At 37.1% G+C, this 72089-nt stretch overlaps 1 protein-coding gene and 1 long non-coding RNA gene across 7 annotated transcripts; both read left to right on the top strand.

The window, feature by feature from the left end:
* The first annotated feature begins 30958 nt into the window (after nucleotides 1-30958).
* Nucleotides 30959-58240, top strand: LOC122572302 (CYFIP-related Rac1 interactor B). 6 transcript variants are annotated; one of them, XM_043737120.1, is made up of 8 exons: nucleotides 30959-31528; nucleotides 47174-47450; nucleotides 49869-50005; nucleotides 50198-50422; nucleotides 51918-52252; nucleotides 53973-54052; nucleotides 54176-54302; nucleotides 54638-58240. In XM_043737120.1, exons 3-8 carry the CDS (start codon nucleotides 49897-49899, stop codon nucleotides 54773-54775), a joined length of 1014 nt encoding a protein of 337 aa, XP_043593055.1. In that variant the 5' UTR covers nucleotides 30959-31528; nucleotides 47174-47450; nucleotides 49869-49896; the 3' UTR covers nucleotides 54776-58240. The 6 variants fall into 6 exon arrangements, with proteins under 6 accessions (XP_043593055.1, XP_043593054.1, XP_043593053.1 ...); XM_043737119.1 differs by having other exon boundaries at nucleotides 47268-47450; XM_043737118.1 differs by lacking the exon at nucleotides 47174-47450.
* Nucleotides 52276-53958, top strand: LOC122572304. Its single transcript, XR_006318433.1, has 3 exons — nucleotides 52276-52662; nucleotides 52767-53483; nucleotides 53578-53958. It is a non-coding gene; the product is annotated as an uncharacterized LOC122572304 (long non-coding RNA).
* Nucleotides 58241-72089: the final 13849 nt, after the last annotated feature.

Below are 72089 nucleotides of genomic sequence, written 5' to 3' on the forward strand. Positions count from 1 at the left end.
ATACATTAAATAGCAAGCAGACTGTATATAATTAACCTGTATATATTTGCTTGGCTACTTTCCTAATTTATTATAATTTGAGACTTAAAGTTCCTGTAATCTATCTTTGCTTTTATGCAAACGATTGTTGTACACCTGATGTGCGAAGACATTTTCTTATACAACCGATAGGTAACAAGTTATTTCGGATAACAAATTCCTTCGATTTATCCTCTATATTTTTTATCAGACAGGATTATATTTATGAGAATCACAGTATTATTCACTTATTATTTATCTACTAGGTTTCTTTGTATCTATCACTGCAAGTATTTTAGTGTAAGTTAAAAGGAACGGGCGATACGAACGAGGTTTGTAGACCAATTACATACCAGTTTACTTTCTATCCTAACCTAACCCACTGTACTTTATACTACCAAATGTCTGCAAGGTATCGATTTTTCTACAACATGGTGCGATCGTACACGTTGTAAGTTGCAACGAGATAATGGCTATCTAACCGGATGACCGACTATAGAGTGTCAAAGGACTTCTTTTTTTTTCTTACAAACCAAACACACGATAGGTAGAGGTATCGTCTTTCTTGAGAACACGTCATGAACACATGTCGTACCGTGGAAAAATTCACGGCCTGTCTGGTTACGATTGCAAAGTAACACGATTATAAAGAGGTCTCTGTATGCATATCGAAAAGCAAAGTTCAGTTACTAATTTTACCGTTCCATGATAGACCGCGATCAGTCACACGTCCGAGAAAATAGTAAAGCTGACAGGGAACCAACTGTACGATACTATCTGTAGAATGTAAATTACGTTGTTGCCAGCTTTAATAATACTTTCAAACTGTACACATCATAATCGTAGAGTTTATTAATGAGAATTTGTGAATCGATTGATTAAAGAATTTGTCTGATAGTTAGCTTCCCATGGTTAATCGTTTGTTTCACTTTTATTAACTCTCGTGAAATAGCGTTTTTCTTTTCTTTTTGTTTACCAGCGAGTATTACACATTCTTTCTTACGCTGTATGATAGGATTCTTTTTGTGAAACGACATGATGGAATAGGTACAATTGTAACGCAATACATTGTTGGAATAGAATTTTCCATGATCGAGTTAAAAAATCAAGCTGAAATTTTGGGAAGAAGATATAATAAAGGCTTGTAACGTCCGAAAAACAGACTAAGGCAGAGTTTTAACACGTATCTGATTCAAGTGGAGTCGGCAGAAAAATACGAGGAAAGAACGGCAACACATCCAAACCAGCTGGCTGCTGAAGCGAGCAAAACTCTCATAGAAAGAAGACTAAAAAGAGAACATCCCACTGACCTCACTAAAGAAATAAAATAGTCAAACTGGAAGATGGTATTCCGCTCCGGATAGCCATACACATGTTATTTGGCAACGAATGTCCAGCTGGACAAATTGTAAAGTACAAATTAAATAATAATAAAAAAAAATGTAATTTAAGAAACAAATACAAAATCGAACTGAATGAACATTAACAAAGATTTTTATTAGTGCTAAATTAAGCACATCTTGTTTGACACAATTATTATATATATATATATATGTTTATTTTTATTCCTCTTCTTAGAACCTTACCGAACAGCGAATGTTGTTCGTCTTTTAAAAATTGGAAAGTTTATTTCAATGTACATACAATGTGGAGTTAATTTTTGCCTGGGATTTGTTTACCCCAACGAAGGAAGTATCAGAGTGGAACTCTCGTCGAGAATGGAAAACACGATTCATTGGTTCCGCGACTAGAAATCGAACGGAACTGAAAATCGTGGAACGATAATGGAAAGGGGGGGATCAATCGATTATCTTGACAGCTCGACGCTACTTATAATTCCGAGCCGCGCTTCCGCTGGAAATACGTGTCGGAAATTACACCTTCCGCGTGTTACGACCAACTCGCTAATACGCGCGGATAATTAGAGAAGCGAGAATCGTCAGAATGAATGAACACAGCACGTGGAAATTACGAAGCAGACAATGAACGCAATTCGAGGCGCGAAATCATTGGCAAGGCCACCACGTGGTTCTTTCTAGTCATCATTTCACGTGAGAACGCGTCGTTCATAAAGCAAAGAAGAGAAGTTACGACTAGCTTCTTCTCAGACGATTGCGATCTCAAATGAAAAGTGAGAATATCTTTAATTAAGAAGCTGGAATTACTTTAAACCTTTCTTCTTTCTAAACGGTTGTTTAAGTAAATTTACAGAAATTTAATTTTGTAAAGCTCTTACGTAAATTGGAAATTTCTTCGTATGGAACTTTTGCATAACAGATTCCTATCTTATAGAGAAAATTTTATTGTATTTGTCGTGGCGGATCATATGGAAAGTTTCTTCTGATTTAACCGTATGTCAAAGATTTAAATTGAAACTTATCTCAGTTATTTACGAGTATTATTGCTTGATTGTAGAATAATATATAATTATCACAAAAATATAACTATATAAATTATATGTTTGCTACATCATTGTTTATACTAATTGAAGGCGTACAACATTTCGTTAACTTCGGGAAAAATGTGTTGAACGAAATCAGAAGCAGCTGCACGACTTGGTACGGTAACAGGTTATTCGATAATGCTTTCGTCTTTAACGATGCAATTTTGTTGCGGCAATTTATCGAAATGATTGTTTTCGAGTATCTTTCACTTGTAGTATTTACGCCTGTCTCAATTCTGACAGAAAGTCTTGCTCAGCTGTCTCAGAATAAATTGAAGTTATGCTCAAACTGATTTTTCACTTAATAAACTTACACAGAGCCGCAATCCTTTTGCAAGGTCGCTGAGAAGTATCAGTGTTTAAATCATGATTACGTAAAAGTGTCGTTAAATAAGTGAAATAAATGTTATGTAAGTTTCCTGTTCTAATTTGAGTGAGACGCAAAATACAACTCATTGCTAGTAGAGTTAACAGAGTAAGATGAAGAATTGAGGGATGCACATCCATTACGACGAAGAACAGAGATGTGTGTATTCGTACCACTATGAAATAATATGAATTACATTCTTGTAACTTTGTTTAGATTGTAAAGTACATAAAATTTTATCACTTTTTGATTGCTAAAAAAGATCACATTCATATCGTATATCATAACAATGTTTAATTTCATTATTATATTTGTATGTAACATAAAAGAAATATAATTATAACGAAGGATTAACGTTATTTAGAAACATGTTATACTCTGGTAATGTTGCTGAAGAAAAAGCAATGTTTCCGATGTTATAATATCGAAGTAGTGGATAAATGTCACGTGGCAATTATTCGTTTATCTTAACATTATTACACATAAATTTATGTACCGTAAAAGAGAAAGCAATTAATTAAGGTTATCTTCGGGATGATACCTTTAAATTCTTTAGAAAGTATTTATGTAATACGTAGGTATCAAATTTACCTTGGCGTATTAAGAATTGTGTTTTAATAAATGATAACTGCTATAAAATATCAAACGTTTCCGTTTAGAATAAATGATAGGCATTGATAGAATATTAATTCATTATTTCGTAGTTGCTCCATCCACTCATTAAGTTACACGATAAAGCTATTTATAACACCAAGTATCGTATCGTAATACGATAGAACTTTTCATTTTTTGCTTGTGTATATATTTTATTTTATTAAATATTTTCTTATTTCAAACTCCGTTTCCTCTATTGGTAACGAGTGATGACTTTACGTTCATCTAACCCTTTTGTTATTTATTTAACCTGATGACGAAGTTATTCTTTAACCAAACACTTCCACAATTACAGAATTAACAGTTGATTAAGACAAATTAATTTCAGGTAAGTCGATTTTAAATCTTAAAAATATAAATACACAAAACTGATTACGACAATATAAAAAATAAGAAATGTAAATAAAGAAATTGTTATCTAAAGGGCTGGGAATTCGAGTGACGAGTTAATTTCTACGATTAACAGGTTAAGAAAGTAGCTAATTTAATAAAGAAACTGGGCATCACCGACCGTAAATCGAGAGAAAGAATTCTTTTCAACCGCGATCGGACACGATGTTGCTTGCTTTCGAGATTTTTCGTGTCCCTCTTTTCTTCATGGGCCTGGTGGGTTCGTGGATACCAAGACAACACAGACGCGCCAACAAGTCACGAATAGTGCGTGCATTCGTATTCCAGCTGTTCGGTTGCTTAAATTTACGACCTTCGTCCTTTTCTCGTTTCCTGGAATTTCCGAGGTACGCGGCTCAAGAGTTGCAGATACAGTACAACTGGAATAATGTTCGGGGTGAAAAATATTTTTTTTCTGTTTGCCAAATTAACGCGAATCCGACATGGCAAGGTGAAAAAAATGGACACTAATGATATGGAACCGTCGGGCCCGTAATTATAAAGTAATCAAGTAGATAAAACGCTCGATATCATTAAGACAATGTATCAAATAAGAGTGGTTCGGTACGAGAATAAAAATTTTCTTCCTCTTGAAATGTCCATGGAGTTTATTTGAATTTTATATTGTTGGGACAACAATGAGTTTATGCGTTTTCTTGTGAGAATGTATTCGAATAAGAAATCTAAACCGTTCCTTCTAGTATCGCAAAGACCGCGATTGTTATATAAAATATTATCGTTTTGCTCGTCTTTCTCCCATCAAACCGACGACATATATATCACAATATAACCACCTCTCGTCTCTATAATTTACACATCACTTTCCAAACTCTATTAAGCACCAATCAATCAACATCATCATCCTCTCTCAACCCCGTCGACTCCTCTGTCTCACCATCCACACACTCTTAATCTACAAAAAGGATACAAACACCTAAATCAAGCTACTAAACAACCATTTCCATTCAGTATCGTTGGTATGCATAGAAAAAGAAGTTGGTGGGCTCAGAAAGAGTATAATCACGAAACGAGTCGACAGATAAACCTGGTGTATTGCGATTCGTCGTGCCACGTAATTGCAAAGTCGGTTTACGCAACTGCGGAACGCAGCAGAAACAGAATATCGAATTGTTGGTCGGGACACGCGATTTTCATGCGTCATCTGCGTATCGTGGCATCCGAGACAGTCCAAGTTGTACTTCTTTTCCCCTGCTGGTTTCAAGCTCACCTGCCACGGAGAAATGCCTGCCGGTTAATTGCAGATCGCACGAGCCTGTTCTTCTGCGAAGTCGGCCGATTTTCGAGACGAGCGAAGAGGTCCTTGCTCGCGCGCAGAAAGAAAAAAAAAATGGCTTGACCCGGTCATTAGCGGCACGGGCAAACAGTTTCCTTTTGGGCCGGCCGCAAGATCATTAGGAAGGATTTAGGCCAAGAAAAAGAAAAGGATTACATTCCACGGTCGCGCAACAAAGGGCTTGAATTCGAAAACGTTCGCCTAGCGTCTTCAAAAATTTTTCTTTGTTACATCGCCGGTCTCTGTGAACCAGCCGCTGCCACCGAGCAAGGTTAACGATATTCCAATTAGAGTTTCGTTGTTACACGTCGGGCACGCTCGAGGAAGCATGGGAAAACGCATGTTAAATTCTCTTTCTCTTTCTTCCTTTTTCTTTCTGTCTCTTGGTTCTTCTTGTTCTTTTTTTCTCTTTCTTTTGTTCTTTCCTTCTCTTTGTTTTTCCTTGGCGCGATGCAGATCGACCTATTTGCCGTTTCTTCCCGCTTTTCTTCCCTGCCGTTTAATGTCTCGGATCCGTGTTTCTCTTCTCACGAACACCGTGTCGCGTTTTGTGCCTCGAATAATTCATTTTGCGCGCCATGCTGGCCAGCCCTGCGCGCTCTTCAACTCGATTTGTTTGCTACGGGATACCGGCTAGCAAACCGGTCGAGTTAAGGTTGAAACGTAAGTACCGTCTCTTCTGTTCCCAGTCTGCCTCGCTTTTTGCCGATTCCACCCGGTTTACGTTCGGTTATAATTAATCTAGGAATCCGGATGCGACGACGCGGCTATATCGCGGTTATGATTTCTTGTCGTGTTGCGAAAAGTTAAATAGTCGAGGGATATGTCAGTTCGATTCATTTAAATATCCAATTGGGGTTAACGTAATTAAAGGAAGAAGGCTTAAAATTTAATACGTTGTTAACCAATCACACGTTTCCAAGACTGTGTACTTCTATTTGAGGATACATATGGAGTTTCTGCACCGTTGACCACTTCAGGAACAGTGATTGTAATTTTACACGCGAACCGAGGATATCTATGCAAATGTATATTTTCACGACAAAGAACGAAGCTATGAAACTTAACTTCGTTTCATTGGCTAAATGTTACCAGTTAGGAGTACTTTACATTTTACAGGATACTTTGTATATTTTCAAATGCTATGCTAATTCGGTGTTTGCAACATGAAACGAGACCCATCGATGCCATATGGTATTAATGTATAAGTGAAATTTGATATTAAAACAAATTCTAAAATACGCAACACAATGCTATGTCGGGTAATAGTATGAAATATAAGCGCTGGATCGAAATTATCAGAACATTCTAGTGATTCACGAAAAACAGCAGACTGCAGATTTGCAGAATTATACATATAAAAGCAGATTAGATAAGTGAGAAGACAAAATGATGTAATTGCCAGAATTAATGATTTTTAGCATAATGAAAAAATATGATTTCATCTCCTTTTTTAATACGTAACTTTAACTATGTAAATAAGTAAAGTACATTATCCTAAAGCTCTGACATTTATCATGGAATTTACCTTTTCCCCAAGAAAACTTTTTTTGATATTAACTAGAATATTAATTCGGCCCTCTAAAAAAGCTGCATTTAATAAAAGTTTTATCTGAGGGAACTATTTCATATGTACTATCTCAGTATCAATGAAAATCAAAGATTATAAAAAATGAGCCGTTCAAATACCAAATGTAGCACAAAAGCCGGTTCTATTTACTGTCTAAGGGAAAATCTAAGACTAATATAATTATTCCTTCGTACGAAAATCGTAACGCAATCCATATATTAACACAAGCTACTTACTTGGAACGCGGCAAAAAGATTCAACTGTTAAACATTTCCTCTCGACGTTCTACCTCCGTTTCTCCCGCTTCGTCTATTCAGTTTCAATTAGACGGGCCATTTTCAACTACACAGTAATCAAGCAGCGAGTCTATAGCGAGGAAGTTCAATCGTCTATGTATTTGCCGTTGAAATTAGCGCAAGCGTTTACACTTAACATCTGTTTCTTCTTCCCGATCTGCTTCTTCTCTCCCCGTTACTCAGCTGTCCAGAATCACGAGCAACAAGCACAAAAAAACTCGAACAATTTCGTACCTGCGAGCATAGAGAAAAAAAGAGATTAAGAGAAGACGAAGTTCGTGCGTACATCGATGTTACTGTCCCGAAGATTAAAAGACAGGATTTTTAAATGCCTTTGACCTCGTGGTAACCCAATTCGCGAGCGATCGATTTGACCCTTTAGACTTTCATTTCATATACCACAGACTGAGATGGAATATAGGTAATTCTTTTTATTATAGGAACCGGAGAACTTATTATTAGGCGAAGAGACCGTGACACGTTTAATGTAACGTCGGTAGTTTTGCAGTGATTAACTTTTTTAATACGATATTTGTTGCTACTTTAATATCTTTATTGTATAAGTTTCTTTGTTTCTTCGTAATTTTATAATAATCCTAGTTTCATAGCCTTCGTTTTGTAATAAAGCTGCAACATAAGAATTACAAATATAAATTATAAAGTATATTCCCTATAAAATTTATAATTATAACATTTTCTCATCCAAACGAAAAATAAATGCAAGGTTCTTCTTACAAGATTCTTATATGTATATATATATAAATACACATACCACATAAAACTGATCATACACATATAACACTAATCTTCTAAATGAAATAAAAATAAAATATTATGTATATTATGCGTCAAAGATGACGCCTCGTCACCGTCGTTCACAAAACTGTAACTTTGGAGAAAGCTGGCCAGATTTAAATGTATCTGAAAAGAGCACCCCAATGATCCTCAACCCCCTAACGCTGTACTTTCTCGTTCGTTGGCCTGTTCAACTTCCGCCAATCACATTGGAGGATACGTCGAATCGCCGCAGGTTTGTCGTCGATGTCTCATAATCTCAGTGATTTTCGAAATCGAAACCGCCGAAAGCGATCTCCTAGGCAGAGGTCTGAGCCAATCCTCGATGGAACGAGGAATATTTATCTTGTCGAAGGGCTTTCAGGATGAAAACACCGGTATGGTGGTGGCAGCAGGTGCTTCTGGACAACAAAACGAGCACGAGCTTCGATGGGTGAAAGAGAAGAGAAGAAAAGAGAAGAAGAGAGAGAGAGGAAAAGGAGAGGTAGACCGAAGGAGAAAAGACACTCTCCGTAGAGGGGGCCGGGAAGGTGGAGAAAGAAGAAGAAATCCTTCCGTGGAGTCCTCGCGATGTGATCCTGTTTAAAGATAATGGCTGCGAGGTAGACGCGTGCCAGCTGGGTAATGCTTTCGGGCCTGATTTTTATTCGTCCCTCCCTCGACCCTCCTGGCCACGCAATCTGAGGGCAGATGGCTCCGCCACCTTACTTCGCTTCTTAAGGCCGATTCACGTGACCAGCAGAAAAGGAAAAAAAGGTGAACGACGTCCCCTTCCATCGGCGTGGCGCGCGTGCGCCTGTAAGTACTTACGCGCTGCTTTTTCTTCGGCTTCGACGCCCGTGTATACATACTTACAACGGTATTGGCGTCTATCAGCGATATCGCGCGGAATATTCATCGCATTCCGTTATTTTTATGCGTCCGGGTGATGACACGCATTGGACGCCTTACCGCGAAAGTGTTTTTCCTTTTATACTCTCTTCGCCATTTTGTACACTTCAGGGATCTTCTTCTTGTCGTATTTCTGGCGTTCTAGAGCTAACTTTCGATTGTATGATACGTAATGAATGATCATTTATTGTCAGTTTAGGTTTTGTAATTAATAGCCTTCATCGGTGAAAGTATAGAGTAGAATTTTAAGTAAATTAAAGTTATGTCAGTTGAAATTATTGCGAATTTCCAAATCTCATTAACAATCGGACGATAGCAATGGAAGATTAAATGGATAATGTTGCTTACTAGCAAAGTAAAGAAAGTATCTAAACGAAGTGTCCTATAATCTATTTTTCTGTGACATTTTAGTATAAATTGCTAATGTGAAAAATAGTTTTACGTAAAATATGCGTTCGCTAACTAAAGAGAAATATTTTTCATTCTTGGTCGTATATAGCTGAGTAGGCTAAATGTCAGAAAGAACTCGATATGAACGCCATTTGATGCCTTTGACGTTACAAGATATATAAATGGATTTATGTATAACTGCGTTAAAGATTTTGACACAGTTACATTTGGGAAGCGAGCGTTCACTGATATAAATCCTCGTGCAAAGGTTAAGCGATTAAACCGGAAATAGGAATGTCTCTATCTTCGTTTCGTTTAAAAGTGGAGTTACAAAGATAGAATTGTACTTCTTACGCTTTAGACTCACAAAGATAAAATACTTGTTCTTACAGTGCAGATGATCGTAGGTTTTAAAAGAAAATGTTATTAATCCACGATATAAATCACAATTAAAAGTCGACGTAAAAATTGTTTGATATAACTGTCGTTAAACTTCTACATCGTAATTCAGTTTTCGTGAAATCGAGTCGAAAACTCTTGGAATCCAACTGCAATGCGAAACATTTCATTGCAACGAAAACTTTCTTTCAGTTTTCTGAGGTATAGATCGCTTCAAAGCATCCCGCAACAATGCATCGTGAATCATAACACGATGGTGTGAGTAGAAAACGCAGTCGGAACTTGAAGTATCGGCGACTTTTAAGCGTGGCTTTGTCCTACTGGCGTAACATTTCGCATTCTCCATCAGGCTATTCATCTTTCATTCGTTCGCTTAACTTTCGATGGCTTGATGAATTTAAATGTAAATGCAAATCGATCCAATATCGCGTACAAAGGCAAACGACAGTTGTAAAGTCTCGAGACTCGTGTAAATGGCATTTGGAGGGTTGCTCGTACCACGTAACGGGTGTCTCTCAAGTAAAATACATTGACGACGTTCGAAATCGTAAAACTGGTTAAAGAGGTATCGAAATTAAAAGAATATTACTCTAATAGCCGATCACTCTAATATCCAATAGCCGATATGAAAATAAGAATAGTTAGAAAATAGTTATCCGTAAATTTATTATGTAGTTGCAGTAGTTTTCTATAAATGTGTTTTGTGCACACCTTTTATAGTCGATTTTGGTAATGATAGACGAGTATTATGTGCGTCACGTATCTGTATAATGAAAGAAGGGAGACGAGAGAGATCGGCGCAAGAATATAAATAGAATCCCTGATGCCATGGAAGTGGTTTCACCCCATTGTCACAAGCGGTCAGTCGAAACTTCCGATCTTTACGTTCTGTCAAACTTGTTCCTCTTAATGTACGACTGTTACTTCGCAGATAATCATTGAATTTTAACGAGCCAATTTGCAACCTCTATACATACCTCTAAACAAATAATAACGGAAGGAACAATAATAATAGAATATAAAGAGAAAAGCAACAGAAGCAAACAAAACCGCGCGGCACTTTGGAAGGAAGCCGCTTTCTGGGAATTTTTCACACACCTTAGAAGTCTCAGGAGCGTCGCTAAGTATCAAAAAGTAGCTCGTATTACTTAACAACGTGGCATCGAAGAAAAAAGGACCCGTAGTATACTATAGATCAGATACATGTATCCTCTCCTACCCCCGTCATCGCCATATGTACCCAGTTTCCTCCCTCTTTCTCTCTTTAACCCCTTCCTACGAGCAACTTCGTACGACGTGTCGGTAAATCGTGTAGCCGGGACCAGCCTGCAGGTAAACAACACATAAAATCTTACGCACCAATACACGCGTGTAACACGGACAAACCTGCACACACACGCGCGTACCACACCGCGAGAAAGAGAGAAGATCGATCGCAGGAGAGGCAGGTGCTGAGAGAGCGACAGCTGCGAATTTCGCGATCTTCCTTTATATACCGAAGGAACCGAGAGAGCCTTTAACCCATTCCTTCTCGTCCTAATGGGCCATGGTTTGTAGAGGTTCTTCTACCTTGTGGCGCAAACGTCCAATGAATATCGAAGAGAAAGAAGGAAAGGGGGCGAAAAGAAGGGAGAACGTATCTGTCGCTTCCATACGAAAGATAAATATTCATCGATCCGCCAGGGGAATAGGATCCTCGTGACGAATCCTATCGACGCGGAGCAGCACGCTCCTGCTGTATCGGGGGTAGTTTATTAAACGGAGGAACTCGTCGTTTCACCATGTAATTTCTATTCTTCTTCGCGGACTTGGAATCTTCTCGTGACGTTTATATATAGCTTTTTATTGTTATTAACGATTCTATTGCGAGTAACGAACGATTGGGCAAGCGAGTCCGTAGAAGCTGAGTTATAGTTCTCGAGGGAAATTTAATTCGAATATTTTATGGGTAGACTGCGGATTTCTATGGATTTATGTGGAATTTAAAAATCCAAGAATGTACAGTATATTTAGAAAATCAAAACACTATCTGGAGAAATGGAAAGGTTAACGCAGTCAGTGGTAAAATGTCTCCAGACTTATGCCCGGATGCAAGGAGGTTATGTTGGACAGCTCTTGCGAAAGTGAATGCGCAGATACAGTTTGTTGGAAAAGAAACTCGCTATGACTCGAAAACAAGATGAAATAGGGTATATAAACTCTTTTCCTTTGTTTTCGTATGCAAAATCCATCGCCGAGGTGGATCCCCGGTACTACGGGACACCCTGTATATGTAATTTCTTATTGTTAGCTGTCAGGCAACCTCCGTACGACAAAAAGTCAAGCATTAATTCTGAGTTCAATTCTGAGTACAAATTACGACCAATTATGGTAAAAAGAAAACGTAAAGAGGGAAAAATTTTGCCTTCTTTTTTTATTCAGCCTTTATGGATCAATTAGTAAAAGTTATATTTCACACTGTACTTTGTATGAATATTCGTTCGCACGTGTTACGTCCGTGTTTTATTTCCTTTCATTCGGCTTTATTTTTCTTTTTTCTTATGCTCTGTTTTGCAACCAACTTTCTCGCAACACGTGACGATAAACGTCCCATACATGTCGAGTAAACAGGTCCAGAACAGTTGGCGAACAAGTGACCGCGAATGCTGTGTAAATAATCGAGGGTTCGGCCGTCTTTTTGTCACAATACAGGAAGCGGAGGAGTCGGAAATGACGAAGTAAGAAACTTTATTTTTAATATTTTTCGTTTCGCTTCCGATACAAATATTGTACTGTACACTTGGCTGTTTAATTAAAAGTAACGCTAATAACAGCATATCGTAGCTTAGCGATAATAGTGGCACAAGTAAAAAAGTTTCAAATTTACTTTTATTGCATACAAGGCCAACGTATTTATAGTTGTATCAGTTATTTATTATTTTCAAAACTGTACATTTTAAAAAGTCTCGTAGTTTAAAAGTTTTAAAGTTTAAGTTTTCGCGCCACTATCAATGTCAAGCAGCGGCATGTATGCACAAACTTAAAGTATGTAGTCAAAGTATGAGACCTAAGGTTTGAAATTTGAAAAATCACATCTTACGCATTAAAATGGAATGGAAGGCTTTGGTTCTCGATGGTAAAACTATTCAAAGTAAGATCAAGCAGGATCATTTTCGAGCAAGTTTGATAGGGTCATCAATCATACACACGTGGCTTTTGCTAAGGGTGAATTGAACATTGCATACATTATAGAACATTCTAACCAACGATATTTTACAAAGTAGGAAATACTATACCATTTCCTTCGAGTATGACTCTAACAAAGGTAAAGAATAATTATAAACAAAATGAAAAATTAGAGAAGAAAACAGAGTAACACTAAAGTACAAAAGAAAGCCAAAGAGATATTATTATTTCGAAACCACCTGAGAAAATAATCTCCGGACTTCTTAACCATCCCACGACATTTTCTCAGGTCAGGTTTTCCCGCCATTACGACCGCGATACGTCACAAAATTATCCAGTTAAGTCAAACGCATCGATGATTCGGCTATACCTCGAACGACACGCATATTTCAAGTCCGCTGGGACCGAATTTGTCTCCCGATTTCCCTAAAATCCGACAACCAGTCGGAAGTACTCTGGATTTGGATCGATTAATCATACTTGTCGGCAAAATTTTCGTGGAAGGCCAGGTAAAAAATGCAGACCAGACGAAAAAAGGGAAGAGAAGACGACTGTAGGCAAATGTAAGAAGGGACAGGGTGGCAAGTTTGCTCGGTGAAAAGAAGAAAAGGAAGAGGAACAAGAGGGAGATCACGGTGATCTCTTTTCTTCTTTGACCAGCTGGATTAGTCGAAACTCCATAGGAGCTCGAACCCTCGGCCTTTTGCACGAATAACACACAACAGAAAAGCCGGCCTTCCCTGTCTTTTTCGCTCGCCTCTCGTTCATCATCACGACTACGAAAAGTTTCACCTGGATTGTACGACGTTTACTTTTACTTCCTGCGTTTGGCACACGAAGCGATGTCATCGTGGAAAAGCGAAGCAGATAGGTGACCCGGATTCTCCTTACCGAACTGGGCCACCGAATTCCAGGTGCAAACCAACACCATCGAACGCAGGTGTAATCACTAAATGATTTTTTTTCGTGTCGGTTTGGTGCCGCGTGTGGCAAGACAGATGAGTTGTGTTATAGCCAGGTCGTCGTTACGATAGAAAGTCGCCGCTTATTTCTACCAAACGTAATATCAAGATCATGGCACGTGTTCTCATTTTCAAAACTGCAGAAGTTTTTTATTACAAATATTAATTGACTATGAATTTTTAGCACGTTTGAAAAAGCGATTTGGTTTTCAACGATATTTAGTTGACTTTTCTTGATTTACTCATACTACTGAAAAGCTTATTTTCTTATTGCAGCAGCACCTTCGATCAATACTGTTAATTCGCTCAATCGTAGAATTATGGTGTCGCAGTAAGAGAAAAAAAAGTAATATTTTTCAACCGTAGACAATATTCCTTTGATTCTATTCTCTTTATGTTTGCATCCGTGTCATTCGACTTTGTTGCTACATTAACGCAGGCTTTCCATATCGTGCTTTACTATAATCAATTTAGTTTAAATTAATATATGATTTGACGTAGTTTATTTCACAGTTATGTGATGAATAGATTACACGAACAACCCGACGACCTTGTTCGTGAACCTCGATTATCGCGAATGTATAAAACGATAGGTACAGCTCAATAATGATGCTCAAGCTCGAGATCGCAACAAGAAGAACGAAGATCGACCTTCCATCAGCCTTCAAACTTCGTGTTGCGAGTACGCGCGCGTGAAATTAATGAAACATTTCACTTTGATTTTTTGCACGACGATAAGCTCGTTCAACGATCGTAGCCGGTTTATCCGCACACACAGCTCTCTCTCTCCGCTTCATTTCAGATTTCTTAGATTGGTTCTACCCTCTTTTGTCCAAAATTCGCCGACTCATTGGCGTCTTCGATGTGCAACATTGTTGCAGACGCGTACGGAAACGAGCGAAACAGCTTTCGATGTCCGGAGATGATTCGACAAAAAACCAGCCACCATCAGCTCGCGAAGTTCGAACCATGGTTGGTGGAACTTTGCGATATTATCTGGCTTCAGTGTACAGTTCCACGAACCCATTTTTGCTGGTTACGTGATAAACCAGTTTGGATATGGAGAAAGCCAGTGTCTGTTGAACCAATTTGTCACAAATTGACATAAACTTTTATAGCTATCTACAGCTATCTCAGCTGTATATTCGTTATGCTTCGTGTAAAGGGAGCAAGTATGTTAACTTCGTTAGTAATTATATTTTATCATTATTTTGTTATTAAATCGAAACGTTTTCAAAAATACGAGAAAGCCTGTTTTCTTCATTCTTCTTGCGATTACTGTCTCTTCTTTCTATATTTGATTACGCAAACGCACACACACTTCTCGAATGGACTTTTTTAAGAGTTTGCACCCTCTACATTCAGTGGCTACAAAACGTATTTGCAGTATAGCCCTATTTTTCAATGAAGCGTTTTTTTTTTTTTTATCAGCTTCTACACTTCATTTTCATAATATCAAATTTATTTATAATTATACGAAAGTGCTGCTAAATGATACGAAATCTAATATACTTGGGAAGGGATTACAGGGGAGAAACGAGAAATAAAGTGGCCATGGAAGAAATTCCATAAATAAAATTCATAATCGTAAAATAAATTCTTCGCGTCGGCATGAACATACGCATAAATCGCTAGAATAGAATTATTATACTACTATTATACCAGATTTATTATACTTGAAATATTTGCTACGTATTATTCTATAATCACCTGGTCAACAATAAAAGAGAAAGGCAGAGGGAGAGCAATTCATTCTTATAGTCTTTCTTATAGTATAAAATAATCTTCAACCGCTTACAGTTACGACGTTGCAGTAAATTCCGTTATCCTGATCACACTGTGCTTCTCTAATACAAACCGCTCAAGGCTGTTGCCGGTTAATCCTGAAGGTTGAAGGATATTAACACTACAATGATCCTTCTTTCCTCTTTGATCCTTCCTTAACACCAATCGTTCTTCTCCATTCAATTGCGTAGCTGATTGACAAAGCTCGATTGTTCAAACTGTACGTTTGGCTTGTAAAGCGATGTTTAATACGGACAGCAAAGGGACGAGGGTCAAGGATTAAAGAAGGTTGCACAATCTTTTTTAACGAGTCTCATGTATATCGCATCTAAAATGATACGAGCTCGATTTTTCTGTCTTCGAGCCGTTATCTTTTCGGAAATTGTTGCTCCCTGCAGAGATATCATTCTAATTATGGCTTCCTTAATTGCATACGGTGCTGAATTCGCCGTACATTTCCACGCACGCAAAAGCGTGATTCGATCTCCGTATATTCTTTGGCAATGTAGCTGGGTAAGCGTAATTTCGAACAATTTTGTTGCAAGATTAATTTGTGTACTTCTAAATTAGCCATCTCTTTCAGATTGGTATAATTACTTTAGCGAACTTTTAGAACACGATATTTCTTGACTTTCCCTATTTTCATACACGCTTTAGAATATGTAAATGAATTTTTTGATTAAATTTGTTGAAAGAGGTGTATAATTAATTTTGTTTACGCCATTGGTGCAAGATTTTACGAATACGACGACAATACGAAGTGTTTAAAACTTCAAATTATCAAAGTTAGAATTGCAAATATCTGTATGTCTTTTAAAAGTAGCGTCTGCACGTAAATTACTACGATTTCTCCTAGAAAATTGCTAAATCAATAATGCCTCGTTCGAACCTTACTCGATCGATCTCACTTGGATCCAAATTTTCCAACTTGCATGTTACGTGTCGTGTACTCACGTTCCATTCCCATCTGACGACCATTAATTAAACTTAATTTCAAACCAAACACTACCATCGCACACATCGTACTGTGAACGGCGAATTGCACAAAGAAGTCACGCAATTCGTTAAGCCAAACAGTGAAACAAAAATTGTGCAGACGTGTCAATACCAATTCGAGAACGTATCTAAATATAATAATTATTACTCGATACTATGGAAACCTACTGTACAAATCACGAATAAGAAAACTTAGACTTTCTTCAAATTTCATAAAATTATAGAACCTTGACGTAAGAACAGCGATCGAAGAAGAAAAGAGTAAAGAAATTCTCGAAATTCCCCCTTATCGTAAGAATGTTCGAAAAGCGAGTAAGAAGTCAATGTTTGAAAATGAAAAAGGAAGAAAAGAAGAAAAATTGCAAATGAAACGTTAAACGCGACGTTGACGCTTAATGGATTAAAAACGGGGAGTCGAAGTATTTCATAAATCCTGTACGATCCTGTTGCTCATATACGTCGGCCTTCATCTCTACCTCTCTCATTAATTCATCCTCCCCAACAACGTCGAAACGGATGCGTATCTATTCGAATGCGACGACGGTTGCACGGATGTATATCTGAAACTTATGTAGCAGAACAAATATTTCCGGAGGTACGACGAGTTCTGCCATTCGATGGAAAAAGTATTTATAAGAGGCGAGCATTTATTTTCTCTCCGCCCTTTTTCGTTTTTACCGTCCTCGTCTCGTTGCCTCCTCCTTTCCATTTTGACGAGAAGTCGCGTATGTACGGTTTAACCTTGCCACTTTACGCGCGACATGGCTGCCGTCTCGCGCTCTTTAACCGCACAACTCTTCCGCAGGTGTATATAAAATCATGCAGGTGTATGAAATTCACCCTTGCCCGGCCTGCAGACCAGCAATTTTGTTGCATTAAAATACGCGCCGCGACGCGCAAAACAACCGGCCGAGGAACCATTACGCGATCGTAGTTAGCCTGAACGCTTCTTGCTGCAGAGGGTTGTCGCGATGACGTTCCACGATCTCCTCATGATTTTCCGTTCGCCTCTCTTTGGCGCACGGACAATTAAAAATACGATTGTGTTGCTTCGTAGCAGCAGGGATATGTAAATTACGTCGCAAAGATCGGAATAACGATCGTGGATGTTGAAAGATTCTCAAGCAGAAATTCAATGGCGCATTGTACATTGTAAAATATGTATATGTATACCAAGATCGTAGAAAGAGCAGAAACATCATAGATCGGACTTTTCAATTTTTATATCGCAGTTATTTTAACATTTTATATCAGCGAAGGAGTCATAAGTTTGGATATTTCGAAAATATTACTTGCCTTTGGTTTAGGTTTACGTACTATCTTTCAGCCATCGGTGAAAATCAGAAAATCAACGGAAATGGACTTATCACGTGATCTTCGTGTGATTTTACACGAAGATGTTCAACTTCAACGACGTGGGGTTTCTTACGTGAAAAGAAGATTAGTTAATAGTATTTTTGGGTTCAGGATTCGGAGCATCATTTTGGGCTCAGGTTAAGAATAGATTCGAGTTTCTATAACAGTATCTTCTAAGCAGCTATTTTCGAGGTCTGGAGCAGCTCTGTTTATAATCACTATAAATTGCTTACGTTTGTGATTACACGCCTTCGAGCACTCTTGTTTTTTAATTATCCATGTACTTTCTATTCGAATAATTGAAACTAAATTATAGAAATCAGTATACTTCAGCTCTTTATCAAGATTGTTTCGTTGATCAAATGTTATTACACTTCAATTAACATTTCTTCGAATGAGTTACTCGTTCGCTACCCGTTTCTTAAAAAAAGAAAACACTCGGGAAAGGCGCATTTGACTGTTATTGCGAATATGCATAGTAACTTTATACTTTCATTAAATTCTTTGTAAGATCGTTAATTACGAAAGTGAAAAGTACTTTCGAAAATTTTACAATTAATATTTCAGCTGTACGATTAAACGTATAAAATAATTGTACGCGATCCACGAACAAAATAATTGTTAATCATATTATATTATCTGTTGTTATTATTACTCTACGTTATATCATATTATATATTATAGTATAAATATATTACCAGACAAATTTTTTATATTACGATAATATACGTTGTATCCTACTACGTACGAGTTACATGTAATAATTTAACTAGAATCTTTTTATGATGACCGCGATTAAATACAACTACATCGATGGCATACAGAGTCTATGCGGGTTGTCAATCTTCTTTAACGGTCTTGACCGTTAAGAAAATGGTTACCTAATTAAAAACGCCGGACAATCGATAAATATAAAATGTAAAGATATAATTGTTAATCTAATTCGATAATCAAAAATATCTATCATTTGAAAAATGTCTTGAAAATCATATCTGTAGATACGCGCAGATTTTTTAAAAAATTGAATTTTACAAATTACGAACGAACGACAGCATTTTGCTAGGGCACAATTTCGAAGAAAATGAAAAAGAACTGGAAATGATATGAAAGGATATTGTTTATCCATCTTTATACTATATGTGGAATATTGCAAAACTTGAGTCTTTTATCCGTTATCCGTTATAAACTTTTTCCTTCGTGCGCAACATCGATCGAACAAGATGGCTGCATTAGTTCTGCCTCGTTTTGCAGGTGCAACACACGAACTTGCCCCAGTACGAGCTGCCGCACTGCAATTTCGTTGCAATGTACTCCGCATAATGTTTCAGAAAATGTATCGTTAGCATGATTGAAACGTAAAACGCGGGCCCCGATGAAAGCTTCACGCCGAAACTGGCTGTGGTCCACATTTCAAGCAAATTGTGTTTTTTTACGAGTTCCAGCCAATTTCTTTCCCTTTACGTCTTTCCTTTTTCATTTATCCTTACACGAGAATTAATCATTTTTTTTTTTTATTTATGACTTTTATTCTTTCTTTTACAAACTGGCATGATATCTCGTTTTATTATTATCACCGTACATTTAGATCGTTTTCAACGTTAATAATATCGATCTTCCCGATCTCTTCGCATTTATTCTTCACAATCGTATCGCTAAAGATATTTTCTTCTCAAAATTTTCAGATACTTTATTCTTACAAATGTTATTCCTCTAACCATAAACAAATCCGAGCAGAACAGAATTACTAATTACATTTCTTTGCGCGTTTAATTCCACGAGATACGTAATTTGCCCTGCACACGAATGAATAAAATATCGCCACATAGTAAGTAATAAAAGTGAAAAACTTCTAAATACACGAATTATCATATCGAACAGATTATTAACCAGTTCGAGTTTCCATCATTTTCCATCTAATTAATTCGTGTTGCTCGTGGCACGTGTCCTCGTCTCCTAGAACACGTACACCTGATTCACCGGCGTTGTTAGAGTCACTGAAGCCTTTAATCGCGCGATCTTATCATCGAACCAAGACGACGACGACGAGGACGACGAGGTGCCATTTTTGTCTTCGTCGTCGACGCGCAACCTCGTCCGGTGAGTATCGCCATTTAATTCCATACTAACGTTCAAATAAAACCAACAGCCAATTAAATTTGCCCCGGTGTGGCAGCCTCGGTCCGCCTAGCCGCTTATTTCTTCCCGGGATTTTTTCGTTTGATTCGAATGCGGGTGCCACCTGCTCGCGCCTCCATGACTTTAGGATCCGTTCGCGTGCTCGATCGCGCACGCACCATCACTTTGCTCGCTGCTCGCCTCCGCCACAACGGTGAAGACGCGACGCCCCAACTCGCGATGAACTCGCGTTTGCGATAATAAGCTTATCGAGCATTTTTTATCGGTACACTCCAAGCGTTTTTTCTGTTTTCGTTCGGTCGAAAGGGAGGACGGGATGTGTCGTTCTTCCGAGGAAAAATTTGAATGCCAGTGTCGTGATTTTTGCACCTTTTGTGACTGTATATAGGGTGTTTCGGTACATTTTTCTTTTCTTTATTTATTTGGAAGTAGTTTACAATGAATTCCCATTGAAAATTCTAAGTCATTTATTCTGGCGTGGTACTATAACGCGAATAACAAATGATCATCGTATGTTTGATTCTAGCTGAATCTAATGTTTAAATCTAGAGGGTAATGTCTTTTTAGCCTGCGCATCTGATCCGTCGTGTCAAGTAATCGGGTAACTGGCGGGTTTTGGTGGTTGTTAATTCTTATGTTACATCTATTACTGAACTTGCATATTTCTTCTTTAACTGTAGGTATCTCAAGATCGCGATGGAAAGATCGTACGTTTGGTGTAGAATTTTATTACAAATATAATTACAAAGATTGTTATTCGCGAAGGTTTAGAATTCTGTTTCATTCTTCCACAAGGTTTTCAGAAAAATTTGTGTTACTCTTAAATTGAGATTAATTATGGAATTTTTAACTCAATGTAACGGTTTTTCCCATCTGATGACTGTCCGCTTTCTCCGTGATTCTTAAGAGCGCCTAATAAACTCAAGGACCTGTCCAAGACCCAGCCATAAACTGCAAATACTTCTAGAATTAGAGAATTCTCCAGACATGCAATTAGACTGGCAAACATGTGTGGAGACAATGCAGCTAAGGGTTTATATCTTTATGGTGGGTCATTGGGTCTATTGAGAATCGGGATGGCTGTAAGTTGACCGTTGGCGGCCAGGTAGCGAGGGCTGGCGTGCAGATGTCCCGCGCGACGTAACAGTAACTTTATTCCCAGACATTTAAAATATCGCGGACAATTTAATATATAGAATAAAATATTCTGATAACATAACGTGTTCCAATGTCTGATAGTAAAGGAAACGGTTGTTATCTAATGGCTCGCAGCGTATGCCGTTGCTTTGACGGAGGGAACGCGTAACATTCAGGTCATCGGTTTGCTTCAAATTTTGTGCATAGTTGACGCATATTCTGTAGAATAACGGCTCGAAGATACAGATTACGTTGTAGAAAATTTCATAGAATATTTATACCTTTTATCGATAACGTGAACGAATTTAACAATGTCTCTAATATATCGTAAAGCAACAAATTCATTTTCTACCCGTATATTTCACACGTACCCTCGTTCAAGCGAAGAAAAATAAAGCTCGAGTGTGAGGGTTGTGCTAAGACTCGGACGTACTATTTAATTATTCTAGAAACGAATAAGGAAACGTTATTCTTCGAACAGAACAGACACGAAGCTGCCATAAAGAACATGTCACGACGATCGATAAGACGTAAGAAATAGGAAATTCAAATAGGTATCATTGGCGCCAAGTAATTAACGAGCGTTGGCTATGTCGAACACGTGTGTAAACGCAGTGCGTGTGCACAGAAAAGAAACTGCTTAGAATCGCTAATTTCTCATCGAGTCCTCGAATACAGGTTACCAAGGGACAATCACATTCTGATTTTGATTTTTCTGTTTCGCTAGTGTGTCATGGAAATTTTGTAGTCGGCTTTTAGTCAGCGAAAAAGTTCGATCGTATCGCTGTCGATTTAAATATCCGATAGAGGTAATCACGTAGGGAATTAAAATTAAACGCTTTCTAAATCTTGTTGGATCAATGGCTTCGTTAATATTCCTTATTTACATGGAACTAACCAGGCGCAAAGGAACCTACCTACGATTGTTCGACAAGGCGGACCAAAATTCAGGGAAATTAATAACAGGGAATGTCGCGATTTTCTAATCGATCGACTAACATGGAAACGGAGAACGATATCTCACTGGTTTGCGAATGCGCGAGAGAATTAATTTGTTAACTTGTAGTGAAGTTATGGATTATGGTGTCGTAGAATTATAAATGCAAATTTTATTTTCAAATGAAGCGTTGGGTATATGAAAAGTAGGGTATTAGAATTTAGTAATATAAAACGAGAAGATAGGACGGTGAACATTTTTGACCTACTTAAGAACTATGAATGAACAAATAAGTTTGAGCAAAGGTCTGAATTAGAACTTCAAACTAACTAGTCGGAAACAGGTTTTAGAGTTGATTAGAATGGAATGTCAAAATGTATTCACGGAAAATAGTTTTAAGTGAAACTTCGGATGCAGTTAATCGACTGTAAAAGCTTTAGGCCAGACGATTCTTTCTACGTACTTTGAAATAAATAAAAAATTGTGAAAGACCTTTGCATTAAGATTCGGTGTATTGAATTTGAGTTAAACGTATTTTTGTATATCTAAAATAGTGTCACAGGTTTTTAAAATTATCGTGTAATAAAATTTTTTAACTTTTAATATTTCATTCGCCCAATAAAATTTAAATTTTATCATTCGATCGAACATGTCGTACCACCTAGCAGAGCACGCGTCAACTACATAATACATGGTTTACGTTTACCGACTCAACAACGCTTTAAAAGTTCTATTAGTTATGCACATACGTATATATATTTTGTATTCGGTTCTAATAAAAAGATCACTGGCATGAAAATTAATTGAAAAGTTTCTAATTTGTTAGAAATTTCTTTCAAGTAGTTGAGAAATATTTTAATAGCATTAACTAAATAGAGGAATGTCATGTCTATTGTGTATCTTACTTGTGTTAATATGTATGCGTGGAACACCAACGGGATGCATAATAGGTGTGATATTAAATAAATTTTCACGTCCTACTATTTCGGGTGACGGTCACGTAACTCCCCATATTATTTTCGTGTCGCACGCGACGTTCAGTAGTGGCATAGGCAATCTACAGTTACCGACGTACGGTTTATGTTGGTAATACAGTATGTAGTTATCAGCAAAGTTGATATGTGTTGATAAAGTAGATATTTATAACTGTTACTGTTTTATCACTCGATAGTACTTGCTGTCATTTAATTACCTTCCTTAATTTGCCAAGTATTGGTAACAGATTTTATTATCGACTAGAGGTAAAATACACTTGACATCTCAATTAAATCCACGATAAACTTGATATTCAATCATTTAGTAAATCTGTACGTAGTCAATGTTTGTGCCTGCATTTAATCAATGCAGGTGGTATCATCGCTTTCCTTCATTCTATTCTTTACTGAAATGCGAGTGTTCAAGGCGAATGTCATTTCATTGCATGATATATTTATCGCCTTTGATGATTGAGTTGAATACGTAGGAAGTCGGTATTACAGAACATGAGACAGGTAGTCTCGTATACATGCATACATATAACATCTATTTTGTGATGTCAGGCATGGAAAATACAATTCACCGATGACGGTTGAATCTTAAGAATACGTCGACGATGACAAAGTCATGATGCGTTCATCAAAACTGTATCATTGCTGTTCGGCAATGCGGTATATAGGCAAAACACCATAGAGATCCCTATAATTTCTACTACGGATATAAAAGATATTTCTATAAATTTATTAAAAAGTATAACTTTCGTAACGCCCTAACATAACGTATCATACGTTTCCTTCCTTAATCAAGAATAAATATTATAAGAATTTTATCTGTTCCATTTTTCCAAAGAACTACTCACATAGACACAATTTATTTACACTTTATACATGAGATGTTTACATGAGATATTCAATAAACTTTGTATTCGTTCAACAAGACATTAAAAAAAAAAAAAAATAAAAGTGATACACTGATCTAATAACTATTACGCGACTATTACTTCTGTTTTAATACGAAATACTATACCATTTCGTCGCATTCAAACAATTTTTCTAATTTTATTCCGATTTCCCTTCTAATTTTCTATCAAACTTCCTAATGTATAAATCGCTCTTAGTTGTGTCTCTATGATATATAGCCCAATAAAATACCCATTTACTATTTCGAATCGCTATATACACTTACTATAAATCAATGTCGTAGACCATATTTTATAATATTACACGGCTTTTCATTGGATTAATTGGCAATAACAACCTATATTTGTATCGATTCACATGTTGCATACTTTAAAAAATATCGAGCACCTTAAATTCCATTGAAATGATTAAATGAAGCTTAAAAGACGGAATGTCACGCATAAGCTTTATTTTATTATTAGGAAATATCTTTTATTAGGAAGCTTCATAATTAAAGTCACCATAAGCAATGTTCATCTCAATATTGAAACAAACTTACTTACTTTCTTACTTGGTATACGTGACGTGACGTCTTTTGTCAGAATAATTCGTTAATTACGCGTTCGAAGTTTGAATAGCTGACTGGGCGGACACCCTGTATACGTGTTCGTGTGTATCATACGCACGCTGAAAATAGATAATTTCCACTAACAACATACGATAAGCACTGCACTCAATCAATACAGGTCGATAGCGCTCTCAATTGCAAACTGAAATTTTTACAAAATTCACTCAACGATCGTCGAGTATGTGTCTTTTATATATTACCAATTTGTAGTTATTCTCTTCATGGAAGCATATGAAGTGTGGAACATCCAAAAATCGATACTCATTAATTAAAAATGTTTGTTCAATTTTTCCTCTCTGATAAATTGCAACGTTTAAGGCATCATGCAGAAACGTACATAAAAGAAATATCCAGAGATGTACAATTAAACTTTTTATGCCAAGGGGAGGAATTAATTCTAGCAACATCGTGTCTTACACAGTTAGAAATTAAGCTACGACCGATAGGATGTCGAATGGTTTTTCAAAGAACGAAATTATTTTCGAAAACTGACGAGCGTGAAGAGAGAATTTCGACGAGAAAACATAAGGGCAACAAAGTTCTGACTGTGACGTTGTTACAATCTAAATGCTGTTTATGTACGTACTTCTGTCTGCTTGCCTGAGAGCGTATCGTTGAAAATGGAAAGGCAGACTTAGATATAAGATCATTTTCTGTAGAGCTGCATCTTTTCAAATGCAAAGAAAGATGTATGAAAGAAGCATGCGACAAAGATGGTAGAAAATGAATCGTGATTTCAAATATGTTGATTTCTACGACAAAAGAAGCTTTATCAAGAAAAATCTGCAAACTTCAGGATATAACGTTTCATAAATAGTAGACAATTTTATAAAAGTGACGTTGAAATGAATTTAACAGATTACCGGGAAAATGTTTAAAGAAAGGACAATAAAATTTATATTTTATATATCATCATTTCAATCGATTGCCTGTGCTTTAAAATCTTGTCTGTAAAGAGAGGGAAAGAGAGCGTACTTTTGACGTACTTTTAAAATAATTACTTTAACGTTGAATTTTTACTGGCTTTGATAATAATTCAAAATTTATAAAACATAGATCTAAAGAGAAAGATAGAAGATGAAGGATAAACGGAAGCTCTCAAAATTGTGATAATATTTTTAAATATAAAATTTTTATATCTAAATATATATTTATGAAAACGCGCTGGTGTAAAGTATCTAATGCGAGTGACGTTCGGATAATTTTTAATTTAGATAAATTTAAGCTGAAATATTTTTACCAATTTTACGTTTGAATAATAATTAATCCTTGTACTTCTTAACGGTATAGCGAACGACACGCTAGATATTACAGCTAATAGCCTTCGCTATCGCTTTTAACTTCAGCGTAGTAATTTAGGGCATGCTTTGATTAAGCTGAACACGTCGACTTAAATAGGCGTGGAAATGGCATTAGTCTTGCATAATGTAAATTAAACAAGAGTTGCATACGTTCTGTGTCGATTTTGCTTGTGTACGTGTAGCACACAATGCGTGCTACGTAAGTACTTATGGGAGAAGTCGTTCCACAATGAGTTGCAGAAACAAAGCTCTTTAGTCAGCCAAGTATTATATGTATGCTGCGACTATGAACTCCAGAAGAACGTCTTTTACTTGCCATCAATTAATCAATCACATTTGTTAATGTCATTTCGATTAATGGACATTTTCTATTCTATTAGCAGAAGTTGATACTTTGGATTGATTGATTTCAGAAAGTGACAGGTAAACTGTTGTTCACGTTGCAAACGAATTATTTTATCTATTATTTAACGAAACTAATGTGATAAAATATTAAAGTTAAAAATTAACCGTAATGATAAAAAGATAATTGTATTAGTAATGGCTGTTGTTTAATAAACATTTGTCGACTGCGGTTGAATGGAATAATTATGATAATATTATACTTATTTGCTAAGTGTTGCATGCTCCGATTTCATGCATAGCGATATGGTCATATCTGGTGTAATAATTACATAACCCACGTGCCCATGCTATATTCAACATTTCCATTCAGTTTTCGTAATACTGTAATTTCATTCTAATTGTTTTCCCTAATTTATTTACAAGATTCATTTCATTCATTATTAAATCCTTCGTCCACTTATCTTCCGCATTCTCACATATATACCATGAAAATGCAATCTAAGATAAATATCCGTTATCTTTTTTACACATTGCACGTTATTGAGGAGAATTAAAAAAATCCATGTATTAATAAATACCTTTTTTCATAATATTTCTACTAATATAAAATCCCTTACTAACATAATTATTGATAATTTTAAAAACGAATGTAAACAAATTTATACGAACTGATAAATATTCTGAAAAATTAATACAAAAATTAAATTGATCAGAGAATCAGACATTTTAAAAAGATACTCAACTCTATACGATAGGATGAAGAAAAGTTGAAGAGACAGCACGACGACAGGATTGCCGTCTTTAATTAATCCACTGAAAATATTACGTGTCCCATTCCGCTAGTACAAAAGGATATGCATCCGTGAGCAAGACAGTTGCGCCGTTTGCGTGCAGCATGGCGTTTACCAAGTCATTGTACCCGGCATGCGCTGATCATTATTACATATGCGCATTGCATTAAGGCAGGTCGCTGATGCACGTCAAGGAAGCACTTTCGCACAAGAATCAACTGCCTGCCGATTTCACTGGTTCCACGATGGTTCGTCAAAAGCGAAATCTTTCATCTTTCTCAAATCGTCGATTCTCGTGCGGAACGTCGACGGAACGTCGTTATTAATATGATTGCTCTGTGACTTGACCGAATCCCGCCACGCTGCTTTCTACGTTTCATTTTAAATAATTTTCTAAGCAAAGAGATATTTCACTTAATAACGCGCTTTCACCTTCTGGTAGAAATCTATGAAATACCATTTATTATAATTTCCGAACATGTGATCGCAACAGATCGGTACATTCACCGTGGCTAAGTTTCTTTCTGATGAATCTCGTTGATTTTTGATGTATGAATGTTATAATGTGTTAGGATTAGGTAGAAGATAGATAAGGATGACTCATAAATTATTCCGAATCTTCGTCATTTTAATACAATTTCCTAATTGAGCGAGTAATATTATCGATATTTCAACGTCGTTGATTTCGTATTAATTTCGTGTTAAATATCTTTCTTAAATATTACAAGTCCTTTCTCCGAGACACAAAAAGTTTCAGGATCGTAGCAAGTTTAATTGGATGCTTGCATATCGCAAAGTCAATTTCTAATTATACCTTTCCTCTGGATATTAGCTTTTATTTTGCTTTTATTAATTATTATTAAGTGTATTGACTAAAGAAATCGTTGTTCTTTAGATGAAAATAAGCAGATAAGCATGAAAAATTACGGATCTTTGGTCGAGAGCACTAGATTTACGTGCGAATAGCGGTCGCACGTGCGATTGTCCGCCGTCCTTCGAAGAAAGGTTTCACCACGTGACTTACTTGAGGAACAAAAAGGAACCATCGATCGCGCCGCTATTTACGTCGGCTAACTCGATCGTTAAAATTGCTCGCCAACCCTACGTTCTCTTTTTTATTGTCGATCATTTAAATAATTCATACGCAAAAATTATTCGCCGTTCGATGAATACAAATCACCGGTTAATTTCATCCTTTTCGGGGACAGCTTCGAACCATTTCGATTTTGTTCCAGTTTTTCCCTCGCGTTTCACTCTTCACGTCGTGAAAAAGGAATATGTCGAACGATTGCCACTTAATGATAGTCGCAGAAATGTTCGGAATTTACATTTCATGGCGAAGGAATGCACCGTGCAATAATTCTCTCAGTTTAGAATATTTATATCCAAATAAAAAAAGGAAATAAATCAAAAATAACCATGTTAATTCTTATATGACAAGAATATATGATTATTATTTTTCTTTTTTTAAATAAGCCATAAATCTACAATGTTTTATAACGGATGAACAACGTTGGTTTAATCATTGCGTTAATCTTAATTAATTTTAATTAATGCAATTTTTTGTGCAATTAACGTTCTCAATATTTTTTAAATGTTCAAAAGGGTTACAACAACGCATATTTAAGCCAAAAATCAAGTGGAAAGATAGTTTCGATATGAAATTGGTTGACGATACATCGAATTTTAAAATTGCACTGCTATCGTGCTTCTCATCTGTGGCCTTCATATTCCGATATTATTCTCGCAATTCTTTAGTAGCGAAATACATACTGAGAAGTTTCTGTAGAACGAAATATAAAAATTTGAAACTTTTTCTGGCTTCGTTCGAATTTATTCATGATCTACGCTACAACATGCCATTATTCCCTCGACTGAATTAGAAGATGACTCCTTGCTCCGCCTTGCTCTTTCAACGATATTCAGGCTACACCATATGGTTGCTTTTTGAAGACTGAAACGAGTTAATTTTCACCGTGGTACTGTGTAATTTTGCATCTCGCGCTACCTGCACTCGCTTTTTACGTTCGTTGCTTCAGCATCACGGCGCGTTATTACCAGCGATTACCCAACGAATTCAACTTGGTAACGAGTTTCAATCCGAGTGAACATGATATGTGGATATTAATATTTATAGATCTGTTCGTACCTGCTTTTCTTTGGCGCATTTTTCTTCTTGCTGTCCACGTGAACAGACTGGTGATTGCAAGCACGCTCTAAGTCTAAGATAGTTTTAAATTAACATCGTTTTCGTGTTGTTATAATTTTTGCATTATTCCAGGCGATGTATTGAAACATCATTTTTGTTAGTTGCAATTTGAAGAAATTTCCAGTTGATAATGAGATTTTGACAACTCTCGATTGACTTTAACTTCATTTGCATAACCTGCTGCGTCGGCCGATATAAATGGTACAAAATCGGTACGACGGAAAGGCGAATAATTAAACTTACATATTTTTTTCATCGAATAGAAAAAAATGTAATTTCTATGTAGTTGGGCTATACTTTACTTTTTAAAAGTGGGTGCATGTTATTTTCAAATTAAGAAGCCCTACTTTGTGTGATGCTACCTTCTCCAAGGTAATTTAGGTAAATTACTAGGGAGCAAGGGTACGTAGATGTGTCTCTAAGCGAAGGTACACCTAGTAGAATACTGTTATAGTTCTTGTCTTCTAAAAAATCAATTTAGAAAGCACGCGAAGCATGCACGTACTTCATTAAAACTTAATTAAATGGACCTTACCATAGGATTATGTATATAATATGCTCACGTAATTAACGTGGGCGGTCATGCATGTCATCTTCAGTTTGATCGTTTATCTTAAGTTCTGCTTCTTTGGAACATAATTTGTCTTTGTTTTGAAATTAATAGTAACCGAACCTTAGTCGATTTAAATTCGATAATGGAACAATTATTCGAGAAAGTATATTAAAGTTACGTCGTGAAGTAGAACTCGTGAATGCGTGCATTACACTTCCCTATACTATAAGTTTCGCGAGTAGTACATTATCGAAGACGAATGTTTATAAGTATAATAGAAAAATATTGAACGGATGTCGATAGAAACAGAAGCAGTGTAACAAGGTACAAAGCTGTTCAGTAAATCACGCTATTACTGTTTTTTTCCCTTCGAGCAATCGTAGAAACAAGTTCATCGATCAAGAAGCAATGAATCATGAGTTACGAAATGCTGCACGTACACAGTGCAAATGCATGGCGGAAATATTCTGCAGGAATTAACATTGCATCGTGAATTTTTGGAAATTTAATAAAAAATTTGATTCCTGCGCCACGAGTTTTATCGAGCGTGAAAATATAAAATCGTTTCGAATCTACGTTTTTTAATATTATCAAGCCGATAGAAAAATGACAAATACAGACTAATCTTCGTTGCATAATCGCGTATTTGTTCGAATCCCATTATTTTTATACATTTTCATGTAATGTATTATTTCAAATATCAATATAACTTTACGATTAAATAAATATTTATTCGAAAATTGTAGTAACATTAAAAGCAACAAGACTGACAATTTTTCCTCTGCCTATAATATCACCGACTGAATTATGTGCATTATACAGTTACAGTGTATTAATCAAAATTCTCATTACTTGTGTAGACTTTCATGCTGCAGCCGATGAAACAAATTAACGAGTATGGCGCATAAATCAAACCGAACGATCGTTTCTAATATCGTTGCGGTGAAAATCTAATCCACCGTTCGAATAGGTAAAAGCGTGCGTTAATCAACGTATTTATTGGTTGTGGAGACTTTCACGGGGCCACTGGCAGAAATAAAATTTTTACATCGGGTCGCGAGAGACACGAGAGACACGTTTTCCAATCCCCCGGTGGACAATGAGCTCTATCACGGTTCTATATAAGCGAAATCACAGGAGAGAACGACCCGTGGAATTGAAAATCCGTAAAGAACGACGGAGGAGTGTACACAGTGACGTATCAAGAGTGGGGAGCACCAGCTGACTGGCCTCTCGGTGAAACTGTCTCGTCGTTTGCCGCACGCCGTTGCTTTGACAGTGTTATATCAACCTCCGGCCGAGCGCAGTCGGCGTGTTCTCTTTCATAAATCTCACTTCTGGAACTCAAAAGAAAGAGAAACTTCCATCGAGAATTTTCCGACGAACTGTGATTCGCATATAGAGACATTCGGGCGGGGGACTCTTTACGACAGTCTGGAACAATTTTGGAAGATAAATAGGAAAAACGATCGAGTGAATAAGGGAAAGGGGTAGAGGAAAATAAGGGAAGAACGAGAGGAACGTTAAGTTCGCTTCATTTTTTAGTTTCCTTCGTTTTTCTTTTTTCGAGAACTTGCTAGAAATTCCCAAGACGCATCGGTAAACAAGATAAAACAAACATCTAGTACCAGGCGCAAGGAAATCTGTATTGAGACATTCTACGAATTTGTGCTGCGTGTTTTGTGAGTGATAAAAGCTTATCGTCGCGCGGCAACCGGAGACCTTTTGGGTCAGCGCGAAAGAGGCGGATCGTTTTCCTTTTTGAAAAAGGCTCTTCTCTCCCGCCCAAGCCTGAAGAGGGTTACTTCTTCCTGGATAACCGGAAGTGGCTATTAACCAGACGAAGGTAGAACAATGTCGACACTCGAGAACATCTTCCCTTGAAGCCGCTATTCTCTCTCCCTTTCTCTCTCTCTCTCTCCCCCTCTCTCTCTCTCTCTCTCTCTATTTCTCTCTCACGTTTTTCAAGATAATAATTCGGGCCCGTTGAGTCATGCTTTGCCTTCTTGCGCTTCAACGAAAGGTAAATAAACTTTCCTCTCTATTCTCTTCTTTTGGTTCGTTACGCATCTGAATATAGGGTCGTGCAGTTTTCGCGAGGATTCCTCGTTGCAAGACGCGCACCTCGCCAACGGTCATTACGTGCGGATTGAAGAAATTGCTGCAAATTGCGATAATCGCCGCGGATAATACCAGGGATTCGTCAAAGAAACCGTTTTCAGAGCGTGACGAGTATTTTTATACTTATTGTCGTATTTGTACTATCGTATTGTCCTTGCGTGGTTGGGCTAGAAATAGGGATAAATTTTGCAGTTGATACGATGGAAGACTGGCTAGAAAATATTGCAAAAATTGGAAAATAATAATTGCAAAAGTAACGATTCTTTTAATTAATTTTGTCAGACTTTACGATAAGACTTTTATAACACGGATGAGACACTTAATTCTTTTAGCTAAGTGAATTTTATCAATTAATATAGTAGTATTGATAAATGATATTACTCATATTGATAAAAGATAGAAGGAAAATAAAATATAATTTTTTCGTTGGAATTTTCGGCGAAATAGGAGGATCGAGGCAATTAAAAATTAATGAGAAATACCGTACAGGGAAAAATGGTATAAAATTATTGTACGAAGGTTTAACGTGTAATGATGCGTTGAATCAAATGTATGACAATGCGATTGAATATTTTGATGAACGCAGCTCGGACTTTTTCAAATATAGGTCATATTTGTTACAGTACCGACTAATTTTAAGATAAAATATCTTATTTTTTTAAATAAATAATGTTAAATTATTTATGAAATTCAGATAAACTTGTTTACAGATACATTCTAAGTATCTGTCAAGTTCAAAAATATCATTTATCTAGAAATTGTATCAATATAGATCATATTTTTTCGATACTGTAACTTAGATCAACAATACTGATTGATAATTTTATCATTGCTATTGTATCATGTCTAGAAGAAATTACGAGTAATTGTATGTAACAGTGTGCACTTTATACATATTACCACATATTATGTCTAATATACAGGAGTAAAGGGAGATAAACGTAATACGATTGAACATATCTACTAACAAAACGTGGCTCGATTAAATTATGAACTTGATCTTAAGTACGTTAAAGTAACACTAGAAGAGCTACGCGAATCACCTAATTCTCAGAAATTTCACCAGAGTTCAATTTAACATACTGAAAATGGAATGCTACATATATCATCGTGCTGGAGTTTTCTTAACTTATATTTCTAGCAAATACAAAAATTGTCTTATTAACGTTAACACTCTCAGTTAATCATCGACTGCAAATCAACGCAGTATGTTTGCCGTTTCGGAAATGATTGACAGATGCAAGGTCTCGTCATCTTGTCCACGATGCAAATTATTCCGTCATCTCTTGTCCATTGTTTTATGCTTTTGTATATGGAATACCTACACGTCGCGCATTGAGAAGCATAAATGCTCGGGCAGATACGAGCAATGTCGTTGATTCTAAGAAATATCTTTTCTTACACGTTAAACATTAATTTTTTTTCAAATTACTTTTTTACAAATACATATTATAACTGCTGTCTAGTAACCGAAACTAACGTAAGATAGAGATAAAAGCCACCGCTGAACTAATGCTTAAAATCTGATTTCCCTTCTGCACCAAGACAGACCAATTTACCAATGCACGCTTAATACCCACACGTATATTTTGCAAACGTTGTTGGATCACGCGATTCAGGCCATTGAAGAGGCGCGAAAGCATTAACAATCGATTTTCCAGCGCGAGACACGGTGAAAACGGGACGACGATTTGTTTGTTTTTTCGCTAAATTATGTATATATGAATTATTCTGTCGTCGGAAGTGCTCTTGTATCACGTGTACGATTCGTTTCCGCGTGGAAGTCAAGTGCGTATCAGGCCTCTCGAAGAGACAAGGACAGAGTCATTAATGCTCGATGGAGAACCGAGCGAGAGAGACAAAGATGAATCGAGAGGGTAAAAGAAAGAGAGAGATAAAGAGAGAGGGAAAGGAATCTCTACGCCAGATGCACGCGCGAGCGCTGTTTTCACGTTGAAAAATTTTTTATCAGCCGGACAAAGGAAACCGCGAAACTCGAGGCGAGCGTAATAAATTCGCGCGAGACTGTAGACAGCTCAATTTCATACTAACGTCCTCCACGATGTCGATTTGCCAGACGACAAATCGTCGTTTAAGACGATTTCAAGACAGAACCTGGAGAATTTGAAATAGCGCGCTCGCGCGTACAACTGCGAGGGACCCGTGTTCTCCCGAACGGATTATCGTTAATTATTCTTAATTGCGAGCAGACTCGCTTAATTTCTGCTTTTTCCGGATCATTTAAAACGTTAAACGCATTTACTTTGCCCTCTATCCTTCTCTTTCGCTTTCCTTTCTCTCGTTCTCTTTCTATTTCCTTGTGCGCGCTCTCTTGAAATTCTGTTTTGGTTCGAACGCCGGAAGAAGGAAGCGTGCATCAAAGATCGCCTATGCGTTATTATTTCGAACCGTCTACGGAACTTTTTATTTTCTTCTTCGCCGAACTCGTTATCGTTAATTCCTTTTAATTGAAAATTCGTTCACGCACTCTCCACCTATCGCGTTGAATTTTGTCGACAATGTACTGTTGTGTCTTCCTATCCGTGTTTCGCTTTATCCCATATTTTCTTAGTGCAATCATCATTAAATTTGTAACCGATCAGGCGCTTGCACGGGTTATTAACCATGAAAATGGAAGAGAAAGGTGTGTAAGTTCACAAATCACTATTTAGATAGATAAATGATACATAGATAGAATACATAGATAAATGAAAATTATATTTCGTAGCACCTAAACAACAAGGTTAAGGGTGATTTACCAATGAATAAGTGACAAATGTATTTTTATTGACCTACGCTACATTATTTTTATTAACCTATCTATATACGATAAATATGATAATGTTATATAACAGCTTGCGTTTGTACCAACGGTCATCACGTTATTTATATTATCTATCACGAAAATGAAAAAAAATAAAGCAAACGTTCTTAGAGTTACGCAAATGAAAATCATTACAACATACGTATCTTTTCCGGGTATAAGATTTCACTTAGTTAACTAATATTTCGTAATAATGTTTAAATAACATGTTTAGTCCTACCAAACGAAATACGTGACTGAATTTTCTAAAGAAGAAAAAGTAGAGTTTACGAGCGTTTTGAGTAACTTCGATAAAAACGATTGCAATCAACTGTTTTTATACGACGAATTTTTATATCAACAGAGTGCTTAACACGGCCATAATTACGGTACTCGATGCACTGCAAAAAGGCGTCACGAAAGAAAGTAACAAGAGAAAAAAGGGCGATGAAAGCAGGGTCGCGTTTGGCGCAGAATCGTGCGCGATAAAATACGAACTTCTATAGGATACTTTTTTTAACGACGAACATCGAACGAGTATCGAACCCTGAGAGGGTCTTCGTTTCTTTTTCATCATGTTCTTTATGGATCCATGACCGGTGATACGTTATTAGATTATCGAGGCACGTTACTCGTAATCAGGACGCTCCTATCTGTCCTATCTGTCGGCCAATTAACAAGTAGGTCATCCGCTCTTTTGTGGGAACCGAAAATGGGAGCCGAAAATGGGAACCGAAAATGGAAACCGAAAATGGGAAACCGCAAAATGGGAAACCGTAACCATTCGCAAAGAAACCGAGCGATTCTAGCGTTTTCCACATATTATTCAACTGGACGATAGTTTAATCTGGGATGGCAGCGATATTTAAAATTACAAAAATGCATATAAAAATGATAAAGTATACTAACCGTTATAGGGTAAGGTAGGGTTATTGTCGTCAGCTAAGCTTCTACGCCTTAAAAAATTCAACCTTGTTTCATACTATGATACACCTTAATACAGCAACGGAAGGATGTGGAAATATTGTGTATTTTAAGTTGAGCAAGAAAAAGTATCTGCAAGAACGAAAAAATGACTCGAATAATTTTATAATAGTTATTTGAGTCAATAAGAGGAAGATTGTAAATATCATGTAAATCTGCTTAGGATCAATTCTCATCTCATGTTCTATTTATAAAAATATGAATTTGCACAAACATGCACGATGTAAATGTTCCTATGCTGTTAAAAATGGTATTATTTTCTCATCAATTTCTATCAATTAGATATGAGTATAAGAGAAAAGGTATTGAATCTTTAAAAAATTGAATAAGGCATGATGATACATCATCGCACAGATCATACTACATTTTTTCCACTCAATCGTTACGTTAATCATATTTATAGTTTAACTTTCAAGCACGAGTTCCTTACAAAGAACTGTATTCTTCATCTGTTGCCAATAAATCTTGTTCGTTACGTCTCGATTCTAATTAAATCTTGTGATTCAGTATGCTGATTAAAAACGTTGAATCCTTTGTGGAAACAGGCAGTACTTGTAAGTTTAATTGTATATACATCGCTATAAATGGAATATTCCTGAAATGTTTATCGGTCGAGTAACGGAACCGGAGGAACAGTAAACCGCACGGAGTGCAAAGGAACCGAAAGAATTTCTATTAACGATTAACGAGGATTCAGAAGAATCGAACACAGGAGAAATTTGGTTAATGACGAATGTTAGCACACAATAGCTTCATGATCAAGATCGAATGAGATCTTTCCCTCGTATAAAATCAAGATATTTCTTATTAATTAAAGGTTGCAAATTATGTACATACGAAATTGAAGATTAATTAGCGCAACATTGTAGAAATCGCCGTTATTCCATTGTCTTCTACGAATACGTACGAGTTAATCAAATTCTTTTCTTTAAAGTCATTGATAATTAGTTTACGTGGATATGTTTTAATCTTGAAGAAACTTGATCTTGTACCAGTGGTATTTAATGAGCGATAATTCATTCGTCATAATCATTCTGAGCATAAAAACCTTTCGTCGTTTCTTCGAATACATTTTACAAAAGATCTGTAAAACAAATAACTTAAACCCTGACATTTACGGTAATACAAGTATTTGTACGTTAATATCAAATTACTATATTACAATAAAAACAAACGTAGATCATAGAATTAAAATGCTACAAAGAGATTACTATGTGTCTTTTCGGATTGAAAAGATCATTATATTTTCATTATATTAAGAAAGGATCAAAAGGATATTTTATAATAAAACTAGAACAAGGGAACAACAGGTAGGTACTGGGGGGAAAGCAACAATTTTGTTGCCCGGAGAGATGAATCTCATTCGAATGGAATTGTCTCGCAGACGAATGGTCGTGAATACAAATTTCCAGAAGTGGCAAAACTTTGGAGCTTGTTTGGTGTGTATACGTAGTTGGTCGAGTCTTCCTCAATTTGTAGTTACATCGAGAGCCAAGCAGTGCATGCTAGAAATTGGTATTGATTCCGACTATATAATAGAGCCACACGGCGGTGTACTCATTTTCCGGCTAACTACGGAGAATTTCATCGATCGAATTCCATCGGGCTGTTGCTGTTCCAGGTAGAAATTGATTCGCCGAACGGTACCGCATGTCGATGCATTCCTGGTCAATAGCCTTGACCCAATGGGGAATTTGGCGATTTTGGGGTTGTTAAATGCTATCTAAAATTGAACGATAGATCATCTACATAAAGAACATAAAATCTTCATCTAAGAAATTTGTGGAAACTTCTATAAACTATTTTTTCGATTTGATTTTTTGGTCTAAAGATTGATTTTGTGCACCTGTGTTTGTTTGGAAGTAATATTAAAATTTTGGTACCTCTACGTGAATAATAACGAAGGGAATATTATTAAGATGGTAGAAATGCAACTTTAATGAACTTTAGTCGAATGTAACGTTAATCTAACAAAGACTATCTGAATGTATAAATATACAACGTGTTCCATAGATTTCCATATAAATTTAACTATTATATTCTATAGTTGAAAATGATAGAGAAGCGTGTAGCTTGAGTAGAATATGACATGTAATGACATTAGCAGCAAATTATTATTTCCTTCAATTTCACATTTTTATCAAGATCTTTTAATAGATCGTTTGTGGATCTATTTTTATGTTTAATTTCTACGGATGCTCGTAGGATATCCTGCATGTTTAACTTATAATTTTAATTGAATTACTTATGAAGTCTGACCGGAAGCAATCAACTTATCAACTCGCTTTAGTACCTTAGTTAGAAACAGAAAGATAACACAGCAAGATATCGTCAGCTCTTGCTACAATTTTTCTATATGGTAATTCGTTGAGACACATAGCTCGCGAGTAATCTGTAACGTTGTGTATCAGACGCTTGGATTATAATTGTAAAGGAAGATATTTCGTATTCGTGCAAGGTAGATATTTCATTTAAATAATTGGATTCGTAGCTGAAATAAAAACGATCGAAACATCGGACATTCGCGTGGTGGAACGTAATGAAATTCGTATCGTGTTGATAGGGGTGGTACTACTTTGTTTAAATACCGTAGACTCTTCAATATGGGTAACCATAGGAACAAGCATTAACATCCTTCTATGGGGTATCGCATATAGGCGGATGTGGCGTGATCACGTGTGTGGAAAGTATTTACTTACATGCTATCGCACGTGTGTGCTTCGTACACCGTGACGTAATTCTGTTTATCGTAAGAAAATGAACATATAAAAACATGGGATGTCAGGAGTAAGGAGATACGTACTAAGTCACTGGATCGAAGTTAAAGTACAAAAAAAGAGTTCATTGCGTACGTTGTATGCATAATATATATGCATAATATATACCAATTATCATTAATCAACACTGAAGCAAAAACGTTGAAAATAAAATTGTAATTTTCGCAATGAAAGAATCCAATACGTATATATGTATTTTATGATACGTATTTTGTGCTAAGAGATTATTTTTGTCAGATCTTTTACCTTGAAAAATCATTGCATCGTACATGATTGAATTTAACTCGACACACGCTTTCATGTCGTATAAAAAAGTATTTTGCCCTTAGAATGTATACTATCGATTATTTTATAAACAGGTAATATATACCATAGAATGTAAATATAATATTTCTGTCTATGTCAATAATTTTCCGATACATAACTGGTGCGATTAATTTTCTGTATAGGTGCTATAAATATCTTCCACTGACTTGGCGATATATGCTACGAATTTGAATATTTTCTGCCCAGACGACAGATGTCGATCGATCGCTGTCAACTAATCGCGATCGTTCTATAACGGTTCACTCCTTTTCTCTGTTTGCTTCATTTGTAATCAAGTGCACATATACGTATGTATGTAGAGAGGTTTGTCAAAGCAAACGTGCATACGAGCAGAGGGGAATTTTGCTCGGAGGTTTCCTGTCTTCGTCCGGGATATGACGATATCCCCCCTGCTTGGCCAGTGGCGTAAGCAACCATAAAAATATCCGTGGTACGTGTGATTTCTGATAAAAGCCATACTATTCAATGACAGATTATGTAACCATTAAGATTTGTTTAAAGAAATTTGCTTCCTTTAAAATATTTCCGATATAAAATATTTCTGCGATATATTAAATGTTTAATTTTTTTTTTTTGGGGGGGGTCCACATCATTCGATTAAAACAATTTTACCATTTAGGAAAGTTTTATATTGCAATTTGTTGCTAAACTAAAAAGTTATAGATTTCGAATTTTAATTGTATTATATAAATTTTTACCGGTTACCTATAAAATTTCTAACGTCTTTCGATTCGTCTATTAAAATAGTTGTTAAAGGTGAATCGTGATTGTAATTAATTAAAAATTATTCAGTCTCAAATACTCGTGTAATATCGTAATCGGTACGTAACTGATACTTCGCTGCTTACTTTCTAGCTAAACGATTCATACTTTCTTCCTGGATGTTCAATCCATCCTCCATCGAGAGGAGAAACGCTCTGCTCCGAATCTGAATAATTAAAACGCTCTTACCAGGGTATCGCCCTTTCAGATATGTTTCACGTTCGCATGATTGTCATGTGATAGCTTACGGAAAATTAACGTACAGCGTGAGAGACTTTCACGTCTATCGTATTTTGCTTCTGCATCACGTAACCCAAGTACCGAGATACGAAACAGAAACTTAAACCTCGTTGAATCGATTACATGCATCCACTTATGAAGGAACGAAGAAAGAAAATGAAAAGAAAGAAGAGTAGAATGCAAGAAGAGAAAAAAGGACAGATTAACCATTGAATCTTGAAATGATCTATGCATCTACGAGCACGACAACCCTTTTTTCCCTTCGTCCCTTCTCTCGCTATACGAACATGTGCACTATCACACGTATGTTATTCATAGAGATATATGTATAGTAGAAATAGGAGTACCCGATGACGGCTCTCTCGCTAATTCTCCGTTGTGACAAAACCACCGAGTCGTTCTTTATCGCTCCATCCTCTAGGATCTGAATCGTGATTACAGGAATCTGTTTCAAAAAATGGAGCATCTTGTCCGTGCTGAAAGCTATCTGTCTCACGACTAGATTCATGGTTTCATGGTCGAACGTTGGGATATAGTTTCTCGTCGAAAGAATGAGGTACCAGATAATTAGTCTTTTGTTAAAGTTGAATCATTTCAAGCTACTTTCAAGAAGTAAATCTTGCTTAATCGCTATAAATCTTGCTTAATCATTGTATCCAAATATTTTCCGAGTTTCATACGATAATTTCGCTACCAACAACTATGTGGTATTCTATTATATGTATATCTATAGCTATCTGAGAACCTGCGCTATATGTATAATATATAGAGTACAATACTATATCGGAATAGACGAAATAGAAAGTCTGGCTCTTTTAGACCGTCTTGTACGCGATGTTCTCGTTTTGGGAAAAGCAGGATGCCTGTTCCATATCGGTAATTCGTCCGTGAAACTTCTAATTTTAATGGAGCGATGGATTTGATGGAACTGTCGATCTCAACTTCCCATTGATACTAAGAGCAGCGGACAATCGCATCATATCAAATCGGTAAATAAAATATACCCCTTCGAGTACTCCGAAACATTGTCAGATTGGATACTTTCGGATAAGATTGGAAATCCATAAACTACATGTATAAAATTGCTTGGTTTATGACAGGATGTTCGATCAGGCCGCCAAACAAATTCAATTTAGAGATTCTGAAGCGATTTGATGCTTTACAGGGCAAATAGGATGATGGAATTAATTTGATTAACTGACGCACGATAATTGATTAATTGATCAGGGTTGATCGACAAACTGCTATGTGATATTTATTGGTAAAGTCAGAATGTTGTTTTAAATGAATTTGTCCAACGTAGCTTTTAATTCTCTTCCTTTTCTTTCGTATGGGAAAACAAAGTTAAATTAATGATGGTATATGCATGATTTAGCGACATCTAATTTGACACGTTATTAATGCTCACATGGGAAATGCGGTATAATCCGAGGTTCGGTTATTTCCTCTTCCCACCGTTGCCGCTTTTAATTAATTTGCCTCGTTCTTAAGGAGGACAGGGCCACTGAACAATAATAGCTTCGCGTGCTCAAAGGTTTCGTATGGTGCGTGTGGGTGCGAATGGTTTCTAAATCGTTCGAACTTTTTAATTTTACAAAATGTCCTCCATTACTTTAATATTTAAGTTTCTTATTGAAACATTAAGTTTCCATTTAAGTTGAAATTTTAGCGAAAAAAAAAGAATAAAAAAGCTGGGGAGAACAAAACGAAGGGAAAAAATTAATCGATAAGAGTTTCTAAAAATTATTTATCCGATTTGAATGAGAAAAAGCAATCCTATAATTTAATATAAGAACATTCTTCGTTAGTTTCGTATTTGTATTTTGTAAGAATTTTTGGGATAAGAATTTTACAACGTGTAAATTATTAGCACGTTATAACCTTCCAGATATCACAGATCACATACTTGCACGATGCGACGTACTGGTTATGACATATCTATGGCCTAAAAAAATTTCCAACGATATTAGTTGGTTTAACGTTTCAGTGTCTTGATACGAATGAGTCAAACAGACTTTAACTCTGCTCGTATTTAAGCAGCAGCAGAGTGATCAGTATCATAGGTCAATTAATCATTTTCTTTTAACGCGATAGCGTCAACTCGTAATGTTGCAGAGACACGCTTTTACAGATAATTTTTTTTAAGAAACTTGGAAAAACAGATTGAAATAAACAGCGACACGTTCGACAAAAATATGATGCATACTTCCTCATATTCTTCTTAAATGAGAAAAAGGTATCCACTTACGGAACACGCTCCTACAATTCAAATCCAACTAATACCGAACGAAATTGAATAATATGATTACATGCTCGCTTCATGCAATATGATTGCAGTTACTTATATTTCGATAGGCGATATGGAACTAATAATTACTATAAATTGATTGCCTGACAGCACAATATTTCTACTAGATGTGTCGAAACGATTTCATTAAACATGTATTTAATATTTTTATACAATTGAATAGATAGAAGACGTTATTGCATCGTACACGTTGAATGGTATCAGAGAGGATTAAATTGCTAATTAACGATTCCACTAACATCACTTTAACGAACAAATTATACCTCGTTAAAAGAAAGTAACTGTTTCGATTCCACTCTACGACCCGCAAGCTCAAGGAGCTTCCACAAGCAAAAGTACCACTGAACATCTTTCTTCCAAGCAGACAAGGAGACTTCTTTCTTGTATTCCATGCGCGCCACTTTCAGTGCCAGTTTCGACTTAATAGTCGCATAACTTTTTAAAGCGATGTGCTCGTCCCCGGTGGCCCTGATCCTCGCTGTGTTCCGCGATTAATTTGCTCAGGTTGTTAAGGAGGCCACCGAGCTGTGCACGATATGGTTAGCCCGGTTTAGTGATTGGCCAGGAGACGAGGAGACCAAGCATGCGTTACCATATCGCGACGTGTCATGTCGCGGCGATGCGTCGTTGGTACGTGCGCTACTCGCCTGGTATTTAAGCCGCGTACGTACTTGCGCACACGTTTCCCTTATTAAGCACGCACGCCACTGCGTATCCCGACTCATCAGCCACTCGGGAATGAGCGGCGTGCTTACCTACGCGCTTAACATACGCTGCCAAGCTATTTCTTCGCGGTCTTACGATTAGTTATGCTACGCTTCGATTAAGAAGCGTCGTTAATACGACAACTGGATAGTTTCGAGTAAATTAGCGGTCGACTATTTCTGTGAACTTAATAAAGTATAGCTTGAGTTAGGTTTATTAAGAAGTTCAATAACTTCAAATATTTTATTTCCATTTGATAGATTGTATAACGTTTGTTTAAATCTACAGGGATTCTAAGAGTTGTTTAGAAAATTTAACAATAGTAATTATACATTAATGGCCGCTCGTACACACACCAGTATTGCTTCGAAGCTGATATAAAAAAAATAATATCAACGTTAATATTTAATACTCGTATGACCCCAGCGTAGCGCCATCGATTGTCATAGTATTTAACACTTTCGTTTTGAGAGATAATATAGAAATATGTGGCGACAGAATGTCGTTTTCATAAAATGTCAGCTAAACTTCATTTTGAACGAAGCTTAATCGATCTTTATACGAAATACCTTAAACGGGAAACTTCTGTAATATGAAAAGATCAACGTATTCGTGAAGAAACTAAAAATGTTTCCAAATCGTTTTATCGACTGAAAATCCTGAATTATGCATTTAGATCATACGTTCATCCGATTATGTCATTAGTATAATGTGCAACCGGTAGCACGAAAAAGCGTCGGATATGTACTCCTACAGACCTGCTAGAAAAATCAAACCAGTTTATACCCTAGCTTCTTTCACTTTCTTCCATTCGATAAACCTGCTTATTAGACAACTCTGCGTCATACAGTTTATCCAGAGAACGTTACGCGTGAGACGAACAAAAGCCGTTCTGGTGAGCAATTTCTTCTAATAAAGGCGAACTAGGAGTGGAAGAAAAAGTCAGTGCCAGTCATAAGTCGTGGTAACATTTGACGCATAAAATATCTGGTGGATTACAAGTGTCTATACACGTACATACGTAAGTACGTGAGCACATAAGTAACTGGTAGCGGAGTCATCGTGATCATGGTTGTCGGTTTGCCTATCGTCGCAGCGACGAAAATTAAGGTTGACCGAAGGAAAGGGGAGCTCGAGAGGACCATATGGAGGGTTATGGTGGGAGGTTTGAGGGTCTCAATTGATTTGCTGGAATTGATGCACAAAAAGGCCTTTAATAGACGTCGATTATCTTCGCCCACGGTTTCCGACGATTATCCAATCGTGTACTTGAAAGAGGTGCAAAAATCACGACATCGCGACAATATTGAAACGATGCATCGCGGAAACTGACGATGGTCTAAACAGACACTAAAAGTCTTGTACCGTTAAGGACAAGCGAACGAAGAAGAATATGTACGTGGAACAACAACGTGATTCGGTCGTTTCGGCAGAAATTTTGTCACGTAAATTAGGATGCTTGTTATTTACTACATAATTATATATTCTGTTGAGAATTAGGGTGATATAAGTCAGTTTGTTGGTAATATCCATAAAATAGTATTTGGAATTTTGTAATATCCAACGAACCCCAGGTAAAATGCTAACGGATGCCAGGTACTAACGGATGGGCCATATATCTGTAGTTCTTAATTTTAAAAAAGGTGTACTTGACCATAGTCATCCACATCTATATGAATACCAAAACGTAGTATAAAAGGTACTCGCTAGAGAGTTGTACAGAGAGTTGTAACGACAGTCGAAGATAGTAGAGTCGTAAGAAGAGTCGAAGAGAACAGTGTTGACAGTGCAGAATCGAGAAGTGTTGTAAGATTTTTTCTTTTTGTAAGTGTCGTAAGTTGTTAATTGTTATTGTTAGTTATAGTACATCACTGCATTAAGTTCATGTTAATTAACCATTGTTTCCTGTTTTATAATAAATAACTTAGAGAGAGAGAGAGAGAGAGAGAGAGAGAAATCAAATACCAGAGATAAGGTGTAAGATTTTTCTACTCTCTATTATTTATTATTATAAAAAGTTCGACATATTTTCTGTAATTATGAGAGCACGATATAATAGCATGACGGAGAGTGAAATTCTAATTTTTAGTTGACTATGAAACTAAACGAATGATGATTTAGAAGTTGAAATATATGATTGAACTTTGATTCTCAAAAGATTGACTTACATCTTGATGAATCTTAACGCGTCATATGCATATGCTGATTGACGTCACTAAAGTAAGCGAGGGCATTAATTTAAAATACGCTATGCATATAATATCGATTTTATCAATATTTTTAAAAACTCGAAGACTTAGTAGTTAGTCGTGGGATTATAACGATAACATCGGTTGCTATGAATAAATGGATTTTTAACCGAATAATAAAGATACCTCTCGAAATTCGTTTCGGACTTCGATAGAAATTAATAATTCTATCTACATCTTCGACCTGAATGAACAACTTAAACGAATATTTTATAATAATTTAATCAAAATTTATTTTTGTCAAAGGCTACTTGAAAAAATCCATCTCGTGTAAAATAAATTTTTTAAATATCTGGTCAAAGGCACCTTAATTTCTTTTACGGTTTGTGTTGTGCATGGACAAATGGAAAGAAACACTTTGTGGCGCATACATTATTATGGAACGCGGTCGTACTTTTGCGATACAGTGAGAGAGAACATTTGCAGATAAGACTCGCCCTATCACACGCATTTCAAGTAGTAAATGCACGTGAGGTTTGCGAAGCGTGGGGTGGTTTGTATAATGTCAGTAACGATTACTGCTTTATCGAAAAAATGGTAGTGAAATCGCGACGGTTATCCACGTCGTTGGTTCTTCTTCCAGTATCCGATAGATCATAGCAACTAATTCTCTCTTGACACGGAATTTCCTTGAAGCAAATAACGATCTCTCCACACCTTGTTTGAACGTGTCACGATATATAACGATCTATAAAATTGGGTGATATGTCGTTGTTTAAATACGAGTTCCCGTTTATATCGCTGTTAAAGAGAAAAGATAGTAATATTCCTACTATTTCTATAAAAATATGTTTATATTTTGTTATTATTCTTTCATTTTAAAGATATAGTTGTTGAAAAGGAATATTTTTAAAACTTGTCTACGATCATCGAATCGACAAATCGTTTCTTAGAAATGCAAAACTTTCAAGGAAACTCTGTGAAAAAAGTTTAGTAACAAGTGAGACGAATATTCTTGTAGTCCATAAATGGCTTGCCATCTCAATGTCATTCGTTTACCCCACGAGCGTTAACCCATAAAGGTACTGACCCGAGAATTCCAGGCAAAGCTGTATAAACATTAACGCGATTGATTCCTGGTAAATCGGTCATGCTATATTCATTGTCAGTCAGACGAGACGCAGATATTGTTCACCCTTTTGAGTCTCATCTTGACCGTCACTAGCAATCCGTTGGTCTACAGTCTACGATGAAAAAAGATGAGGATCGTACTCCCTCACGGATGAGTTGAACACGAGTTCTAGAGGACTTCTAAATTTATAAACGTATTTTGTAATACAAGCTGTTACCGTACCGACGTCGATAATCCGACAGTAAAGGCACAGGGGATTTCGACATGTTTGCAATTTACAAGTTTAATGGGAAGAATCGAATGCCAGAAAAGATATATCAGTCGATGTATATTTGAAAAATGTGGTGATACTTTAGACAAACATCGGAAAAGATTCAAAAATATTGAAGAGATTAAACAAACGTGTGCTTTTTAATTAAAAGATTTTGATTCGATCTATATCACTTCTTTGGAGATAATTTTCGAGATTAAAACAAGCATGTTCGATACCTTAATTACTTCTAAATTTTGTTTGACGAAGCTGTAGAGAGATATTTATTCATCGTCATATTTTTTTATTTATCAGGTAAACCTCTTTGCATTCTTTCGTGCACATGTCGCATCTGAATTCTACATATTTGCGCATAAGCTTGCACTCTAGAATGTGATGTAATTTTAAACGGATCAAAAATTAAAGCTGGCTTAAGTAAGTTCCGCCAAATTAAGCAGTGAAAGGTAAAAGATATAGCAGATAGCTTTTAAAGTCTCCACAATATTGACGTAAAATTACACGCGGTAGAAAAAAGATAGGAAAACTTCGATAATTTAAAACTCTCTATATTTTGAAACTAAATTAATTCGCTCCGATTTATAACAGCTTTTGAACTATTTACCAGATATGCTGAGCACGAAAAGTCTGGCGTAATATCGATAAAAAATTCCATGATTATATATGAACTTCGATAATAGCTTTTGTCGATGTTAAACTATCCGTCACTGTAAATTACTTGTATCTAAAGATATAATTCTTCCCAAATTCCCACCGAACCGATTATGTACTATTAAAAGATCATTCTTTCATTGAACATTTTTCTAAAGTTCTACAAATTTTGTCGATTATTCGAATAACGAAAAATTTCGAAATCCTTTGCGATTCTAAATAAGTGGTAAGCAGCGTCACCCTGAGGATGAACCGGTGAACTAACCTCATTGATTTTTCGCGCGAACGTGCCGCCGCCACTGTCGTTTACCAAATAAGGAGAGGGCTCGAACCGCGCCACTACACAACGCAACCCCTTACGAACAGCAACATGGCCGTCCGTTGAATGACAGTTGTTGCACTCGGTACGCGTACTTGTTGACCATCCCCAGGTTTCGACGTGCACCTGTCAGCGTCATGTATTCGCGTTCCCGAGCGCGATCACGCCGACTCTTCTTCACGGTGAGTTTCTGAAGGAAACTTTTTCACATATTAACAAAATCATCTTTCGTGTCACTAAATCGTTGTCATCCTCTTTTCGACTTTCGAAACAGAAGAATCTGCCGGTTGTTCCGATTACTTTATTATTTTCTGTCTGTTCGTCCATCTGTGTCTATAGATATTTTTATTTCTTCGAGGATAGATTTTTCTTTGTGCTTTAATTTTAACCAGAACGCGTGCCACGAGGTGATTCGTTAACGCGATCTCAGACGGTTCGAATGGTTTGTTTGTACGATTGATCGTGAGGGAATCGCTCCGTTCGGCCACGAATCGTTTCGTTAGCCTACGATGGTACGAAAGCGGAGATTATCGTATCCCTACTGTGATAACATTTTGCGATCCCGGATACGCTTCTGCGTCGAATCATCGGTGGAATTTTCAACGTAAACATTTATCGCATTTATGGGAGTTATCCTCGATTGCATCCGATTCGCGATCGAGCCAGGACCGTGTTGGAAGAAACGGATAATACACAGATGTACGATAGATTATTTCTATGTAAATCGTTTTAATAAGAACGGACAAGAACTGGTCTTGCGGAGGATCGCTGGCTAATTAGATAGATCTAAGCGGTTCAACGTGACAAGAGAAGTTCGTTAACGGGCACACCGTTTTCTGCTAAAAATAACGGAGACATTCGCCGGAACATTGGAATCTCTCTGTGCCCAATTTTAGATCTAGCAAACTCGATCGTTGTCCCCTCACGTGTGTGACAAGCGTTCGTCGAGCGTTTCCAGCATTTGTCACGGACTTTATCGTTACCATGTATCATTGATTACACGTTGCACGATAAAGGAACTTCTCATTCCATCATTCAAGTACGATTGCATTCCGCGAGTGAAACTTAATTGCCTTTTGCAACGAAAGTTGATAAGGTTCTCTTGTTATGTCACGGAGAACTAACAAACCAGTTTCGCTGGTAATTTAAACTTATCTTTATCTAGCTCTTCGTTTCTAATTGCCTTTCATCCAAAACTCGAGTTTCTCTTCTACCACCGGAACAAATTTCTCCGCCTCTGCTGGTGTTAATTTCTCTACGTTGAAACATCTTCAGTCCAGGAATTGAATACAAACGCACAATTTTATGCTATACCTACGAATCCTTTGAAATAAATGCTTCTAAAGTAAATACTTTCAGCCTCGAGTGGCATCATCGCAAGAGAGTTTCGATTAATTTATTTAATTTTAGAGCATTACGTTTTAATCAATATTCTGTGTTTTACGCCATAAAGAACATAAACGACGTTTAGATACATAATACGTATCTTAATGCCTGAATAATGAGCAGTAAAGATTCTATAACAGAAATGAAAATTAGAGATCTTTAACGAATATTTTATTTCGAGTATTTTATTTCGTTCTTCCAGAAAAATGCAACCTTTGGTTTTCCATATCATTTTTCACACAATCTTTTACTCATTTCACATTATTTATTCTATTCCATATATATATATATATATGTCTATTTTTTAATTCTATTACTATCTATAGTATCGAGTAAACGTTTGGTATGGGACGCTAAATTTTAAGAATTTTAAGATTAATTAACCTAACCCGTATTTATTCCGAAATCTCATGATATTACCTATGACCCAACGAGGGTAAAAGCCGAGGGTGAAAATCAATCAAAGCTTACGGTGGTAAGTTGGCCTTGATACGCACGAGAGGCGTTAGTCCTTGAAATCTTTAGCCGTTCCAGGTAAGGTCAACGCAGATTAACTCTGTTAGTTGGAATTAACAGAAGGTTCATCCCTCGTTGACGAGTTCGCAGAACTCATTCGTTCTGCGTTCCCGATACGGACACGCGGCTTGCCTAATGCGCACTTACACGTACGTATATACGTACGTACAAGCACGCGTCGTTTGTCTGGAATTAACACTTCGACGTGTACGCGCGGATCAGCGCAGTGATCGAGTCAGAAATTCAAATTCCGCTGTGACTCCGTGCAGTAACGACGCAAACTCCGAACGCCAGGCCAACTGTCTCATACTCTCTTCCACTCAGACTGTTTTTGATAGGTTTTGGCACTCGTTCGACCGTCCTTCTACCCTAGTGATATACCCATCAACCAGTTTTCCCAAGAGTGTTCTTGATTTTCGTGATATTCCAACTTTAGATAAACTTCGTATCATGGAGAAACTCTCGCTAGAGTTTGATTAAACTTTGACTAGAGGCCGATTCTAAAGCTCTACCATTTTTTTTTTTTTTTTTCAGTCCTACGTGTAACTATTTTGTAAGGATAAGCGCGATAAGTTGTTTAAAAGGAGACTAAATAATTCGTTGGATAGATAAAAGCGAGTAGTAGGTTGTGATATTTCGTTTTAACGAGGCTGTTAAATTTAAGAAGATTTTAATATGTGTATTTTCGTCTGTTACAGATGTCTTTCATTTTGTAAATAATACTGAATGAAAAGAAGTATCAGACTGAAGATGGGCAAGCTTTTGAGTCTTTTGGCTCGAGACGAGTCTACCTGTTGCACGCCTCAAAAGTACGATGTCTTTTTGGATTTCGAAAGTAAGTTCGACAAGCACACTCGGGCGGAAACGTTCCTTTCGGTCGTAGTTATTGCACGTTGAATTTATCGTTCACGATGCTTTCCAACTTTTATTTGACAACGCAGAACGTTGCACAATATCGTACTGTTAACATTTGTGAAGAAAACTTGTTTTCAAAGACTAATAGTTGGCTCTTATCAAATTTTTTTAGATGCACAACCTTCTGAGATAGAGCGGGAGACCTTTGAAGCGGTGCAAAGGGTTCTGAAAAATTCAGAATCTATCTTAGAGGAGATTCAGTGCTACAAAGGGGCAGGGAAGGAAATCAGAGAGGCGATTTCGGCGCCCACGGAGGAGTGTCAACGAAAAGCCTATCTGACTGTTGCCCCTCTGGTTGCGAAGCTCAAAAGATTCTATGAATTTTCATTGGAACTTGGTGAGTGTTAATCTCTCATATACATATTCCTTTAATCATTTCCTCTATTTTGAAACGTCTTGGGGCATTTTATAAAACCTCGTTTCATTAAGCGGAACGTTCATCGATATTATCAAAATTGATTGTTTAAAGTAGCACGATGTATATCTGTAATAGTCAATAAATATTTAATAGTAAAACGCTAGAGCTGTCTAATATTATAATCTTACACGATAAACAAATAGAAGATTACGTAAGCACGAAGGTAAATTATTTCCGTATATATGTATCTAGCCAATGAGATTTCGTGGGTAATTATCGTGGGTAATTAAAAAATTGCGGGTACACAAGGCTGCTGGCTGTGCGAGGATACCTTAGCGCAAGTTTATTCAAGTAAATTCTTCTATGACACGATTAACTTTCCTCTCGAAGACTGATCATTATTCTTTTCGAAGCAAAGCTGTCAATTCCTTTAAAATTCGTGGTACAGACTTGTCGCGTTTTCAAACAAACATTTATTTTTTTGTATAGTTTTAATTACGATGTCATTCGCTGAAATCAAATAAGAACGTAAGAATGTAAATGCCGATACTGGCTCAGCAACGAATCGCGAGGGATTGTTGTTTAGCCTCAATGTAGCCTGAATATTCCGGTACACACGGTGATTGGAAATCCAATATCGTTGCATCGGCACCAGCGAAACTCGCAACCGCTTATAAACTTCAGGGGCATTTATTGCCTTTATTTTGCATAACGTAGTAATAGTTATCCAAGTGGAAGAGAAAATGTTCGCCACCTCGTGAGCTATTAATACCAGAAGCATATCATCCGGACAGAATCTTTCTTTCATAAACAAATCTGGAAACTCGGTAATGAAAAGGACAAGGTAAAGAGTTATAACGAACTCGTTCGACGTTTTTTTGCTTACTGACTTTTATATTCCTTGAAATTGGAATATTTCTTCTTGTGCATTTTGAAACTAATATTTTGCATAACTTATTATTAAGATTTTAGTCAGGTAAATTAAGATGTAATAGTAAAGAGACGAATGCTTGCTTCATGCTGAAATGACAAGGGAATCATGTAACTTGCGATCAACGAAAAAGTGATTTCACGTGAAAAAATAAATCTACAGCTTGGAATAAAAATTTTCTTTATCGAAAATAAAATTTCGCTGTTTTATTTCGAATATCGTTTAAGAAAGAAGCAACGTGAACTCAGTTTTTTATGGGAAAAAAGTTTCCTTATGCATTAATAAATTCTTGATTTTATTCCAACGAACCGTGTCTACGAACGATGCCAACGAACCTATCTTTGTAATACTTTTTTTTATTTAACTAATAAAATCAGTTGAAATAGCATGGCAACCGATTCACAGATAATTCTGCACACGTGTAGTAAACAGAAAGGAATTCTTAACCATCCGACGAAGTTCCAAAGAAAGGAAGAGAAGGAACAAATTGTTCGAGTTTAGGAACCGTAAGGCTCATCTTGCAACTGCTTTGATATTTTCCAGAAAAGGTAGTACCAAAGATCCTGGGTGAACTATGCTCTGGCAACCTCTCGCCGACCCAACATCTCGAGACTCAGCAGGCTTTGGTAAAACAGCTGGCAGAAATTCTGGAGTTCGTTTTGAAGTTCGATGAACACAAGATGAAGACTCCCGCTATTCAGAACGACTTCAGTTATTATCGAAGAACATTGACCAGAGCATCCCTGGCGCGGCAGGAAAACGCCGAGAAGGACCTCGTGGTTGGAAATGAGCTCGCCAACCGAATGTCCTTGTTCTACGCCCACGCGACACCCATGCTTCGTGTTCTGAGTCACGCGACCATTACTTTCTTGATGGACGTAAGTGGTATTGCTTCTCCTTTTTGTACTCTCCCCTATCTATGCACCGTTTCTCGACAATTATCGACCCATCCGGACGCCAATCGATATTGATTGCCAAGAATTCCGGTTGAATGGAATTAATAGAAACTAGTACTTTGTAATAGAAACGAAAAATATCGTTTCTCGTTTGTGAAAAAATTCTTTCGCTTATATTTCCTAAGAAGATACACGTTTTACAACTTGTCATTCTTTCTTTCCAGTTTGGATGACCACTAGGATTTCGTGGTTTGACTCGAATAAACATTTTTGTACGTGAATGTGTGTTTCATAATATAATTACAGTACGTTTTGTTGCATATTTTTGACACTATGATTGTCAAATAAATAGAAAAGACACGAATGAAAAAAAGAATTTTGTAAAAGTCGAGGTAATCAAGCTTCATGCCTTTTATGCGTAGAATTTTTCAGACGTAATAAAAGTTATTTAAACAGCTCTTTTATTCATTCTGTCACGTAAATGTTTGCTGAAAAGGACTTGGAAAATTATAATGGGCAAAGGAAAGGCGCACATTCTGCGGAACGTTGTTTCAAGCAACAAGTAAAATTCTGACAATTTTCGCGAGCTTTATCGCCTTTGAATCATTCAACGTGCTTTAAAATCGACTCTGTTTCCGGGAGTAAACGAGCAAAAAGGTAACTTACAATAGAGAGAAGAGAAACGTGAAAGGTCTGTAGAATCTTGAAAATAAATTTACCTGCTTCGGCAACACTGAATAGGCGGTATTGTCGCAAAATCCATTCTTCAAGCACACGTGTGTACGTATAGCGTATATGCGTGTTTATATATATATATATAGTTGGCTTTCTACTCTACGCAATACTAGACACTCTGCTTTATACCTTGCCTCGTAATTAATAATTAACTTTCCATTTTTCATCCCGACTCCTTCCCCTTCGTTTTGGAGGAGGACAAAAGAACGTTGCGTTTCCTCGTATAAATATTAAAACGGGGTAGCTTCGTTAACGGCACGAAACGCGTGGAGGGACAGTGTACGAAGAAAATAGGTCGATATAAATAATGACAGGCACTGAAGCAGAAAATTAAAAGCTATTATTCCAAGTGATTCAGGGTAAAACAGTTCTCGGAACATTTACCCGCATAATGGATAACAGATTCATTCGCAATAAATCTGTAGATGTGTATTTTAATTGGTACCACAGAGGAAGTGGTTATTCGTTTTACGATATAGTAAGTACTATTAAATACTAAGTAAGCCTTCAGCTTACGAAGAAGCATTTTTCATACTGTGTAGAACATTATCGTGTGTAATTTCTTGATTCAGATATTCCTTTTGCTACGAAATTAAATAATTAATGCGAGTATAAAAGGATAGTGCAAGTTTCGTATGTGTATGGTTAACAAGACAGTTCCAAACAATTCTACGTTATGTCGATACAATAAGCCGGATAATAGGTACACAGTAAACACAGGATAGAAGTTTAGAATAATCGACGTACGACAGATCGATACGATTCTTATTCGCATTCGTATTGATAATATTACAATTCCTTGTTCATCTTAGACGAATAACAATAGCTGGTGGCAGCTGTAAGAAAGAATGACAGAAGTATCGAGAAAAGAGCAGTATGATACTGTTGCCGTAATATTCATATTTTATCGTAATTTGTAGAACATTCGTATCATATGAAATTTTCAAATATTTCGTACTTGTTTCAGAACGAAGATGTAGCACGCGAAAACATCACCGAAACGCTTGGTACCATGGCCAAGGTTTGCCTGCGCATGTTAGAAAATCCGTAAGTAATACATTGAACTGGCAGTCGAGTCGAAAGAACATTCACGTAGTCTAAAGGAAAGGATTTCTAAAGAAAGATAAAGAAACAACAACAGTTCGAGATGAGATATGTTATTGTTCTTAGGAATCTACTGGCGCAATTCCAACGGGAGGAAACTCAACTCTTTGTTCTGAGAGTGATGGTAGGGTTAGTGATCCTTTATGATCACGTTCATCCCCAAGGTGCCTTTGTTAAGGGTTCGAATGTCGATGTAAGTATTAACGTTTATTGCTACGTGTATTGAAAAATGAATATATTTAATATTTCCCTGACGTCAATTGATGGATCGACTTATTTTAAGAAATACTTTAAAAATATATGTAGCAAATACGTGATGAAAGGACAAAATATTCCAGATATTTATAGCCGAACAAAAATAACGTCGAGTTGGATTATATTTATAGGAATAAGAGTCCTAGTATATCTATAATTATATTATTTATGATATTATTATACGTGTAATTTAAAGCTTCATATTGTATTTAAACGTGAGATTCTTGGACACTTACTTGTATGGTTTCCACTAAAAGCGTATTATTTCTTCAGGTTAAAGGCTGTGTGAAGCTGTTGAAGGATCAACCACCCTGCAAAAGCGAGGGTCTTCTGAACGCTCTCCGTTATACAACCAAGCACCTGAACGAGGAGAACACACCAAAAAACATCAAGAACCTGCTAGCAGCATGATTACCGAAGCAACGTGGCTGCTGCATCAGAAGCTGAGACAGTTGGCTGCTGATATGTCGGAAGCTAAACGAGCGATGCTATTTATTTTGTGTAGCGTCACGAGGATATCGAAGATGATATCCTCGGCGACTCCACATCATCCAAGAGCAATCTCCTGTTTCTGATCGTGGCTGGGTGGTGGACCACTAAAAACGTGTCTTTCGTAACCGAGTCTATAGCTGCCCTAAAACTGCCGAATTCTACATACCTTCTGACAAAAAAAAAAAAGATAAAAATAAAAAAAAATAAAAAAATGAAAAAGACAGGTAGGGAAATCGTAGAAAGGCAAAAAGAAGAAAAAAAAAAAAAAGAATATCGAAACGACTGAACATTGGAGGAATTGCTAAACTCGTTCTTAAGCGATGCCTTTATCGCCGTTACGAGTGCGAAAACATCTAGGAATTATTATTATAATATTACTATCTCCCTCTCTATCTCTCACACACAGACACACAGACACACATGATACCTTGATTATTATCGATCATTACTATTATTGCGATTTTTGACGTTTATTCCAGTTATTATCGTCATCCGAAGTATTATTGCCCTGACTAACTTGTCACCACGTGTATTAACATTGTATTTGTCTTCCCGGATCAGGGAGGAAGGGATCGAGTTAATTAGAGCATATCAATAACATATATAGGATAATTTTCAATGATTGCAGACGATTCGCAGTGTTACAATGAGAGGTTTAAGAACGTTGTAAGATATTACACAGATCTTTACCAATTGTTTTCGTTGTTGAACGGTTGTCATCCGGGCGAAGAGACGATCAAAGAGAAATTGTTATAAATACTGGGACTGGATATCGATCATTGGAATCGAAAATCGGGAATGACTCTTTACCTTGTTTTCTTAATGTCAATATATTTATTACAGATTTGTTTTTATCTCTTTATTAATAGTCGAGACAAATGTACTTTCTTCGTTTGAAAAGAATTTATGTTGCTGTATTTCCTCTCATATTTTTTAGCTTTTTGTTCGTTTCCATATAACAGAGAATTAAGAACCAAAGATGTTGTTATGCTAACGTTTAATATACCTATCATTGATTTTATTATAAATTTGTTATTGCAGTATTTCCGAGAAACACGTTATTTATACCGCCAGAGGAAAAAGTTATCGGTTGACGCGAATATATATACTTTGCCATGGGGAAAAATTGTCAATGTTCTCGCGACAAACAAATTCATATGTGAACGATATTGTTGTTGGCGCCGGCATCGCGTCGCACACTCTTTTTCTAAGTGCACATTTAAGGATTCTAAACGTACGTGACCGATCTACAGTGTAGGTTTTCTTGCATCAAGAATTTTACTATTTAGATATCCGATGTTACGAAATTCTATTACTTAGTACGCTATCCGTTCTTAAAAGCTGTCTGGCGGGCTTTGTGAAATTTTAGTAAAATTACTATTAATTAAAACTAGTACGAAAAATGATTAAGAAGTACCAAATTTTCTTATTTTCCAAATGAATCGATGAATTTCTTGTCTTCTGCATTTGTCCAAGCTATTTAATAATTCAAACTTGAATTTAAAACAAGGTTCTTACAAATACCTATGACTCCACGTTCCATTTCGGATTCTAAATTTAACAAACAGGTGGACACGAGACAGCTTTTAAAAACGGAATTCTCAAGCGTTAGTTCTAGTTTGAACTTTTTCAGTGATATTTATTATAATCTTGCGGTTGTTGCTTTCATACGAACCTAATTACGGATACATTTTTTTACTTTTACTACGTAATTGCATACATCTTTTGATACCATTTTGCAAGACAGACTGATGACAAACTATTTTCCGTATAGCATTTCATGTAACTTATAAATTGCTTGTTGTAAGCTTAGTTAACGAAAAATCGATTGATCGTTTTTAATTAACAGTATTCCCTTGTTTGTCTACCATTTAATGAGCGTAGTTTATATAACTTTATAGCGTGTAGTACATATACTTCTTCCTATGTAGACAAATTTTTTAACTATAATAACAAATAAGAGCAATAATTAGACTTGTGAATCTAGTTTTGCATCGAAATTTAAAATCTTTTAAAATAAATTATAAGTAAAAATTCTTTAGCTCAATTTTTAACCGATATTATCGAGTGACTACGACAGTTTGGGTTGGATTTAGTTCGGTTTAGATTATATTCAGATTGCTTCATTGCAATTCGTATTTTATATCTTACACGATTGCACGTGTCATCGATGATCTTTACCAAGTAAAACACAGAGTACGAAATCAAGTGCTTTAAAATGAAATAATTTAACCTGAACTGCTGTTTCGATCACTTTTCTAATAATCAACGATATTAGTTGAGAATTAGAATCGAAATAGAAGGAACACTCTATGTAAAATTATTCGATTTGCGCTGTTTTTATGCACAGTGTCAGGTAAAAGAAAGTTTAAAAGCGATAGACTACGACGAATTACATTAATTTAATAAATGGAATTATATTTACGAAAGCGATGAATTGTATTTGGTAAATACAATAGATGACTGTTAACCAAACGATTAAAAGTGTCTAGTACAAAAAATAAACTTTCTAAATTAAAGAAAGTAAAAACGTAATAACAAATATTATACTTCCTCCTTCTAAATATGCAAGATTATACTTGTACTCGTATGAGTGTCGCGTTTATCTTCCAGCGATTTTCTTAAAAATGATCAATCGATGCTCCATTTTCTTAATCACAGCACGAACGGGAAAAAAGACGGTTGCAAGATTCCGACGTTTATCGTAAAATAAAGGAAATGTTACTAACGTAGTTATAGAAATATATTGATTTTTACAATCGCGTTAATGATCGATACTCAAAGGTTTGTTACGCTTTCCTCGATCCGAAAGTTTAGCTGCATCGTTTGTACAAAAAGGATCAACGAGGAAGCACGAAGGTTACATAAAAGAAATTTAATATAATAATACGAATATCTCGTGGAATACTACTTTCAGAGCGTAAAGAAAGCGTAAATTCTACAAGCGTACAAGATAAAGATACCTGTGTGCGACTGAAAAATACAAACGTACGAACACATTTTTTTATAAATACAAATATTTGCATTTGTCTGTCGGTGAATTTGCTACGAACGTTAATTTAATCATGACTGTCTGAGAAGAAACGAAATTTATAATTCTATTGTACGCTCGTTTTCATGTAAATGTATTTTCATTTTATGTAGAACGTGACGATATTTCTAGAAATGTGGTCAAATCTATTCTGATATAATAAGTTGAATTAAGCTTATGTTTATTCAATAGGTACGTTGTGCACAGAATTTCGGTTTCTCAGTGTATTTACGTTTAAGTAACATTCATGATTAGTACCTTAAGATTATTGCGCTATATTATCTATTTACAAACATTGTTACTTGAAAATGAAATTGTAGAATCCCGGAAGTTAATAAAATACATTATATAAATACCTCGTGTTTTAATAATATAAAAGTGAACGGCAGATATTGTAAAAATTCAAAATTCCATACCTTGTATGCGATTACAAGACATATTCTATAGCTTATTCGCAATTTCGCAGGAAAATTTAGTTCTGATTCCATCCGCTAGATACGTAGCGCTCTTATTCTATACTGTATCGGTAATGTCGCATGTGACGAAATTTGTTTGATCACAGTCAATACTATCAACGCGTTATATACGGTCGATAATATAGAAAATGTTCATATTTCTTCTCAACGTTCGTCGATAAGATTGTTTCCTGAGTTAACGACAAAAATCTCTCTAAAAAACTTAGTACATAGTTCCGTCTGCAGGTGGTTGAAAAAAGGTCAAAGCCCGCCATTACGCGACGCCACGGCGGTTATTAAGGCGCAATTCTTTAAATATTGATTGAAAGTGGGTTGGAGTCGGTGGGCGGAAGCTCAAGGTGGACGGAGGGAAGGGAGGAAGAGGTGGAGGTTAGACGAACGGACGAGATGAGATGAGAAGGTAGATGGGAAGGGAAGATCGTCTATTATATATGATGGGCGCGGCCGGTCTCTATGGATTTTTTCTCCCATTATAAATGCGACCTATTTCGCAGATAAATTTTTAATTATCGGCTCGTTTAAATGTTTAACGAAGGATCACGCGTTCGTTTATCATTCGTATCGCGGTATTGAACATTTTTTGAACGCGTCTATCGTTGAATTTTGTGGGGTAACTTCGATCCGAGCTTTGAATTCTTATTTCGCGCACGTTGGATGAAAAAAAAAAAGTTTAAAGGATCGCATCGTTGATTTCTCCATCAATCATTGTAGAATATTTAACATATATTTCTCGGACAGTATATGCATTCAAATACTCGAAGGAGAAAATATTATCATACGAGGCGATCGTATTATGTATTCCGTAATACGCTCGCGATCGAAATTCCTTTTCCTTAACTGTATTATACGTTTCATAGTGAATTTAAATAATCGAGTATATTCGATATTTTAGAACTATCTTTTAGAATCTTTTCATTTTAGATGCGAATAAATAATTCGACTATTTAGTTGCGAGAAATATCAAGATGTTACTATTTATCATATACTGTTGTAAATATTGTTCGGTAATTGCAAATCGATATCAATCGATCTGCACAAATCATGAACACACAATAAACGATTTCCAGCAATCCAGTAAAAAGATAGACAGATTCGCATCGTGTTTGAGAAATTTTAACAATCGTAACACCTCTTTCCCTCTTTCATCGCGTTAAAAATATATCGAATTTGAGTTGGGAACGATGCAATCGTTTCTGACTGGGCTCTCTAGCACTCGCCAGCACGGCCATGTTTTCGAAGGCGTCCAAGAATGTCGCTTGGCTGTTGTTTTGCCTTTAGCGCGACCGCTACCGCCATCAGTACCACCCTTACAGAATTTTCTTTCCCCGTCGAGCTGTAAACCCCACCACCCCTCGACTTTCACACTACCCGTACCGATGATCGTTTCTCTTTTTTTTTCAGCTCGAAAGTCGACAGCGCGAGCGAGATGGAAAGAGGAGGCAGGGACCCCTATGGATTTTTTCCGTACCGCGAGTTCGCCCCCCTGTCGGTGCCTACCCCGCCAACCCTTGTCAGGATCGGTCCACGATGTTTTAAGGGCTCGAGCAACCCCTGGCGAAGGTCCTAAAAAAAAATTCAACCCCCAATTTGTAGGGTTGGCGGCCTGTTTAATTGCGATATCCAGTACCTTTTCGCGATTCATCTTATTTTTTCCAGCGGTTTCGCTTTCTGTCAGTCTGTCCCTGTCCGTCGTATCGTGGCTCTTCACTTCTGTCTCACTGTGATTTTCGAGGCGTCGAGCTGGCTCATAAGGGCTCGTCGCTCGTTAATCTTCCGACGGTTTTGTTCTTCCTCTTTCTTTTTTCCTCACCACGGTACCGTGGCTGCTCGGGAATAATAATGAGACTAATCCGTCCGACACACCCTGTACATTAATTCCTTGCACGGTCCGCTCCTCCAGCCGACCACTCGAAAGTCTTACCGATACGAATTGCGTTTCCTCGAGAGTAATCGCGCGACAAGGGCCACGCATTAATGGACCAATAAAAACATCCAGTTCGACTGTGTTTATGATTTCGCGAGGCTCGATCTGGCGGATATGGATCACTCACGCTGTCTTTAACGTGCCCGGCTTTCACTTTGCACGAATCAATATAAATCTTAAATATCGTACTAATGGTCAGAGGTAACGCGCTTAGATTTTAATTTTTTTTCGAAACTTATTGCTAACTGAGAATAATATTGACGATGGGGAGCTCTGCTATGTGGTAATATTTATTTTCTATTAGCTCGGAGAAAACGTCATACATATCTGATGTAGCGCGTCATAGAACCAACTACTCGACGACGACTATATGACGAAGTACAAGGTATGAGCGAAATCTTACGTTAAAAATTTGATTAAAAATTGAAGGAATTTGAAGATTTGTTAAAACCTTACTGCGTAAAGACTTTGCTGGCGTAAAATATGAATAGCAAAAATTCAATCAGCAGTAAACGTATCAATGTTCTCGTAATACATCGACAAAAATCGAACATAATGGAAATTATTTTAAATAAAAATGTTTAATTTCGATAAGGATATAAATTTCCTCCGTTCCTTTAAAACGAACGGCCTCGAACAACGAGAACCTGCAAAATGACCCAATATTTAACGAAAACTTTGTCACGTTCCTTCACTGACGAAAAAGAAAAGAAAAAAAAAGAAATAAAAAGGAGAAAGTAGAGCATCGAGTGTCTACATTCATTAACCTCCGGGAGCATAGTGACGCACGAGCATAATGCGAAGTTTACAATAGCGGCATACCACCCCTTTCGCCACGCTGTGGGATACTATGCGCCCTTGTAACCAGTCTAATTGCGATATCGCCTTTTTTTCGCTCGTTGTTTTTTTCCCTTTAGGCTCGTACCTCGCCCGGTCTGTCTTCTCGTCTATCGTTTTTTGCGCGTTATTTTCCTGCCACCCGGTAATTATGTGGGCGCGGTGGACCAAACAAGGGAAGGAGCCGCGGTGGCGAAGAAAAAAGTCGTTTTGCATATTTAAATCCGTCGTAGAATGCGAGCAGGATCGAGGGAGCTGGAAACGGGGTGGCTCGAGCGAGAAAGAGAGAGGGAGAAAGGGGTTGCCGGAGTTATCCGTTCAGAGAGAAGAGAGAGGAAGAGATCGAGGTAAGGGCGCGTGCGCGATGACAATGGACCGTGTTTGCACACCCGAAAATTGGCCGGCGCAGAAAAACACGCGGTTGTCTCTCGGCATGAGATGATAAAAAAAGAAAAAAAAAAAAAAGAAAGAGAAGGAAAAAACGTTGCTAGATGTTAGAAGAAAGGGAGAGCGACTAATCGAAGAACACGCGTTAAATATCTTCAACACCGTCACGCTGGTACGAGTTCGAAAGGGTTTTTCGAATTCGAAAGAGATAATTAGGACATCATGAATTATGATATTTGGCGAGCTGGTAGTTTTAAACCTATTAGCTTTGTAATTTATTAACTTCAGACGTCGTTCGTGATTTTATAGATACGTGTTTCAGTGATTGTAAACTAGGAAAAATTAATGAACCGACGCAGCTTTATGCGTTCGATATCGTCTGCGTTCGTTATTGATGCTGGACAGAAGAAAAATCTATCGACAGGTTCGAGAGGGATTTTTCGGAAATTTTACTCTAAATTATTCGCCCCGTTATTCACATATTACTTTCAACTATTTACGAGCTACTGTTGGTTTAATCGATAAATTTTTTCGCCTGCTTTAGAGCTTCTAATAGATTGAAAAATTTGATCAGCGACTTATAACTCTCTTACAGTGCCATTTGATTCGAATAAGGCACGTTTTGTTTCTGAGAACTCGTAACGAGCTACCGATACTTATTGATTTCTAATAGGAACATTTTATCTTAATACTGTAACTATCAAACCGATTTGTATCAGATTTGTTGATTTTGCTATTACTAATAACTTGCAAGCGTATGTTTCTGGCAATAATGATGCCTACCTTTACTAAGACAGAAACGTGATTGCATATATTTCTTTACTCTTATCGTATCACATTAATTATTTTACTTTACGTATAATATATTTAGGTAGATATTAAAGATCATTAGCTACAGTGTTGCAGAAGAGAAAACGCACATTTGGAGCATGACTACGTATAATATACGCATAACTCTCTCACATACTTTTAAAGAAATTACACAACAGTCGACTCACCTTTCGAATAATCTTCGTCCGCAGAACGCTAGAATCCTTTCTAATTCTATTTGAAATTAATCGTGACGGGAAACAATCGAGCGTCTCCTCCCATTCAGGTGGTTCGATAGAACCGTGCATCATTCGCATCGACGTGGTTCGTTCTGGATACGTGGACGTAGTCGAGCATCGATCGTCGGGATTAGTCGGATCCAATTTTCTGCGGACGATAAATTAGAATTTATGAAATGAGCGTGGAAGGCAACGCGAGGTCCTTCGAGGGTGAAGCCTTACGAGGGAGGTCCACTCTCTCCCTCTCTCCTTCGAAACTCTTCACTCTCGCGTATAAAAAAGCACCCCATGCACTCCCCCTCGCAGACCGGAACTAATAGTTTTTTCTTCTTTTTTTTCACACGCTGCCCCGACCGGATCGCCTCGTTTCGATCATGAAAATTGTTCGTCTCCACCAGATAGTATCGTTCTCGATATACGATACGAGTATTATCGCCTTTGCTGTGATAGTCATTTATGGAAATGCTTTATCGTACGCGTAACTAATGTTTCAAGTACGTATGTGGGGATGTTGCTTTTTCTAGAGCAAATTATTCAGTTGGCTGCGTTTTTGGTTTTCGAGTGTATGAAGTTACATTGCGTCAATCAATAACGAATAATCTTCGTACGCAATTATGAATTATTTATGAATTTGAATTTTGAATTATGAATTTTATGAATATGAAACGATTTATGAATTATTTCGAAACTATTCTGTACCGTTAACTTTAAATACTAACTGGTTAGATGTTGAATTATTATTGATCAAAACGATTTTAATCTTAGTAGAAACAGAATTATAAATATTTCTGGAACGTATATTTCTTTGCAAATAATTAAACAATTTTCCGTTGTTCCCTTTATTCTTACTTATGATAAATTGAACCTAAAAAATGAATGAAAGTCTCTTCATTTACGCTAATCATTGATAGATTTCCGTTCTTACCAACGATTTACGAATATGATTAGCTTAACAAATTTAAATAATATTTTAAGCAACAACATGGTTCTATCATTGTTCTACGATTCCTTCATATGTAGGCAAGAATATTGGTATTCAACGAAATAGGACGAACCGTTCGATAGACATCGAGGATCGACAGATGTTTCTCATTTTTTTTCATACTCTTTCCTCTGTCGATGGAACACCGTTATTTTCGCAAAAAAATTTCCCGAAACTGATCGGCTGCGCGTACACGATCAGGAACCGTGCCATTCACGAACACCTCATCGAATCGGTCGTTTTCTTTCAAAGGGTCTCCTCTTTTACAAACGGTGGAAATGTGACTCCTGCATATCCCGATGGAACAGACGAAAGAGAAATTTTTTCCTTTTACAACGTAGATAGTAGAAATAAAAATTTCTATCGCGAAGTGAATTAACGTGATAACGATTATCTCGATAACACGAACTGTTTCATATAAATTCATCTCCTATCTTATTCGTTTCTTACTCACGTAGAATTGAAACGAAAAAAGAATCCAGTACTTCGATAGACGGAATAGACGAAAGTTGAGACCACGAACGGGCGATAAATTGAAGAAACCAACGAACGTAACCGCTTTTCCAGCTTTTGTTCGTAGTACGAGGGACGACGATGACCGATAGGTAAATGGACGATCTCGAGTGCGATTACCACGGTCACTAATTTTTTCTTTGGAAGATTATACGGATGGTGGTCATTTTCTGGTGCGCCGCTCGTGTAATCCTATCGTGATACACTTGGATATAAGACTTTTCCGTGGAAAAAAATATCCTGGAAATCCCGTAATCCCGGATGGACAGGAATAACGAGTGTTTGATGACGGACAGCGTAGGGCTCCGTAGATTCTGTGGGGGTAGTAGCGACGTGAGAATGAAAAAAAAACCTGGGGCACGCGTTTCTCTGAGTACCCCCGAAATTTCTATGTCCCCACGATCGTAGAATGGGACAGGAAGCAGGCCCCACGATTGAAAAAACTTTTTATCGTGTCCATTGCGTTCGAAGACAAAGCGTTTCTGGGTTAATGCCACGTAAATATTATTTATTACTGTCTAAATTAACGATTATTTATGCTCTTAAAAAATTCATATTCACGCTTGTTTCGTGCTTCTAGAATGTTAAATAATTTTATAAGCTTTCTCTGTTTATAAATTTGGATTCGCTAGAGACAAAGACTTCTAAAAGAATCGAAATCTGAACTACTTTCAGTGTATACAGCGTGTATGGGATAGCAATAAGTTTTTAAAAAGTTATTATTTCTATAATATACAAATCTTCGAAATTAATAATAACAACAACGTATATTAGCAATAATGTTAAAAAAGGAAATATTATTAACACAAATACGAGGCATTTATTATATTATTGTACAATCTTCTAACCTTTCGATATCTTCTACCCTCTTAAAAAGAAATATGAAATAAATTACTTTCGCTTTACTGGACTTTTTGCCTAGGAACAAAACTTCGAAGCGAAATATTAATATGTATGCATTGAAGAAGTTTCCTTAAACTAACGATAGCAATCTATATTATAACGAAATCGTACAAATTATTGTCTCGCCATAAAAAATGTTCAGAATCGAATTTATAGCGTTATTAAATTATTTTAGTAGATGCCAGGACGATATGTGCAGCTCGAAAAATTTCGTGAACATCTCAGTCCCCTCGCTACCCAGATTGGGTAGGTGAGTGACCCCCTTCGGTTTTTATACAAGGGTTTTCCTGAGGGGGGAGCATTTTTTTTTATTCCAAGGGTACCCGTGCCTGGGGTGGAGATCGTTTTTTATAGACCAGCATCTGTACCCCCGTGGCTAGGAAAGCAAAATTTTTCAGTCAGCCAGTCACTCACCTGGCTCACTTCGGTACGGTGAGTCTTTGGAAAACTTGTTCTCGATTCGGTTCGTATCACACTGTACGCTTCTTGCGTTAGTCGTGAGAGATCTTGCCAGTTTGTAATATAAATGTTACTAGGTAACAGGTAGTGTTCATCAAATGATCAGCAGAATAAGTGCGAATAGTGTGTGGAAAGTTACATCGATTGTAGTTTGACAAATGACACTGGTACGATGCTTGGTATGTTTGATATCTTTTTTACTCTTATTAATTTATGCAGAGAGGCACGCTAAAGTTTGAAACGAGTTTAAAAGTACTATCGTGCAAGTATAGGTAAAATTGTAACTACAAAAGTTTTATACGGATGTAAGGATCTAATATACCAAGGATATAATATAAGGATTTGACTGTGTTGCTTTTGTAGTATATCATCTAAAGAGTTTAACGAATTTATGGTTTTCTACGACTTCTAATATCGCTCAAAGAAGATCATCGTTTCATGACAATTCGCATAGTCGACATATCTCTTAAATTAGTCTCCTGTCTTTTCCTCGAAATCCGTCTCTCTTACGTGGTTAAAATTTCTGTCAAAATCGTTCTTTCTCAGAGATACGCCAAATATTCAATCACCTTCTAGTAACGTTAATCACAACAAATATATTCAAGGAACGTCTAATTTCTATACACGTTAGAAAGGCTGAAACGAAGCGAAAAATTCGGTCGTCGAAAGTTAGAGAGATTCGCCGTCTCTGCTCCCTTACTTTCTGTCTTTCTGGTCTTCCATTAAAAAGAAAATGCTTTTTTCCTTGGTCCGGGTTCCCCCGAGATTAAAACATTCGCGAACGACTCGTGAACTCGTTTGTCGTTTATACTCTCACCCCACGTCTATCTTCCTTTCCACCACCCTCCTCTCTCTCTCTCTCTCTCAGCCGCCTGCGACAAGATGAGTCGGATAACGAAGCGACCTCGTCATGGAACTAATTTTCTGTAATTTCTCAAAAAGAAAAAGGAGGTCGAAGAATACAGAAGACACGGACGGGTGTAGAAACGAGGAAAGTAGAAAGGGGAAGAAGAAGAAGAAGAAGAAGAAGGAGCGTGGAGTAAGTCGAAGCTTTTCTGGACGTTACCCCCTGCAACACTCATCCCCCTCGATACGATCTCAGAGACTTGCTGGCACGTCGACGTGGCCTCCAGAAGAAAAAGATGGAAAAGAGGAAGAGGGAAAGGTAAACACGAAGAAGAAAAGAGTAGGGGGGGCGGGAATGGTGGGTAGCGTCAGGCGAGAGAAAAGAAAAATAATCTCTTATATACGACGCCCACGGTGTAATGGAGGGTATTTCGCGCTGCAAAACACCCAAGCCACCCTCTTGGCAACCCTCTCCTTCTCGTTGCTCATCCCTGGCCATGCCACGACGTTGGAAATAATATCTATCTCTCTGCGAGCGACGAGTGGCAACGCCGAAGAAGATCTAGTTGAAAAATAGAGAGAGAGAGAGAGAGAGAGAGAGAGAGAGAGAGAGAGAGAGAAGGAAGAAATGGAAGGGGGGGAGAGGCGAGGAAGAGCACGATGTATAAGTACATGCTTGATGATAGCCGCGTTATATTATCCGAGAGGAAACGCAATTTCCACGGGGTCTCCCCGTGCTGTAGGGAATCAAGACAATTTCATTGGGTTAATGGTAATTAGGGGAGGTGTTTATGGCTGGTTTGCCGCGGACAGGTACGGCGAATCGGAGTTTTTTTCCGTCTGGATAATGGAGTTAATAACGTGGGGTTCTTGCCGCAGCTGATGGTTTTTGTTCGAACGAAACGCACGCAGTTGAGGAGTTTTGCTTATGCGAATGGCCATTACGGGCGACGGGACGAATGCGAGCGAAGCCATTGATAGAAATGATGATTCCGGAGAAAGAGGAGGCTTGCGTTCGTATGAGTAAACGCATGACTGGACAAGAAAGACTCGGTCGCGGAGAAAAGAACGTAAAACGAATTGAAGGAAAAGAGAAGAATCGAAAGTCATTGACGGAGAATGTAAGAGAACTTGAAGATTCGCGGAGAAAGCAGCCGAGATCTTGTACGAAATATATTCAAATAATTCCCTGTCATTTCGCGAAAAGAGAAAAGAACTCGTCCGTTTGTGAATTATTTGATAGGATTAGAAGATAGATAGGTGTGTTAATCGACAACTAAATATATGGAAATTCATTATGTTCTCAATTATTAAAGAGATATATAAGGTTGTCGAATTTAATGGGATTAAAACAAGATATTGACAAAGATAAAGGCGAAAGAAAATTTACTTAAAGATTACTTAGCGACAGATTTTGTCGAAGATTGATAACTATTAAGTTACGATATAGTACCTGTTTGTCGTTCGTAACGGAACGACAAGACCTATTAAACTAATGGATTTTCTAGAATGTATTTAGAATTCTCTAAAAATGATCTGTCGTAGGATCGTACACAAGAGGAATTTATTTGCAACTCGTGTCCATAATTCGATGAATCCATGAATGCAACGTGGTCGCAGTTACGCGAATATTTATGGGCTATTGATTTGGAAGAAGGACTCGTGAATTATTTCACTGAAAGTCCTAAGCACATATGTCTCGCGGTCGGAAAAAGTCTGAAACGCTCGAAAAAAGAGAAGAGAAAGCAGATTGTCACGGGCAAATAATAGATCTCAAGCGGAGCACAAAAACTGGAATAATAGACGTAACTTTCGAACAGATAAATCAAGCGGAATTGTATCACGATAAATAAAAGTAAATAACGCCAGTGATTCATAATTAAGGAGTCGAACAGCCCATCCCGTGTGGGGTGAATAAAACAAGGTAACCAATGATGGATAAAAAAAGCATACGTTCTATATTATTGTTTTAAACGTTGAATAAACAATTCAGACTGATCCTAAATAATATTCATCTAATGAAAATTACTCTTAAATCGAGAACCTTTCACTGTCTATCATGTGAAAAATTCATTCCGAACATTTGATAAACATCGAATGATTTGATAATCTTTATACTAACAGTAAGTTCGATGAATCTAATTTATTTATTCATTACAAAAATTTTAACAAATCCCTGTAACACGCTAAATACAGAGTTATTATTTTTGCAAATATTTCTCGAATATTTCAATTTCCTTACCGTGGAGGTATATTCATGAACGGTAACGAACAAGATCTATTCTAAGGAACGATTCAAAAGGAAAGATTACTACGTGTAGCCTCTTGGCTAGGAGAAAAACCTTTCTTCAAGTAGTCGAAATATATTCATGTTTGGCATCGAGTCCCGTAGCAGCAATTATCCTGGAAAGCTTCAGCGACTTTGCATTCGCATGAGGAAATACCTGCTGGGCAAGCGAAAGGATAAGTGGAAGAAGACAGGAAAAATCGTAATTTAAATTCACAGTGAAATTCACATGATGGTGTAAACATCTATTCGTCGCTGTACAAGATATTCATTCAAAATTAATTACGAAGCTTGAAATTACAAAAACTCGAAGAAATTCCAAAGGAACACTGTTCCGTCTGGAAAACGGTTGGAATACGACCGAGTATTCACCATAGCAATTATCTCAAGAAGCTCCGTTGATTTTGCATCCGCATGAGGGAATATCTGACCCCTGAGACGGATTTCAGAGAAGAAACAGAGAGTAGAAACGAGGGAGAAACAAGAGAAAGAAGACGAAGAGGAGGACTAGTAAGAACAGAAACGGGACAGAAGGGAAGAAAGAAAGGGAATTCTGGAAAAGGATGCACTTTGCAGCAGCAACGGAGTATAAGCGGGTTCCATTTTGTCCTGGGGGTCCTTAGGCGCCTCCACGCTACACAACCAACACACCGACGTTCTCATGGTGCACACATTCATTAGGAACGGTCACGCATGCACGCTGCCGTGGCACACACCATCGTACATTTTTCTTCTCCCTTTTTCTCCTCCCTTTTTCCTCTTTTCATCTTTCTCCTCTCTTCTAGCAGTCGCATTTGGCTTTCTCTCTTTCTCCAACTGTTTCTACGTGTGGACCTCGAGGGTTCGTCGGAAGGGATGCTGGATGGTGCGCAGGCGCAACTCGCGAGATATTGATAAAAATACGCGAAGGTCCATCCCCACCCCCACACACCCCCGTGAAGCCAGCCCCATCGGAGGGAACTAAGGAGATATTCTGACGTCGAGGGCCACCCCTTCCCTTCGACGTCTTTCGCTTGAACCCTGCATCACCACATTAACATAATTATTAATATTTCTCCTATTCACGTATTCTCTTTTTCCATATACCTCGTGCGTATTTTTTAATGTGCCATCGTCATCCGTTGAAATTTTTAGAGCAATCGTACTTTATTGGACGATGTACGATCGAAGGAATATCGACTTTCTTTCTTTTTATATCCGTAATTAGAGTATGAAGTATTTTGCTCTGATTATTCAATATGGCAGTGATATTGTAATTTTTCATTTGTTTTTTGTTACAATGATAACCGTATTTTCTTAACAATCTTCGATCTTCTACGTTTAAACGGATCCATTGTTACACGTCAAGCTTCTACAGAATATTGTTTTGCCTCTTTCGTTTCATCCTTCGATCAACTTTTACGTTAGCTTTACATTGCATTTACATTTTCCTTGTTCTTCCTCTTTGGTGGTTGGGAGACCACTACTATATAATTTTAGCTACGAACGTAGCCTTCATAAAATAATGGCCTCTTGGAAAAATAACGTTAAATGTCTCTTGCCTCGATTATCCTTAGTTGGAACGTTTACAAAATTGTGTTTAGTTTCTTAAAAGTGTTAATTTCGTAACATTATACAGTAACAGTAATATCTTTTCAACGATGATAAAGTGCTTCACGCTTGCCAATAATGTTATCTACACTGCGTAACTTCCCCACTAACCAGCCTTATTTCCAAATTTACGGTTTCTTAATTTACATATTTATGAGGAGAATTTCCATCGGCCAAAAATGTCAAGCGACCTACATTAAATTTATCGATTAAAAATGAACCTCGTGGTGAGGTGGGAAACGGGAGTCTTTCGAACGAGAGAAAGTTAAATGATTAAAAAGTAGACCAAGTAAGGGGAGAAGTACAAGAACGGATATATATGTACACCTTTCTACCCTTGTGCAATCAAAGGAGCTATCGCCCCTCTTGATTCTTCGCTAAGTTTTTAAGAAGTATTTTCCTCGTATTTCCCTATCCTCTATCGCGGTGCAGCACTCACAGGCCAAGCGGAAACAATGAGATCGCTGCGGGCCTCGCAATTAAAACGTTCTGGTTCAAGTGTTTCCCTTTGAGGATGCCAGGGCATCCCGAAGGAAGGCCAAAGGGGGGGTGGAAAGGTCAGAGAAGGAGGTCGATCAAAGGGGATTATTTCATTAAATCGACTAATCATTCGCATGGCCTACCGGAACAGAGGATTCTCGATGAACAGGCACGGACGAGCACTTAAAAGCCGAAGATCGATCCTAAATACGCCACCATCGAATTTAAACTCGATTCGTTATACGCGGAAACGCTATAAAACATATAGAAGACACATATGAGACATTTTATACAATTATATTATTTTTTTTTAGTTGTAATTTACTCGTTGTTACGTGTCTTTAATTATAATTACTCGTTAGATCAAGGCAAAGGGTGTAGCTAATACTAGTAAATAGTATATATATACATTTTCCAAGGTATCTTAAGTATCAAGGACTGTTAGGATCGTCAATAATGAAATCACGATAATTACTTTTAAGTAGGAAAATTGATTATGATTATTAATTATGGCTGATTACAATGACACGGATTATATTCGTGTATGTTTATAATATAAGATACTGTGCTGAAAAATGCACACCAAGAGTAAAGAGCTCTTTTTTGGATCTCGTAATTCACAATTTCGTCGAGTACTTAACGCATAAGTTCTAATAAATCTTTACTTCGATTCGTCATAGACCCTGCTCTAAATGATATCAGCTCCTTAAAACGGTCAATACATCTAAACCAATTTCACGACCATTTATAACGTACGTAACGGCTTCTACAAGAATAATTGATAAAACAGAGAAATCTCCCTTATCGTGTTTGAAGTTTCTGTGAGTCTACAATAGCTACGTGTACACGAGGATCGAGCTTTAGTCGAACTGGTCTAATCCTCGATCCAGCGAGCCAGAGGAAAGGGGTGAAGAGGATGACGGCGAGGTCAGAGGCAGGGGCTGTTCGAACGAAATTATATTTTTTGTCGTCAAGACACGTTCTCGGCGTCCTGGACGCTCGCATCCCGAGGGTATTTAAAGACTCCTCGTCCTTCGTTCATCGTTCGCGAGGCAGCGCGCAGGGGCGGAGGGACGGGCCAGGGCGGCTCCTAAAGGCAGTAATCCTCCGGGCTCTCACGCACGAGTATTAGTCCCGTCTATAAGATGAACACATCGAACTGGAGCTGCGATTCTATACGTGTACACGCTGGAGACACGGGTGTTTGGCTACGAGTGCACGCGCGCGCGCGCAGGAGAAACCGAAAACCGCGATCAAGTAGGATTACTCCGGAGCAATATGCTCCCTCTCTATTTTTCCTTGCTTCACCCTCTTGCTTCGTTCCCGAAGACACCACCCCAGAGTGGACACACGTGTGGCCAACACACGCGGAATATACACAAGCAATCTTCTATCTCTCGGCCGATGCCGTTATCTCGAGAAGCAACGAGAGTTTGCCTGGTGTTCCTACTCAACCTATCGTTGCGTTT

The sequence above is a fragment of the Bombus pyrosoma genome, linkage group LG11 (genome assembly GCF_014825855.1).
Source record: "Bombus pyrosoma isolate SC7728 linkage group LG11, ASM1482585v1, whole genome shotgun sequence".
NCBI classification, from domain to species: Eukaryota; Metazoa; Arthropoda; class Insecta; order Hymenoptera; family Apidae; genus Bombus; species Bombus pyrosoma.

What these genes read in the sequence shown, in the direction of transcription:
- LOC122572302 (XM_043737120.1), top strand. Translation starts at nt 49,897, where the DNA reads ATGAAAAGAAGTATCAGACTGAAGATGGGCAAGCTTTTGAGTCTTTTG. An exon ending in CCATTACTTTCTTGATGGAC is followed by an intron (nt 52,253 to 53,972) that starts GTAAGTGGTATT and finishes TACTTGTTTCAG; the next exon opens with AACGAAGATGTAGCACGCGA. An exon ending in TTAAGGGTTCGAATGTCGAT is followed by an intron (nt 54,303 to 54,637) that starts GTAAGTATTAAC and finishes TTATTTCTTCAG; the next exon opens with GTTAAAGGCTGTGTGAAGCT.